This window comes from Ipomoea nil, unplaced genomic scaffold (assembly GCF_001879475.1).
Source record: "Ipomoea nil cultivar Tokyo-kokei standard unplaced genomic scaffold, Asagao_1.1 scaffold1096, whole genome shotgun sequence".
Lineage (NCBI taxonomy): Eukaryota > Viridiplantae > Streptophyta > Magnoliopsida > Solanales > Convolvulaceae > Ipomoea > Ipomoea nil.
The window spans coordinates 599,586-671,674 of NW_017617524.1; the positions used below are offsets into that span (position 1 = coordinate 599,586).

General features: G+C 35.5%; 1 protein-coding gene and 1 pseudogene across 5 annotated transcripts; one reads left to right on the top strand and one right to left on the bottom strand.

Annotated features, from left to right (window-relative positions):
* The window catches only part of LOC109183009, a 14,240-nt pseudogene extending 12,741 nt beyond the window's left edge, over positions 1-1,499 (top strand).
* Positions 1,500-20,449: 18,950 nt separating this feature from the next.
* LOC109183072 lies at positions 20,450-31,957 on the bottom strand. 5 transcript variants are annotated; one of them, XM_019333287.1, is made up of 11 exons: positions 31,877-31,957; positions 25,971-26,077; positions 25,474-25,854; positions 25,083-25,202; positions 24,050-24,132; positions 23,452-23,906; positions 23,087-23,259; positions 22,464-22,549; positions 21,177-21,310; positions 20,793-21,092; positions 20,450-20,678 (listed from the first exon to the last, which is right to left on the bottom strand). In XM_019333287.1, the coding sequence occupies exons 3-11, from the start codon at positions 25,816-25,818 to the stop codon at positions 20,488-20,490; spliced, it is 1,887 nt and encodes a 628-aa protein (XP_019188832.1). In that variant the 5' UTR covers positions 25,819-25,854; positions 25,971-26,077; positions 31,877-31,957; the 3' UTR covers positions 20,450-20,487. The 5 variants fall into 5 exon arrangements, with proteins under 5 accessions (XP_019188832.1, XP_019188830.1, XP_019188829.1 ...); XM_019333285.1 differs by having other exon boundaries at positions 25,971-26,186; XM_019333284.1 differs by lacking the exon at positions 31,877-31,957 and adding an exon at positions 28,725-28,797 and having other exon boundaries at positions 25,952-26,077.
* Between the last annotated feature and the right edge of the window lie 40,132 nt (positions 31,958-72,089).

The window sequence follows — 72,089 nt, forward strand, 5'->3', positions numbered from 1 at the left end:
TATTATTTAAAAAAAAATTAAACTAAAAATTGTAAAATTCACTAATAAAACATAAGGTTCCCATAGTTATTTCTTACTAACTATTTACGTAAGTGGTTGTAAAATTGTTCAAAATATTGTTTAAACCATCTAAATACATAAAAAATTAAAATTAAGAGCTAAAGAAGCATTTTTTTTTTTTTTTGAGAAATTGGTGGGGCAAACCGCCTACGGAAGTTTGCGGTGGATAAATCTCGAAAAAATATGCGATTTCAAAAAAACAATTTGTCCAAAACGGACAAATGTGTTAAAAATTATGCCTTGCTAAACTTTTGACACTTTGCAACTAAAAAAAAAAAAAAAAAATCGCACGTAGGCGGCCGCGGAGGAGGCCGATTCCGGCCTTCCTCGCCGCGGCCGGGCGGCGCCTATTGCCTAGGCGACGATTAATCGGAGCCTAGCGCCTAGGCACGATTTTTGCAACATTGGGTAAATTAATTAAACAATTGTAATAATGTTGAATAAGAGTAATATAATGCAGCTTCCCAAAGGTGTTGATTGATGGGCCATATGGAGCAGCAGCTCAAGGCCATGGAGGATGAAGATCTCGAGACCGGAATTAATGGAGGCACCGGCACCAGCAGCAGGCTGCAGGATGATCACCTGAGGAAATCTGCAGGATCATCAAGTCGCAGAATCAACTTTAAAACAAGGAGGGCATATTTCTATTGGTCTGCACGGGAACAAGGATCATTCGAGTGGTTCAAAGGGATAATGAATGGAGTTACTGAGATGAACCATAAGAATGCGATAGAGATACACAATTACTGCACCAGCATTTACGAAGAAGGTGACAGCCGTTCCGCCCTTATTGCCATGCTTCGGTACCTCAACGCCAAGAACGGTGTTGACATTATTGTTTCCGGCACCGCTGTTAGGACTCACTTCGGTAGGCCCAATTGGCGCGACGTCTATGAACGCATCGCTTTCAATCACACCAATGAAACAGTTGGTACGTTATTTATTTATTTTTAGAATGAAAGAATTAGTAGAAGATTATGTTATATATATATATATATATATATATATATATATATATATATATATATATATATATATATATATATATATATATATATATATATGTGGAAGAGTAAAAATGGAGATTAATTTATAGAGAAATGAGAAATTGCAGGAGTTTTCTACTGTGGAGCACAAACACTTACAAAGGAGTTGAAACAGCTAGCATTGGATTTTTCTCACAGCACATCCACCAAATTTGATTTCCACAAGGAAAATTTTTGAGATAAGAAAAAAATGATACTTTTAGTTTTGTCATCATTCATTTTTATATTGTCATATCACATATGCTATTCCAAGCCATTGTTTCCACATGATTTGCATATGAAAAGGGAATATTTTTTAAAAAATCTTTTTAGTTTTAATTATGGGAATATAGATTTTGGAGGGGGATGCATGATATTTGCCAAGTGGTGGGAGGCTATGGCTGGTGCATGGAACCGGAGAATACACACCAACTTGTTGACCAAGATTGGTATTTTTAAATAAAATTAATTTTATAAAATATATTATTAAAAATATCTTTTTTTTATATTTTTTGAATGATACTCATAATTATATATTTTGAATCATAATTGTTTAGGGTGAACTTGCAATATTGATAAAATAAACTCCTAGTATTATCTTAATGAGCCTATTTTAGATTCATTTGTATTATATTGTAGTTGCATTATGATTGTAAAGATGAATATTTAGTGTTGTAAAAATGAATAATTAATATTATGAAAATGAATCAACAATGTTTCATTAATGATTTTTTTGAGATCCACCATTGTAATGTAGTTGCATTATAATTGTAAAAATGAACTTACAATATTTTTAAAATGAACATGTGGTATTGTAAAAATAAGTTTTAGTATATTGAAAATGAATATGATATGGTGGCTTAATATAATCGTATGTTGATTGAAAATATTAAAATAAAAATGCCAATATGGGTGTCATTTGATAAATATTAATTAGAATTTTTTAATGATATATTTATATATATTAATTTTATTTGTACAAAAAGAAATAAGAAAAATAAACTTAAGTTGACAAAAAGAATTTAATTTGGTTCATCTTGTAAGGTAGATTATGGTTCACGATATAACAATCAAATATAGCTTCAAACACCAACACGGTCTAGGCCTAACACCAAAATTGTATACTTTTATGCACAATGAGTGGCAAATTATACCGTGTACCAGGGTGCACAATGCATTATGTATCCTGGCTCAAAACAACGCTGTTTTGTACATTTCGTGTGTCTGTTGTTAACTTCTTAAAAAAAAAAACTCGTGTTTCGAATGTACAGAATTGTATAATAGAATGCACAGAATTGTATAATAGAATGTACAGAATTGTATAATAGAATGCACAGAATTGTATAATAGAATGTACAGAATTTTATAACAGAATATACATAATCTTTTTTGAAAGGATAATACACATAATCTAACATAATACATAATACACATAAACTTTTAACATAATACACATTAAAAAAGATTCACATGTTTCGAATGTACAGAATTATATAATAGAATGTACAGAATTGTATAACAGAATGTACAAAATTTTATAACAAAATGTACAGAATTTTGTAACAGAATGCACAAAATGTTATAACAGAATACACAGAATTTTATAAACGCGTTAATTCTCCACACAACTTAATAAAACGACGTCGTTTTGAGAGGCGCGAGACGCATATTGTTATGTGCGCCTTGGTGCACGGTATAACGATTGCACAATAAGCTCATTCTAAACCAAAACATCCTGGGGCCGTTTACTAACTGGAAATTTCTGGAAATTTCCAGAAACTGGAAAATAGAAAACAGAAAACATGTTTACTAACACAGTTTTCAATTTTGAAAACTGAAAATAATTTCTGGAAAACTGAAACACACTAAAAAACTGTTTTCGAAATGAAAAACAGAATCATCTATCATCTATTTAATTATATGTCACTATAACCACATTACTATGATTGCATTCATTATCATCTTATTTTACTTATCACTATCTTCTATCTTTTATACTTACTTTACTTATTTAAACATAATTTATTTGCTTACACTTTAAAGTTAGACATTATTTACATTGCTCGAAAATATTAATATTATCTAAACTAAATTTTAAGTGAAAACTGAAAAATTAGAAAACAGAAAACAGAGAATAGTTTTAATTAGTAAACAAGTTTTCTAAACATAAAACAGGGAATGAAAACTGAAAAATTAGAAAACAGAAAACAGAGAACAGTTTTCCGTTAGTAAACAGACCCCCTATGTTTGTGGGGATTTAATTTCCAGAACGGTTAAAAACAAGTCTCAAGTGATATTTCTTATCCAATAGAACAATGTCTTAGAGCTTGAAATTTGAATATTGACGCATTTATAGTTCTTCAATTCTTTATTTGTAGACGGTAATATTTGATTTTTTTATGAGAAAGTGCGAAATTCTAATCACCAACTTAAAAATAATGTAACAAAAGTAGTAAGTATTGTTCGATATTATAAAGATTATTTGAATATCATTTAACCAATAAAATTATGGCTCTAAACATTGGCTGATCGACATAATTAAATCCGCTTATTAATTTTTTTTTATGTATTAAAAAGAAAGTATAATTGTATTGTTTATATATATATATATATATATATATATATATATATATATATATATATATATATATATATATATATATATATATAATTATTTTTAGCGAAAACGACACTTTTGGCCCCTCAATTGTTTTATTTTTAAAAATTTAGCCCCTGTCAATTGATTTGAGCAAACATAACCCTTTAATTGTTCATAATGTAGAACATTTGGTCCTCATGTTATATATATATATATTTTTTTGAAAGTGGTCCTCATGTTATATAATTTGAATTGTTTTTAATAATTTGTATAATTTATTTATTCAAAATTAAAAATATTTTTTTATTATAAATAAATACTTGAATTAAAAAAATTAAAAAAAAAATTAAAATTTCCGAAAATTTCCTCCACTTCAACATTCGATAACATAATTGCTTTACACCACAATTTAGTCAACTAAAATCAACATTTCACTTTTATTTTACTAATTAATTAAATTCATTTATACATATATAGTTTATATATATATGTATACGGCAACTTGAAGAAATATTATTATTATTATTATTACTATTATTTATTATTATTATTATTATTATTATTATTATTATTATTATATTATTATTATTATTATATTAAAAATTCGTACATAGAAAAATTAGGATTGTATACATATATTTATTTATTTTTTCTACGAACAGTACTTGTATATATATATATATATATATATATATATATATATATATATATTGTTTTATTTTACTATTTTTATATATTTTGTCCATGAAGAAGACATCCACCGGCTGTCCGGCGAGGACGGTGGCTGTTTTTTTTTTTTTTTTTTTTTTTTTTTTTTTTTTGTTTCTAATTTTTTTTTTAATTTTTAAATTTTTTAAATTCATGTATTTATTTATAATAAAAAATATTTTTAATTTTGAATAAATAAATTATATAAATTATTAAAAACAGTTCTAATTATATAATATGAAGGACCAGATATACCACATTATGTACAATTAAAGGGTTAGATTTGTTCAAATCAATTGACAGGAGCTAAATTTTCAAAAGTATAACAATTGAGGGGCTAAATGCACTGTTTTCCCTTATTTTTATATAACAAATGTAATTTGAAAATAGAAAATGCAAAATTTGTATTGAGATTAGCAAAGAGGTTGATTACAATATTTCAAAAAAGAAAAAGAAAAAAGAGGTTGATTACAAGTGTAAGTGTTAATTAAGACAAATTGTGTGCACTCATAACAATATCTACAGTCTAATGGGTAAGAACACTAACTGAGCTGATCAATCAACCATAATTCATTGCACCAAAAGTCCATACCTGCTATAAACGAGTAGATGACTTTTATTTTATTTTATTTTATTTATTTTTAATACAGAATCAAGGGAGCAAGACCGGACCGAGATATGGTCCTTGTGTGGTCTGCTTGTTGGTTTAATAAGTTGAGCTCGGGTATAGGCGTGAGGCCAGAGGTTCCCGAGCTAAGTAAGGCTATAAAGAAGTTGCAAAAAAAAGTCTCATTTCCTACCGTCTCGCTGGGTATTAATAGGAGATTCGAAGGGATACATGCAGGGGAGCCAGTATGAGCGCCACGTGTCCTCCACGCACTCGACAACCGGGTCGGCTAAGGACAGACGTACACGTTTAAGGACGCGTCTGATTTAGTGAATTGCCTACTGAAATCTTGTTCAATACGCCAAGTATACGTGCTCGGGATCTCTGGCGAATTATCTGGTCAGGACCGAGCTCAGCAGTATTAAGGCAACTGCCTCCCAAGCCAATGGGCCAATTATCCTCTAGGTCAGGTCGGCCAGTCACTGCTTCGTGGTCGGGAAGTGACCTGGCCACCCGGGTCTTGAGGCGGTTCGTACCCGATTAGGTTTTGTGTATAAGGAGTTTCGTAGATCGGGGTATACCCTATCAAGTAGCTCCCCTAGTCCGTGTCCCGAGTCGGGGTAACGTGACGAGGAGCTCAGACTATAAAATTCGATTGCGCTCTAAGGTTATGTAATTCAATCGGGGTGGGATCTGGTGCGGCGCTCGTTTTTGGTGTACCACACAAATAACAGCCCAATTCGAGCTTCTTACCACGTGTCGCGCCGTGAACGATCACCTGGAGATTTTGTTCGAATTTAAAATTTCTCCCGCCTGACGTATCTATAAAAAAGGCGTCAGGGGGAAGCACAATCACACTTTTTTTGCAAAGTGTTTCGAGAGCTTCCAGAGGTTTACACACGAGGACTCTTAGTTACCGTAACTTATTCAAGTCAGTCATCTCTAATAAGCCTTCTCGGTAAGGATTTAATTTTTATAATTAATTACTTTTTAATTTTTTTCCGCTTTACGGTTCAACTTTGCTCTTCTTTAAACTTCCGACCTTCTGGTCTTTAGATGATATTAACCTGTTCGGCTAACTCCAAAGTACTAAACCCTTTCCCCCCGTCTTCCTTCTTAAAGGAAGGGGTACAATGAGCGACTCGGATAGCCAAAACATCTAGGTCGGGGACTACGACACCATGGTCGAAGTGGATTCTTTCTCGGTGTCATATGTCATCGCTGAGATCGAGCAGTTCTCGTAAGTCCAGGGTGAGTCACCGAGTGCAGTTGCCGACCAGCCACCCGAGGAGCTTACCACTACGCCCTTCACAACCCGAGGAAGCAGGCCCCTCAACTCAGCTAACCTCTAACCCTTCTTCTATACCAACCCCCATCGTCTCCCAACTTTCTTCAAGCCATTCGCCCTAATTCCATGCCCAGACTCTAACGAGCGGAAAACATGGATATCTAAACCCTGAGAAAGTAGAACACTACGAGCCCCTTCTAACCATTTCAGAACTCCAGGACCTAAAAACCTTGCTCGGTGGTGGGGTAACGTACGACACTCGTTGTAATTTCGGGTCGATAATTGACCGCTACCAAGGGGATTAAATCAGGTTACACCTCGATTCATTAAAAGCCCCGATCTCTCTCCCATTCACCCATTTTCTTTCAGCCTTCCTTTGGCACTACGGTGTCCCACCCGGGCAGATTTGCCCGAATGCCTATCGCATGCTTTCTACAAATTTGCGCTCAGCAAATTCCTTATACCCTTGAGCTCTTTCGCTTCCTATTTCGGTCTGAGCGCTTCCACAAAAACATGGTGGGGGATTCTTTATAATCCAGGCCAAAGGACCGACCTATATCATCACTTGTCTACCCGACAATAATAAAGGTTGGAAACATCGTTTCTTCTCGATAGAGTATAAGTGGCGACTCCTTGTCCCGAATGCGTGGAACTCCCAGTACTGCAAGCATGATTACCCGGCACCGACCCCAACCTTAAAGGCACCAGTTGAGGCCATATCGTTAGAGTTCTCTGACTATCAAGTGTTCCGGACGCCCGAGGAATACGCGGCCGCAAATCTGCAACCTCCTTGGTATGACCTCGAGACGAAATATGTGCCCGTAGATAGTATAGGTCACCGTAGCAGTTCCCCCTCGGGAAATTGGTCAGAACCCCTGAGGGTTTTGCTCATACTGTTGTTACCTACGTACTCTTGAGGTTCTAATTAATTGCAAACCCCCTATTCTCGGTTTTGCAAATATGGAATAAGAGAAATCTTTCGAGGCCGCGACTTCAACTGACCGAGCTCCCCAAGACAAGGTTACTCTCGGGGCGAAGAAAACCCATACCCCCCGAGGTCGCCCCATTCATCCGGACCGGTCTTCCATTGACCATGGTTGTCCTGACGGGGTCTGCGACCGATCGCCAAGTCGCGAAAGGGGTAATGAGCCGGCGGTCGACTCGGGAAAATAAGCTCGGGCTAAGCGAGCAAAGAAGGGGGGCTCTATGACACCCCGTAAATCTAAATACTAATTGAGGATTAATTGAAGAATTAATCCAAGCTTTCTTTGCTAATCCATTTCTAAAATCCTGAAATTTAATAGTCGAGGGACTAGGATTTGACTAGTCACTTAAATCTATTGAGTGTACCTTGCATTGTGCTTCTTGAGTTGTGCCCTTGTCTCCTTGTCTTTCCAACCTTAGTAAGGGTAAAAGTGATTTTCACCCATGAATTGTTGTTCAAGCTACCCTAGCAAGACATTTCATTTCATTCATCATTCAAGCCTAAGTCTCAAACACTCTAGCCTCTCTCTAAAATAACCTAGCTTATTCTTCAAGCAAGAAGGTGAACCTCCAAGCCTTGCAAGATCCTTCACCAAGATTCCTACTTTCTTCTTCTTGAGCATAGGAAAGGGTAATGTTCTTAGCTTTTTGGTGTTTTTAGCCATATTTTGGGTGTCTTTATCTAAGATAGAACCTTTCTTGTGTTTTGGCTTGTGTAAGGAGTTGGTGTGGAAGAAGAGGTCTAAGAGAAGGCTTAAGAGGGTGAAAAGGAGAATTTGTTAGGCTACAAAGGTAACTCATGCTATACAAAACCTATTTTCTTACTTAAATGATGATTTTTGGCTTCTATTGATGTTCTTGATGTGATTTGTGAGATTTGATGCATGATCTTGTGGTAATGCATGTTTAGAGCTTGTGTTTAGGTTTCTTGAATGCCATTGCCTGACTTATTATTTGGTTCAAGTCATATCTTTGTTGTATGTGAGGTTTGGGGTGTTTTGGACTTGAACTTGATCTTGTTGATGAAAATCCCCGAAGGGATTCAAGTTTTGGCTTCGTGTTCCCCGCGGGCAGGAGCACGGGTAGGGCACTACCCGTGGTCCCACCCGCGGGGAACATCATGGTTGATGTTCGGGAATTTTTCCCCGTGGTTCTTTCTTCTTGGTATTTGATGTTTTGGCCTCCCTTTGTTGAATGGTTGAGCCTTTGTGAGTCTTCTTGATGTTTCGTATGTCTAGAACGGTGTGTTAGGAATCCATGTTAGGATTTGGTGTCTTGAATCATGCTAAGGGTCCAACCTTGTGTTCGTTGGGCTAATATGAGTCTTGAAGGTTCATTGGAACTATTTTGGTCTACCCGCTTGTTGAGCATGCTAGTTTGATGTTGTTGTGCTAGTATGTGTGGTTTGTTCCTTCTTATTGGGGTTGGCAATTCGTGTTGTCAATCATTTGATGTTGGATTGTATCCTTTGTTGTTGAGTATTGTCTCATGTCTTTGTTGTGATCTCTTGATTGATTCTTATGGTGTGATCTTGTACAAATCGTTGTACCCTTTGTTGATACTTGATTGGGGCTGTTGATGGGCCTTAGTCTTCTTGATGATGACGTTAAGTTACGCTACATAATATCATTAGTAGAATAATAAATTTAGATATGCAACTGATGAACGTCATGACCTCATAATAATGGGCTATTAGACGCTAATGTTTACTTGGAAAAATCTCTAATGGATTTGTAATTCTCGGAATGAGAAAAGAAATGAACATGGCAACATGTATTTTGTTGAATTACAAAGGTTTTACTTGACTTGAAGTAGTAAGCGATTGACTGAGTAATTTCCTCCTGAAGTAGGAATATGTAAATATAAATATGTGTCATTATGTGCTTATGAGAGAGTTGCTAATGAAGTTATTTATCGATTATCTCAGTCTATGTTGATGACAAAAATATGATTGTAGTATATAAAGAGCTTGATGATATTAACTCATGAATAGAGACGGAGTTTGAAATGAAAAACTTCGGAAACCAAGTATTATCTCGACCAGCAAATCGAGTATCTCCTTGAAGGAATATTACACACCATTTAGCCTACATTGAGAAACATCTTGAAGATATTTTAGATGCATAAGTATCATTTGCTTATCACATTAATGGTTTTCAATCTCTAGAAGCGGATAATGAACCATTTAGACTCGAAGAGGATAATGATGATATTTTGGGACCAAAAGTCCATTACTTCATTGTCGTTGGAGCACTAATTTAGGACCAGAAGTTCCATAATCGCATCAAGCCTGATATTGTATATGTGATGAAATTGCTAACAACGTTTAATGCTCCTTTTTGCAATGAAATGATGTTTAACACATCCTCAAATATTTTCAAGGTACAAAGAGTTTGACATTTATGTGAGAAATCAATATGTGGTTTTAATGGGCTACTTGGGTACTTGCTATTTTTTTTGATCCTCATGATGTCAAGTCCCAAACTGGTTATGTTTTTTTTTTACCCATCAATATTCTATATGAGGACAATAAAGCTTATGTTGCACAAATAGTAAATGACTATGTTTAAGAATATTTGACATAGCATATATAGTGTCAAGATGGAACCCACGTGAACTCTAGAAGAGTCACGAGGTTGTTATACAAATGGTTTCCAAAAGAATCATGAGATTATTATACAAGATGTTAACTCTAGTAACAATCTAGAAGATTTTACCCTATTCATTTTCTACACTTATCTTGGAACAATATTTTTATTATATTAGAACGTGTAAATAAATTTTGAAGATTGTTATCTTCATGGGGAATAACATACATTTACTTGAATCAATCTTGAAGATTGGACTTGAATAATCCTGAAGATTGGGTTCCGAAGACCAACATCTGTACTCTTTTTCCTTTGATTGAGTTTTGATATAATTTTCTTAATTAAAGGTTTTTTAACGAGGCGCTAGTGCAACACATGAATGCCTACCATGTACTCTTTTTCCTCGCTAAGTTTTTTCCCATTGGGGTTTTCTAGTGAGATTTTTAACAAGGCATGAGTGTGGTATAATAATGTCAAAAGGGGAAAGTTGCATATAAATACTAAGTAGACAGACCCCAAAAATCCTGAAGATTATGCTCTGCAGGTTTATGATTGATTTACGGTTGTACTCTTTTTCATTTAGCTAAGTTTTTTCCATTGAGTTTTTCTTAGCCTAAAATATTTTAATGAGGCAACCATGTATAACACATGTTTGAAATATATCATGTACTCTTTTTTCTCGACTAAGTTTTTCCCATAGGATTTTCCTGGCATAATTTTTCATGAGACATGAATATAGTAAGATAATGGCCAATGGAGAGCGTTGTAAATATAACTATTTTGTGGCCATTATCCTAGTTTCCGGCTTCCATGATTTCTACAATTTTCCCATAATGTACATGTATGTATATCAACAGTTACATAATGAGAATGCGTTTTGAGTTCCAGTGTTCAACTTGTTCTTCTTCTCTCTCTAATCTCTTTGATTTTCTCTTTATGTTCTCTATGATTTTACAACAACTTTGAATTAAACTATCATTTTCAATTTTTTTTAAGCAATGTCACTTTCAATACAGTTTCAAAAGAATGTTGATTTTTTAAAAACACATAATACTCATATTTTCTATAATTTATAAGTTATTTTATTCAATCATAAAATAACAACATAAAATGAGCATAACATGAAACACATTTTTTTAAACTGGGAAAGATACACACACGCACCCGGTGAGGGCGTGTTATTTCCATAGTTCCAATTCGACCTAAGCTAAATAATAGGAAAACAAATGAAGAGAAACAAGCCAACAGTTTGAAACTCAGGAAAAAAAAAAAACGAAGTTCCAAAAAATAAAGAAACAAAAGAACCTAGTTGCAAACAAAAATAAAATTAAGGCAACAAACAAAACAATGATTTATCTCTGTTTTAACAAAAAAATGAAGGAAAAAAAGGGTAGTTCCAAAAAAAAAAAAAAAAAAAAAAACCAAAAAAGGCAGTTCCAAACATACAATTATACAAACATGGAAGAAAAGAACAATTATAACTCTGTTGGTGTATCTGAACCTAATAACTCTGTTTCTGAACCTGATAAATTTGTTGATGTGGTCGGGGTGTGGGGGCCCTTAGGGTTGAGGTTCAGCATTTGGAAGAATTATAATTGTTTTACCTATATTTGCTTAAACGTGATTTTGGTGAAAAAAAACACGCATTGTCGTCGTTCGCCATCACAGCCGTCTCAGCCGTCACCGCTCCGATGTGAAAAAAAAAAAAAAAAAAAAAAAAAAAAAAAAAAGAGATGAAAACACGCAGGCTTTGTGGACCACAAATGTGGCAAATTATATCATGCACCACGGTGCATGATCAATTATGCACCGCGCGTCAGACACTACAGTGTATCTAAACTGACACTGTCAAAACGACGTCATTTTATTTAATGAAAAGAAACAGAATCTTCGCAAAAAATAACTCTGTTCTTCAGTTTCATTTTGTATACACTGCAGTTTCAGTTCAACACAACTACAGTTTCATTTCGATATAACTACAGTTTCATTCAATATTTATACACTCAAATATGTGAAAATGTTATTTAATTTTATTTTATATACACTATAATTTCATTAAAACACAACTACATGATCATTTCAATATAATTACAACTTCATTGTACAATATACACTCAAATATGTGAAATGTTATTCAGTTTCATTTTATATAAACTATAGTTCCATTTCACCACAACTACAGTATCATCTTGATATAACTATAGTTTCATTTGATAACATAAAAATAATACGTGAGACAGTGTGTGACGCGCGGTGCATGATATAACAACCGCACAAATGTTTTCAAAACAAGCAAAATTGAAGTTTGTTTAGGGGACCAAAATGTTTTCTGACTACTAGGACCACAATTGAAAAAAAAAAAATAAAATAGAGGATCACACATTGAAGAAGATAAAAATGTATGGGTCTGGATGAGAGAAACGACTAATGTTGATAGAGAAGGTAAGAAAAGAGTGGGAGGTAAAGAGTTTTGTAAATTTAGGTTCTCTGTGTGTCAATACGCTTTCTTATTTTTACAGGAAGGTAACGTGTGAAGAGGTTAAAAATGCCCTGTTTAGAATGACCCCGTACAAAGCTCCTGGCCCGGATGGCTTTAATGTCGCCTTCTACCAAAATGCTTGGGAAACAATTGGCCCGGATATCACCGAAGTGGTCAAGAGTTTTGTCAAGACGGGAGTCATGAGAGTAGGCTGGAATGACACTCTGTTGGCTTTAATTCCGAAAGTTCAAAAGTCGGAGAAAGTCAGTCAATTTAGGTCAATAAGTTTGTGTAATGTAAATTACAAAATTATTACCAAACTTATTACAAATAGGCTTAAAGTTTTTCTCAAAGATATCATTGGTGAGATGTAAAGTAGCTTCATCCCTGGGCGCCAAATAGTGGATAATATCGCCATCTTGCAGGAACTTCTGCATTCAATGCAAAACAAAAGAACAAGTACGGGTGTTATGGTGCTCAAGATTGATTTGGAGAAGGCCTACGATAGGTTATCGTGGAACTTTATTAAAGAAACTCTGGAGTATATCGGCATTAATCAGCACTGGGTTAAGGTTATCATGGAGTGCATCATCACTACGCGTCTAGGGATCTTGTGGGACGGGGATCAGCTTGATTGGATAATACCCGCACGGGGAATTAGGCAGGGAGACCCAATGTCACTCTATATTTTTGTGTTATGCATGGAAAGATTGAGTCAAATGATCAAGAGCGAGGTCAATAGAGGAAGATGGAAGGGTGTTAAGCTTTCCAGGTATGGCCCCAGTCTTTCTCATCTTATGTTTGCTGACGATTTACTGCTTATTGCAGAGGCAGATGAAGGTCAAATTGAGGTTATCAAAGGATGCCTGTGTTGGGTTGGGCTTCCATCCTATGTGGTAAATAGCCCATGTTTGGATCAAACTTATTTTTTTTTGTATCCACTATACATATTTTTGTTGTGCCTTATTATTATTATTATTATTATTATTATTATTATTATTATTATTATTGTTATTATTATTATATATAAGTAATATAATAATAATAATAATAATAATAATAATAATAATAATAATAATATTAGAAATATAAGAAATTGGGAAGTAGAAGAGTCATGCATATCAAGAGGTGAAAATTAATTCTCATTTACTCTTCATAATTCCCATTTCAAAGAGTGAGGTTATAAAAGGAGCAAAACAATTGTTCTCCATGATTGACACACACATATGTTGATTCGGCAGAGAGGAAAGGTAGACGTGAGGCCAGGGACGGAGGCACCTTAGGGGGTAGGGCGGGCCTTGGCCCCCCACCCCCCACCCCCACCCCACCCCTACTCTCACCCTAAATTTTTTAGTAAATATGTATGTATATATTGATATAGTAGGGATAAAATACACTTTTGCACCCCCCCCCCCCCCCCCCCTCTCTATTTTATAAGAAAAATCAATTATGTTTATATTTTTTTTGAATGAATTATGTTTATATTAAATAAACTCAAAATATATATTAAAGTTCAAATTCATTAAATAAAAAGAAATAAATCAAATAATTAAAGTGATCATTTTTCTTTATTATCTTATTTCTTTTATCAAGATTTTAATAATGAATGGCATCAAGTATACATTTTAATTTTAAAAAAAAAAATCTCCAAATTTTAGATATATGATTTGGTTTTATTAGTTATATATGTTGATTAATTAATTAGTGATTTATTGTGTGTTTTAATTATTTATTTACATTTTTAAAATGTAACATTTACTAGTTTAAATGATTAGTTTTGGAATTGACAAAAATTAATATTGATTATTTAATTCATCTTGATTTTTTATCTTTACCTCTCAAATTTTGAAATATTTAGTTAACCAGTAAACTGAATATAAGTTAATTATAAAAAAAATTGGTGACAAAATAATTGACAAAATTTTTTATTTGATGTTATTCTATATTTAAATAAATGTTGTTGTTATTGTTATTATTATATTTTGTGTTATGTGGAAAAAAAAAATTCTAAAGTAATGATCGACACCGATCGTACTCATATAATTATGTATTTCATACTTTATTACACATAGTATAATTAGAAATCATTATCAACAATAATCACAATAATGTATGGTATATATAATAATATGGTGCAATTAATTATAATGTCGACTAACATTGTAAATTTTCTCTACTACATCGGCCCCCCCAACCCACGTTTTCTGGCTCCGTCCCTGCGTGAGGCCAGGCAGTGAAATAAAACAATGATTTCTTTTGCTTGTCTCTTTGTCTCGCCTTTGGTAGTTCGGCAGTAGCGTGTTTGACGGGTTTCATCCTTTGTCGCATGCTTGTTGGTTTTGCCGTGAAGTTTGCCAAGGTTCTTGGGTGGTATTTTTCACCAAATACTTTTGGAGGTTAGCTTGTTTGTTTCAGACATCTTTTGGATAATCTCGTAGTATTTATATTCTTTTTGACCTTGCTCGTGGTGGTTCAATATTTTAAGTACGAGTTGGTATCTTTTTAGGTCTGTGGAATAATATAGAAGTCTTTAGCTTAGAGTTGTTGTATTTGATGATTTTTTGGATGTTTGACTCGTGTGGTAGTCAGAAATTTTGTACCTAAAATTTGTTATAGTGGAATTGATGTTGGTGGTAGTCCCGTGATTTTGGAATTTTTCAAAATCTTATGTCCCTTCCGTTGTTTTTATTTTGACCGTTATCTCGTAGCGGGGTCTTTCTTAACACAAGTACTTATTACGCCATGCAATCAACCCTCATCCTCGTTGGCGTTTGCGATGCGATTGAGAAGAGAATCCGCAAGTTCATCTGGGGCTCGGGGACCCACCTGCTTAGTTGCCAAACAGTCACTAAGAGTAAGGACAAGGGACGTCTTGGTATTCCAGGGCTGCGGGAGATGAACCTGGCTTTCCTTGGTAAGATTGGGTAGATGATCCTGCGAGAAGAAGAAGCTCTCTAGACCAAGGTTCTCAAAGAAAAATATATGCATGGCAAAGACTGTCTGTTGGGTTTTGAGTCCAGACGCAATGCATCCAATCTCTGGAAAGGAGTCTGCATGGCTGGAAAACACCTCATGACAGGCATTAGGAAAATTGTCGCTAATGGAAGAGGGACTGTATGTATTTCTGGAAGGATAAGTGGATGGGTTGTAGCCCGCTGCTGGAGATAATTTTCTGGCGGTAGAGGATCTCACCGTAGACAAATATTGGCTTCGAGGTAGAGGCTGGGACGGGGAGAAGTTGCGGGTTAATCTGCCGGAAGACATTCTAGCAAACCTTCTCCATTTTGCGGTTGATGAGAATTGAACGTGATTAAAAGGGATGATATATACTGGGAACATGAAGGTTCGGGCACTTTCTCGGTAGCCTCTGCTTATACGGCTGCATGCGTGGAGTCCAATACAGATTTGGAAGGCAATATGGAAGCAGAGAGTTCCGAACAAAGTCTGTACCTTCCTATGGCTCCTCTGTCACCAACGCATTTTATGCAATGTGGAAAGGGGGAGACGGGGCTTTACAACTGACGGTTCGTGTGCTCACTGCCCGGATGTTGATGAAGATCCCGACCACATTGTAAGAAAATGCACTTGGGCTAGGGAAGTATGGAGGCATCGATCTGGTGATTCTGGTCCCTACAATCGAGATCACTGGGAAAGTGGTGCGTTTGTCGACTGGCTGCGCTGTAATTTAACCGTAAAGCCAGGCGTTTATGGGCGAAAGGACTGGGGTGCATTGTTTTCTCTCACGCTTTGGTTGTTGTGGAGATGGCGGAATGCGGCTATCTTCTCAAACGAGTCCTGGGAAACTTCCAGGAAAATCCTTTTCGTTGAGGATAAAGTGGCTGAGCAGGCCGGTTGCTGCCTTTGAACAAAAGTCACCAGGAAACCATTTGAGAAGTTTCAGAAATATGGATGGTGTGGCTGTGTCTTCGGTTGTTCAGGAGTGGGAGGTATTGAACACTGATGCCTCCTTCAAATCAGGGAATGAGCCTGCGGGGTGCGGAGGGGTTCTTCGGAACAGTAGATCGAGGCGACTGGATTGCGGGGTTTAGCCGCATGCTGCGTGTGAATCATTGCGCCGAGGGAGAAGCTTGGGCCATATATATATATTCTGCCCTTCATTGGGCATGGGAGAGAGGTGTCCGTAAGCTTTGGATTCGCAGCGATGCCCAGGACTGGATTAATGGGGAAGCAACGCTGCTTGGCCCTGTCAATGGTATTGTTCGTGTCTGCAAGGAGTGCATGAGTAGGGACTGGTTGGTGCCTGTTTCCTTTTGCCCCCGTGAGGAGGATGTGTTAGCTAAGGAAGCGGTTTACCACGGTTACAATTGGATTGAGTTTGTGAGGCCACGGGATAATATTCGGAATGACCTTGAGCATGACAAGAGAATGGTTGGTGCTTTCTTTTCTGATGTAAGAGCCTGGCTTTAATCTGGCTAGGGTATCCCCTTCCTTTTTCCCCAAAAAAAAAAAAAAAAAAAAAAAAAAAAAAAGTAAGTGGGTAGTGTGTAGAAAGGGTTGTTGGAAAAAAGGCTTGAAATCTGTAATACATATACAACAATAATACAGAATACAACCGAGAACAAAAACTGGATCATTTGATATCTTCAGGCGTGTAATCACTTTCCTATAAGCTTTAAATCTCCCTCTATAAAAGCAACAAAGTTCAAGATTTAATCTTATGGGATACAAGAAGACGAATGAAATTCTTAAGTTGCTTTGTTTAAGAATTTCCTGAGATGTAAGTCTGTGAAGTATCTTGGTTTTCTGCAAAATAATTGCTTGTAAAAAATGCATCACCTCTCAGATGCTTCTCCAAACTATTTATAGATGTAAACTATATCTGTTTGGAGAAGTTACATGGAAGTCGCTGTGATTTAAAACTCAACTTCCATAAGATAAAGATATATCCTGAATGATATATCCATCACTGGAGAAATAATTAAATTTATTTTGAGTCAATAACTGTATGCAAAATTATATATATATATAGGCGAGTTCAGGTGCGGCAGTGTCTAACGGTGCGGCGATTTCTTACGGTGCGGCAACACCAATAGTTCAACAAATATGCACCATCAACGTTAGGAACATACACCACACAAAACAGAGTAAACAGAGCCCTGCATCACCAAACACACACCATTAGGTGTGATCGTAAAAACACCATACACTGTTCGGAAATACACCATTGGGGGTGGTGAGTTATATGGTGTATTTTTCTGAGTCTGTTGTGTATTTTGTGATGTTTTATTGCATTTCATTGTGGTGTGTCTTTATTACACTGTTGGTGCATATTGTTAACACTGTTGGTGTATTCTGGAATTTTGCCGCACCGCCGCACGGGAAGACCCCGCCACATTTGAACTTTATTATATATATATATATATATATATATATATATATATATATATATATATATATATATATATATATATATATATCAGGGTTGCAAAAATACCGCCTAGGCACCGAGTAATCGGCGCCTAGGCGCTAGGCGCCCCTAGGCCGTGGCGATTTCCTCCCTAGGCTCCCGCTTAGGAGACCGGCCGCCTAGGCGCCCGCCTAGCGCCTAATTTGGCCGCCTAGCGCCTAACTCGGCCGATTACGCCGAGTTAATTCGTCAATTTCTGTCGAGTTAGCCGAGTTAACCCGGCCGCCTAGGCGCCCGCCTAGTGCCTAATTTGGCCGCCTAGCGCCTAACTCGGCCGATTACGCCGAGTTAATTCGTCAATTTCTGTCGAGTTAGCCGAGTTAACCCGGCCGACTCGACCTTGTCAATTTTTTTCATATATATATATATATATATATATATATATATATATATATATATATATATATATATATGTATGTATGTATGTATGTATGTATGTATGTATGTATGTATGTATGTATGTATGTATGTATGTATGTATGTATGTATGTATGTATAATATGACATATATGCACCTACACACGTATACTGTTTTTCATTTTTTCAGTTAGCCGCCTAGGCGACCGCTTAGGCCCCGCCTAGATCGTCTAGGCGCTAAGCGCTAGTCTACCGCCCGACTAGCGCCTAGCGCCTATTGCAACCATGCTACATAGTAATATATTTTAAAGGAGTTAATACCCAAAATTGTCCTCGACAATAGTGGTTGTTCTCAATTTTATCCTAAGCGACTTTGATGTCCTAAACTAGTCCCAGACTTTTGTGTTATTACTCAATATTGTCCTCCGTTATATAATCTGTCAAATGAGTGTTAAGTATAGGGTTAAATATGTAATTTCAATTTTGGTCTTCTAGGGATCTCCTTATTTCACCGCGCCAAAAGGGTCAAAAATATTTTGACCGAGAATTCGCCAAGCAATAATTCGACAATCTCTCTTTATTCGACAAAAATACTTTGACCCAGGGGCTACGACTGCAGTCTGCTCAAGCAATCTGTGTTCCTCAGAAATTCGCCAAGTAAATTTGACAATCTCTGCTTATCAAATTCGTCAATCTGTGTTCATGTTTTACCAATTTCACCAATCTGTGTTCATGGGTTTATCAATTTCACCAGGTAAATTCGCCCAACAAAAACCCTAAGGAAGCAAAGCAAGTTTCTTCCCTACATTACAATGGATTCAATGCGACGAAAAAGGGGGCGAAGGCACTCCGAAATATGGTAAGCATTTTGGTAATTTTGTTTGTGTGAGCTTATATATGGATTATGAATATGGTAATTTTCTTTTATGCGATTATGAATTTTCTGTTATGAGATTATGAATTTACAGTACATTCATAATCTCATAACAGAAAATTCATAATTTGACCAAACGCGCGCCGTTAACACCACATTAGCGATTTTTTTTTTTTTTTACGTTAAAACGACGTCGTTTGGACCCGTGTTCACCACACATGGTGAACACGTTTCCAGGGCATAATTTGCCAACGATCCTCCCTTGGTCTAGTGGATCCCTTTGTCACTGGACCAAGGGGGGAGAAATTCCCCATTCATCAAAATTTTTTAAACGAACTTGCCATTACGAAGTTTTTTTAATTTAAGAAAAATTAGATAATAGTATTCACAGTAAAAAAAAATTTGAATACTATTGACTCTGTTACAATGAAGTATTTGTTCATAACATTTTTCACAGTAAAATATTTTCCTCAAGAATGAAGAAAACTTTTTCCTTAACTTACCATTAATATTTTATTTTTCATAAAAAACTAATAAGACAATTTTGCCCTCACCAAGTTTTTTTAATAATAATAATAATACTTATTATTATTATTATTATTATTATTATTATTATTATTATATAGGAATATATTTGTCTTTATACTCATTATTTCTTACAATTCCAAATCCAACCAAACAGTGGAATCAATATTCACCAAAAAAAAGAAGAAAAAAAAATCACCAATCAAACAATAAAAAAAAGAAGAAAAAAAAATCACCAATCAAACAATGTAATTAATCTTCTCAATAATTTATTCCATAAAATTTCAGTTTCATTCCTTATTTTCCGCCCGCAAACCAAACAGCAAGCAGTCAAATAGTTCCCTCAAACACTCCGTAATATTTTTCCCCCAACCCACCCCTTATGTTCAAAAATGTTCCCTCTCACTATGGTCCTAAAACTGAGGGTGTAAAGCTTAAATATAAGCAAGTAATACTTGGGTATTCCTTCAATCCATGGGAGGCTGGGAATTATAGACAGAGTTGTGGCAGGATGGAAATCCAAATCGCCCATTCCATATTACACCATGCAAACAACTATGGTACCGGGGGGAGTAATAACTAGTTTGGGGCAGAATAGAAGGAGAAGTGGTATGTACTAACAAGAAACAAGGCTCACTGCTGACGGTGGGTTGGGGATCAGGAAACTTGATTTGATGAACCAAGCAGAGGGAGAAGCTAGAGAGGCTCTGGGCTAGAGGGCAGACTGCTCAACATGGAAAGCCAAAAGGAAACATGTCTAATGTCTGGAGGCATTTTGAGGCCACTGAACCAAGAGATGGGCAACATGAAAACTATAGTTTTCGATTTCCTCAGCTTAGATGCTGGCTGCTGCTGCCAACATTTGGAAATTAAAGATAGGATCATGACTAAAGATAATGACAAGTGCAGCCTGTGTGTCAATTCGACTGAACATAACTTAAACGCCTTTTTGCCAAAACATTATTTCAACACATATTTTTCCTATCCAAATTCAAATAAAATCCAACACAGTTGTTAACATGCGTATTTAGTACAAGCAACATATCCATATTATTTTCTTCCTTTAACAACTCGCTGGCCTTTACAACATATCCAAATTCTCGGCCATAAAGATGACATGCTGCCGCTGCCTTGTAAGTGAGGAGCTCTGTATCACCTGGTGCAGAAAACTAAACTCTCAACTACTGAAAATTGAATTATAGCAGAGCCGCAAAGGAAATGGTAGGGGGTTTGGAACCTTAGTAACCAATTATGTCAAACACGATGATACCTGAAGCAATATCAGACACAAGTATGCTCTGCTTGAAGTGACGGGTAAGCCACCATTTGCAACGAAACCTCCAAGATTTTCCTGATTCCGGAATGATGAATATTTCTGGAACACGACTAATATAACCAGAAAATTTTGGCTTCAGTCCATCACCATTAAAGCAGATCGATGCACTGTCTCCTTCAATTTGGGAAAGCTTCAGTAAGCACGATGCAAAATCGCTCCATGTGTTGCTTTTTGCATATATAGCATCTAAGTTTAAAGCTATCATTTCCACCAGCATTTCAGTGCTATAGTCCCCTGAGGTTTAATTGCAAACTTGGAGAATCAATGTGATGTACATCACAATGCCTCATAAAGAAATACCTCTCAAAAATCACATACCTCTTTGATGTAAGTTGGTGAGCCATCCCAATGAGTGGCTACAGATGGGGTCTTTTTTTAATATATCCTCAAAGCATGTAGCAAGTTTGGCATGGTTGTTGCCATCAAAATGCTCCAAGAGATGAGCCTTCAGTCTGCAAATCAGAATCCAAATATATACACAAAAAACATATGAATAAAACGATAAATAAATCTCTGGCTTGTGCAAATCTTCTAGTCTAGGCATGATATGAGCAATGAGATGTGATGGTGCACTGATATAGCTGGGTTGGATATAACAATATAAGCAGATCGAATGTCAAGATGTCATGTGATCATTGAAGTTATCTATGTCCACTATGCTCAGCCTACCATATCTTATAGATACCCACCTTCTGTACTATTTAAAGGGGTTATTGTAAAAGAATGAAGCCAACTTAGAAACTGAAGTGAGATGAAAAGTAATAGCAACACTACTCTGTTGTTTTTTTAAAGGCAAGACAATGGTAGAGGCGTAGAGCTAGTGGATTCTTAGGTCGACCAATTAACCCAATGGTTATTTTCCTGCATTGCATTTTCCATATAAACTTCATCATGCCATTTCCGTTACTGCACTCATTATTTGCTCATAAACACATTTACTAACCACCTAAACACTTAAAATCTACACCATGGTTAATACTGGAAAATTGTGTTTCAACAACATGACAGAAAATGAAAATGATAAAAGTAAATTTCAAACCTACCACTTGAATACAAGATTAGGCTAGTAGTGAACATCTTTTGAGAAGGATAAGTTACAAACGACGACGACAGAGAAGTTTCAGAGCAGAGGGCGAAAGGGAGGCAAAGATAAAAGGCTGTGCAAGAATACATAATGTCTCCAAAAACAAAAGTAACACCATTACCATACCAGAGAAGAAACAGAGAAGAAATAGACTGAAACAGCAATTCAAGTATCAAGGATACCCGTAAAAAGAGTGAGCCACATTCATTAAATCTAAGACTTCTCTAAAATGTTGCAACGTAAATTCTACAGAGCAAATATCACTTTAGCAACTAACAACTACAGCAACACCCATAGTGTTTCCAAGATCTGCTGCAACAGTACACGAATGTCAAGACATCTAATTACACAACAAAATTTTCAATCCTGTAATTATCTTCTCAATTGTTTAATTGTATTTAGTCCACTTATGTATAGCTACATTTTCATGTCCTCTCAGCTTTTGCATGATGTTGACAACAATCACTAAGAAAAATAAATAACTAAAGAAAATAAGGAAAGGGTTAAGGGGATATTATCACCTCAAATGGAGTACTGTACTTGAGTCAGGAGAAAACTTTTCAACAATATCAAGAGCCTCTTTAACCTTATCCCCAAGCAACAGCAGCTGAAAAGATAAAATCAAACCATTATGCTACCATGATTATATTTTAGTGCACAAACACCTAAAGTTCCTTTGGGTGTTATTTGTACTGTTCTTTTTCCATTTAGTCTTGTGCAAAAAAGCTTGTCTCACTAGTCACTAGCATACATATGATAAAATGCACTAAAAGAAAGGATTGATTAAGCCAAATTAAGAATAAAAGCATTGTGCCTTTGCCTCTAGGTGAAAGTAGGAAATTGTGAGTCATGAAAGGCCAAAAGCAATCAATTTGAAATGCAATGCTTAATGTCTATATACAACAGGGCAGGCACTGCAAGCATTACAAAGTAGTAGCAAAAGAAATGTATGAATACAAACTACAAAGCACTGGTTGTGTCAGATATTCTGTCTTGATGTACAATTTTTCAAAAAAAAAAACTAACACCTTTTTCTACTTCCGAAATGAGGAAAGGGTAAAGACTAAAGAAGCAAGAAAAGAAGCTAACTTGAAACATTTGATTCAATATTACACAAATCATATGTATAAAGTGTCTAAATTACCTGAATCAGAGGATGAAAAGCCTCAAGTGCCGGTGGCATTGAGTTGACCGCATGGCTTAAAAACTTTACCGCATTGTTATACTGATCATTGCGCAATTGCTTATGCATATCATATAATTCCTCTAAATTATCCAATTGAGGCAATTGTATAGGCAATAGGCATGGTGGCAGACCTATAATTGAGAGAAACTATTACAGCGTTTCTTATAACTTGTATACATCTAATGTTCCGCATCCAAAAAGAAGCAAACATATGATATTATGATGTAGGTGAACTAGAAAGGCAACCTCAATATTAGAAAGAGCTTTAAAGTGTCAAAATGCATCTAAGCCGTTAGCAGTAATAGGAAAATAATTTCACTCACCATGAACAAAGAAAGTTGAGAGGGACGGGGGAGAATTGCTGCAATTTGAGTTCTCATGTTCACTCCTCTCAGTAGAGTGCATAGAGACATCTTGTGGCTGGAAACCATCAGGGTCCACCTTTTGTTCAGGATTGTTGTCAATGTCCATGGGACCTTCTCCATGTTGGTTGACATCAGCATCCATATTGTCTTTATCATTCCGAACAGAGGTGTTGGAATCACATTGTACCAATGAATTAGTTTCTTGACCTTCAGGGGCATCATCTCCCCTTGAATCCACAATTGACATGCACATGTTGTCTTTCAATGTATCCCATTGCATGTTGCTTCCAAATTCATTGTGTTTATCCAACTGCATCTCTTTTGGAAGAGAAGAATACCATAATTCATAAAATGTCAACCCCACAACTAAATTAGAAACTGGGTCACCCTCAAAACCATGCTCCTGCATTAGACTGATGAAACCATGGCATCCATATGCAAAATCAACAAGTTTAGATACTTCTCAAACTCATTTGTAAATTCTAACTTTTCAAATTCAGCAGTAATTGTCATATATCTGGTATAATAAGAAGTTAGCAAATGTCAAGAATTATACCTTAAAGCAGCTTGATATGAACCATCCATCTCCTTACTTGTCAAACAAAAAAGGTTGTGTTCCAACTGAACTGCAACTCTGTGCTGCCAAAGGTTTCAGTTCCATATTAAGGTATGATCAATATTTAGCTTGTAAATACTTACAATAGTAGACATATTCAAACTAAATACTTGTATTAGTTCCACCAGAATAGCATGCATAAGAGTAGGGGCGGATCCAGAAAAATGGTTGAGTGGAGGCGAAGTTTAAATAATAAAAAATGTCTATAAGTTTATAACAAAATGTTAAGCATCAAGACCTTCTGCGAAACATTAAAACAAAAGGGATAACTTTAAAAAAAATAATAAAACACTTAAGAAGTAAGCCATAAATATTGTTAGATATGAGCGAAAAAAAAACACATCAAAACTTTATAAAAATACTTATAACAAAATATAAAACATAATTAATTTGATAAAATAATTCTAATAGAAAACACATTATAAATTACACATCTCATTATTAATAAACTGCGTTCTTTGAAAGCCTCGCCATTATTCAAATAGCTATAAAAGCTGTGTTCAAGCCATAAGGCATGGTTTACCGTCTAGGCTGACTCATTTTTTGTTAACTTTTGCTGTTTTCTTTTACTTATACTAAAACTGTGTACTATATATATACATATATATATATATATATATATATATATATATATATATATATATATATATATATATATATATATATACAAGGGTTATATATGGGGTGGGGGTGGGATGAGGTGGGGCAGCTGCCCCCACTGTCCCCATGCTAGGTCCGCCCGTGCATAAGAGTATATAAAAGAAATTATACAAAACAATGAACAAATCAACCTCCAAGTTTTAAATTTTGCATGTACAAAATCATCAGGGGCTTTGTGTGACACAATGAATGCAATACTTGTGCAAAAATGATTGATCAATGCTTCTTTCAGGGTACACTCAAACACAATCTATTCCTAACAAAAAATGCATCATAAGGAAAAAGGATGAGCAAAAGTTTGTTTTATCTTTACCTTCATTGGCCAATTCTTCATAGGCCCAAGCTTTGTCATCCATAGCCCATATATATTCTGGATCTTTTTTGAGCTGATGATAGAGTCACCCTTTATATGTCTGAGAATTTCCAAAGTAGCCTAAAATATTATATGGATACATAAATTAAATCAAGAGCTCCACAATGCATGAAAACTAAATCATGACCACCACAATGTTTATTTAATAAGGAATAGAAAACAAATAAACATTTCAAATTCGAGAATTTTTTTAAACAAAAGAAATTTCTTTAAATTTAGTCTTAAAAAAAATACAACAAGGCAATTAAAAACGGAATTTACATACAAACTATTAACCAAATGCAACTGTAAATCAAAAATAGAATTTAGAAATAAACTACATACAACTTACCGAGAACTTAGCCCGAGTCTTTGAGATAGCTATTTCTTTAGAAGTCCCTTTATGAAGCAAACTCAACACTCCACTTGCCTCGGCCCAGTTGTGCCGCCGCAGCAACACCAGCAGTAGCCGCCGCAATTTCTTCCGGTGTTGAGAGCGTAAACTAGTGAGATCTCGTTGTAAGCTTCCAATGCCACGCTTCAGGCAATGGCAGGGCTTGGCCTTGGCTAATATCACACTGTTGATTCTCCTGGCCTCTGACAACAAATTCGGGGAAGATTTAAGATCATCATGCGGCCGCATGCGAACCCTCCGTTTTGGGTTCTCAATTTCGGCTTTCCATTCTTCGGCTTCCATTGATTGAGAACGGAAAGAACTAGCAGCAACTGCAGTCTGCAAGCAAATTAGGAAAATTACCACAAGATTACAAATACTGCATTTCAATTAAAAAAAAAAAAAAAAATGGCCTAAAGACTAAAGAGACATGCAGCAGAGTGGCACCACCGCACCAGGGGTTTGAAACAGCTGTGATAGATGGTGGCAGTGGCAGCAGCAGGTGTTCCAACTTCTCAGCAAATGTAAGGCAGAGGCAGAAGCAGAGGGGCAGCGGTCCGAGCTGAGGCAAAAAATAGAAGTGAATTTTCCCACCCAATTGCACTTTCCAAATCCAGTATATAACTTCAACAGTACAGATCAGACCACTTAGGCAGAAGCATTAATACACGCTGGAAAGATGAACGGAAATTATTACAATTAATATCCATTAATACATGTTTAAGATTACAAATGACTGATACAATCTCCAACAAAAACTTCATTAGAGATGAATTTAAGATTTAAAAAATCCATTAGTACATGCTTGTGACAAAAAGGTGGAATCGCCCAACCCGGACACCTCCATTAGTACATGCTTGGGATTACAGATGGCTGATAGTCTCCAACACAAACATGAAAATTCATTGGGGAAGAATTTAAAATTCAAATCGTAACCTTATGAATAAAAAAGAAAATAAGCTAGGTCTGAAATTTAGATACATCCTAACTATAATAAAGCCAAATAGATTTTGGCCAAAATTCCCGCCCAACCATTACGACGCCGTTTTGTTTTGTTTTGTTTTTTTTTTTTTTTTTGTTTTTTTTTTTTTTTTTTCTGTTTCGCAAATCAAATGGGAGACGTGTGTTAGGCCTGAAATTTAGGGGAGTGGGCTATTGGCTATTGCGTGTGAAATTACTTTTTTTTCCCTGTTTCACAATTCAAATGGGAGACATGTGTGTTAGGCCTGAAATTTAGGGGAGTGGGCTATTGGTTATTGCGTGTAAAATTAGTCTAAATGGGTATGGAAGTGTTAAAGTACAAATATTGTGTATTATTTTATATACATTACCCAGCAGACTTCTACACCTATACATCTACACATATAGACCATTTGCTTATATATAGAAAAGGGTTACAAGGAAATAAAAAACGAGTGCTGCAAATCCTGCAATCTGCTTTAGATGCTTCAACTGTAAAGCACAACAATTGAAGCTTGATGTCTAGCCAGTTTGTTCTTGGGTCTCAAATTCATTTTTATCACACCCGAAATGTCATGAGTACTTTTAGAGCACACATATGAGCTGTCTAAATCAAGAATAAAAAAACAATCAAAAGCATGAAATGCTTATTTCATGGAAAGTAAGTCTTTGCTATTCGTCTTGCATTTCAGAGTTGTTGCTTTTTTATTATTCATCTTAGTTGAAATATTGTGTTCTGTAGATTGTGAGGTTTGCTACAAAATTGGATTTCACCATACTTTCAAGGAGTTTGTTGAGTTTAAGAATAGGTCAGTGTTAGTGCACTACTTTTTTTTCTCTACAAAATATGTGGTAGGTGTGGTTGAGAGGGGAAAATATTACTTAGAAAGGGCATATATAGAGATGAAAATGAATGAAGTGAATGTGTCTGTGGACTTCCGACAATGAATAAGTTGGCTGATGAAATTGTCAATAAACAAAAGTAATGTTCAATTAATATGTACTCTGCTTGTTTTTCATTTCTCTCTGTGTGGTGGGGTAGTAGGATAATTTTTTTTTTTTTTTTAAAAAGATCTATCCAATGATTGAAAGTAGTTACTCCAAAGAAGACCTCATTCTCATGACATTCGCCTTTTTCTTTTATGGATTATGGAAGAGAGGATACGCTGATAGGGGTAGTAATGACTGGGATTTGATCTAGGTTTAGTTTTTCTATAAAAAAAAATTTAAAATTGTGTTGAAAATTATAAATCTAGGGTAGAAATGTATAGAGATGTTTGGTTCTTTTTTATTCTGTTTTATCTATTCACATGTATTATGATAAAATCCATATTATTATTTTAGGTAGGAACAATGGTGTTAGGAGACACAAAAAAAAATGGCATTAGACTCCTTTATCATCACTTGCTAGCAACTTTCAATTGTTAGTGTTTTTGCTTTTAAAATAAATTAAATTTAGAAAAACTCTATATCTTTTGTATAATTGAGTAGGTTACAAGTTACACAATACCCAATACACACAATCTATTCACTTTCCCCATACAGCAAGCCCTACTACCATGCAGTAATAATTGATAATACACTATAGTAATAAATATTGAGTTATGACATTCAAGAAAGAAATATGTGCAATGCATATTCATTTTGAAGCAACAACTTTTTCATCTGAATAGTTAACAGAGACAAGCAAAATGAAAAGGTTGAAGGGATCAACTACCATAGGGAGAATGTTGAAGATAAAGGTATCATGAAAGCATACCTGGTGTGCTAGATTTGACTATTTTCCTGCTTTGCTTTCTATGAGACTTAATTCTGCACCATATTTTGCATAGTCAATGATACACAGATGTTAGGAAATGTTTTTTTTCCCTTATTTTGTTAGTCCTTAATTATTTTCCATTCCCATTATGCATGCTTAAAATTTATTTATTTTCTCTTATATTCTACCATTGAATTGTTATTTGTAATTGTGTGATTTTGTCTTTTTGTGTGGTGTATATGTACATGCAAAGAAAAATATATCAATTATAAAAGAAATTACATTTTAACGGTTCGTGTTTCCTGCAAATCTCAGTTGAATTTTCTCCGTCAGTGTCCAAGATTATGAGGGAAAATTTCATACAGAGAATAGAAGTGTCAGATTTTGCATCTGAAATCATAAATCCTAATTAACAATTTAATCAAACTGGGCAGAGATTGTCCACAATACAGTATACAAACTATAGAAAATAAAGAAAAAGGGTGTTTACTTGCTTTCCGGTCAGACCTGTTGGTCTTTGGTGACGCTCCCTCATCTTCTACCTCTAATTGACTATGACTAAGCTCTTAGAGATGTACTCAGTCAGACATTTCTGTAGTATTTCCTCCCGTCGTACTGATTGGTGTAAATAAGTGATCGCCGGTTTTGCCAATATGTGTGTTTGTGAAATAAAACTGGAAAAAATGAAATAAAAAAGGGTGTTAAAAATGGAGGCATCAAGATGAATTATCATCCTGGAGCAAAAGGCGTCAACTTCACCAGACAAAAAAAATAAAAAAGAAACAACGAATTGAAGCTCTGTAGTTGCAGCTGTGGTACGGTTTCTAAATTGGTAGAGAGAAGGCAGAGGAAATGCTTTCAGACAGAGATGGGTGGATTTGCGTAGGATTAGGGTTTGGGGTTGATTTTATATGTGGGCTTTTAATGGTTTTGGGTTGGGTTATAGATTGGGCTTCTTGCTTGGGCTAAAACAAAATGTATATATTAATATGTATAGTTTTGACCAGGATTAGTAGTAATTATTATGTGTAAACTATTTTTTGTATACAATACAATCAATACACAAATAATGTACTTTTAGTACATAAAAATTTGCTTTCTTTTATGGTCCATACAATATTATGTGAACCATGATCTACACAATAATTTGTCATTTAGTAAATATGATTTATTTTAAATAAAAAAATTATATTTTATATGTTTTTAATTTTTATGCTTTATTATTGTAATACTTATATACTTAATAATGTTAATTAAGAATGTCTTGTGATTTTATTTATACTCAATTGATGTAGAAAATATTGATGGCCAAGTGCACCCCAATATTTTATGTTTTTATTTAAATCCTATTTCAATAGGCTATAGCATTATGATACCACATCTTTCAAAATACATTATATATATACAAAATTCTAACTGTGCATCGCATGGGTCACGGGTGGAATACTAGATAATGATCATGCAGGTACTATGGTGTTGGTCCCTCGAATGGCTATAACATTAACAGATCTAAGATTGTCATTCAAGTTTAAGAGAAGACAATTCTCATTAATGTTTTTATATGCAATGACTATAAATAAAAGTCATGACAAACGTTATCCCATGTTGGATTGCTACTCAATAAGTCAATTTTTATACACGAACAGTTATATGTAGGTCCACCTAGAGTAAGCAATTCTAAAAGTCTCAAGATTTTGATTTGTAATGAGTTAGGCGATATTTATAATTCAACCACTAATATAGTTTACAAAGAGGTCTTTGATAATTTCTAATTTAAAATAATTTCAGATTTTATAACACGTACTAATGCTTGTTACTTTTTTTGAAAACCTAATGTTTATTACTTAGTATGTTTAAATCTTAAATTTAAAATCCTACAAGAATTGTAATATCCAAATAAAAAAAGGATTATCTTATAATAAACAATAATAAGTTCATTAATGTTAAAATTTTAATCCGTGCATCGCACGGGTATCATACTAGTGTGCTCTAAAGGCAAATTAATTATGATAAAGTTAACGACATGCATTGTTAGTTTGTTACAAACCATAACCGTAGTAAAAATTTAGCAGAACGAAACAAATAACTAAAATCAAAACAACAAATTGGGCGATATCCAAAATTGGAGTCTAAAAACGACAGGACGTAATAGGTGTAGGTGTTTCGGTATTCGTTTTTTTTTTTTCAGTTTCGATTTTGGTATTTCGGTTTTTAAAAAATGATACCATTCGGTTTGACATTATAATTCGGTTCAGTTTGAAAAAGTTCAGTTTCGGGGAATTAGTTCAGTTCGGTTTAAAAACCCCAATTTTCTACATTTCGTAATTTTCCAAACATAGTGGCTGGAATTTTTCAAATTAGATTATGTTATCCACTTCCATCTGTGGAGATGAGTAATCACAAATAGAAGTTATAAATAAATGCATTTCTTTATGTAAACTAAACTCTTTGGATGAATGCCATATACAAAGCTGATGAACAAAGTAAATTAACTGACTGTTAATGTAATGATTGGCAAACAACAGTCACTACACGACAAATTATTAGGTTAATTTTTTCGTTTTAATGAAACCCTAAAATTATGAGTAACAGTTAAGCAAAATTATAATACAACATATACGAATCGACTTTCATCAAATATTTAGTCGTGTAAATGCTCCGCAGTCCACACAACATAATTGGATCATTGTTAGAACTCTACTAGACTACTACAGAACAGATCGAGAAAACATACATACTGAAAAATGAAGAGCCCAATGGTACCATTTTTGTATTCTTTGAACTTGAAGGTTGCCCAATAAAGAGCTTTTCAGCTCTTGCTTTGAGAGAGGTAGAATTTAAAATAGAGAGTGGCAAGAAGCAGCAATTCATCATGACAGATATATGTACTTCTTTGAGAGCATGTAATAGTATGTACTCAGTCTTTTTTGAGTTAAATCTTTCTTAAATCCTCGATTTTTTAGGAATAAAATGTTAGATGAGTGATATATCAAACATTTTTGCATTTGTAAAATATATCAAACAAGCACAACACAGGACAATCATATTAGATGACTGAGAAAATACATACATGTGCTATATAAAGATTTTCTGTTTTATTACTTCCCTTAGTTGCCTTAATGTCTAAAATGTTATTTTATAGTAAGGCATTAGATGAGAGGAACCTAAAGTCCTAAACCATAGTAGAGCATTTTTGTAGTACTCTTATTAAAATACTATATAGTAACATAAATTTGCAACACATATTATTGCAGAAAAACAGTATTTTTTTGAATTTTTATTTAAAAAGCTAACATTATATTTTACTAACTGATTTCCTACACTTTTATTTTTTTAACAATATGAATTTGTTAGGTACTAATCACTGCTTTGAATTTTAATATTTTATAGGGAATAAAATTAGTTTTTAAAACTATAGTAAATAGTAAATTTTGTATACTGTATTCATTAAAACTAAAATTAGTCACAGAAAATTTTATATGAGTTATTCATCAAAACTAAACTTAGATTTTCCACTTTAATAATACGGAGTTACTGATCAATGAAATTCCACACTATATGGGTTATGGTAAATTCAACTAATAAGCAATTGAGGCATACACAAGAAAGAGATTTACTTCATGGAAGTCTAGCAATACTTACTTGACAGTAGTATGGCAGGTGTCACCTAAGCTTTTCAACTCATTTATACTCCCAATAGAGTATAATTTTATCCATTAGATCCTATATACGCCGTAAGTAATTTATAAGTGAATACAATTTTAAATCCAATTAGCATATTGTAAACAAGGTAAAAAGTAGTCTATTATAGTTAAATGAGTACATATTTCATAAAATGTTCATCATCCACTCATAGGACTTAAATAAATCACACAACTTACTTTCTAAAAGACTTTTACTATTAAAAAAATAAAGAGACTTTGTATATTTGAAGCTATCTGATATATTTAATTATTCGTATAAAACTATTCGAATTCCAATAAAAAATTGAATATTACATGCTAATTTCAATTCAACCACAAGCTATAAATTGACTAGAACTGTGATAATACAAATCTATTACCACTTCAAACCAAAATTTTACTTGATAAAAACAGCCCGTTGAGAGCAATCTTTCAACAAGATATGAAGAAATTGACAACATCTACAATTATAGGAAATAAATGGAAGGAAAAATTCAACTGGACTGTTTTCTCAAAGATTTCTATTCTTCTAAGACCTCTGTTTTGAATGAAGCAAACAAATCACGGCTGCGGAGCGGCGAGTCGGTGGCGTCGTTCCTTGCTGGAGGCTAGAGCGGCGCGGCTGGACGCACAGCTGCTTGATGCTTGTTGGAGAGGGGAGGTGAGAGTAGTGCTGTCAATACGGGCTGGCGGGCGGGCCGGGCCAAAAAGCCTACTCCTTGGTGTGCCTGGGTTTTACTGGCCCGGACCGTCTGTTAGAGATAAGAACAAAGAGGTATGTTTTATTGACTAAAAACTTAAGAAAAGGAACAGGAAGTCATAAGACCTTCCCCACAAGAGTATTAGGCTCTTGCCCAGCTACTTAGAGCTTCAAAGACTAAGGTAAAGAATCTGATGCCCTACTCTCTTCTAGAGATTCTGATTTATAGTACTAGGAAATAAATAATTATAGAAAGGAGATGATTGCTGAGATGATTGTTGAGATGATTATGCCTCTCTTTATTTGTCAAAACCCTTGAGTTAAGCATTCCCATGTATATCCTGATTTGCCTGATTTGCATCCTTCCTTTTTCTGCGTGAGTAAACCCCTTTTGGATGCGTATCATTGCCACCCTCCAAAGAAAACAGCCTTGTCCCCAAGGCTAGAGTGGAAAAATTGCCTTATATTGCCCGGTATCGATTTGGTCAGTTACACTAGGTTCGTTGCTCGTTTCGTCCTCGTCATCCTCTGCTGCAATTAGAGTTCGCAAGGATTTATTCGGGCATACATGAAGCGGACTGTACGATTGCTGACAACGGAAACAAAGTCCCTTGGCGCGCATGTCTCGATACTCTTTGTTAGAATAATGTCGTGCCGGAGCTCGTGACGTTGACGTGCCGGAATTGCGCACTGAAGACTGCATAGCAGGAAACGCAGGTTGTGTTTGGGAGGAGAAGGAAGATGTTTGATTGCTACCAGAGAATTGAGACTGGGTTGGAATGGGTTTGGGCTGTGAATAATTCAAAACAGAATTGGTTTGGGAATGCTTCCCATGCCCATTATACCAAGTAGACCCACCATGTGAATGAATTATCTGGAGCGCTGCATTTTCGTCTTGCAGACTGTTGGAAATATTCTCCTTGAGCAGCGGAATATTCTCCTTGAGCAGCGGAATGTCTCCTTGAGCAGCGGAATATTCCCAACTCTTTGATGTTGGGAATATCTCCTTGAGAAGAGGAGTAGTTGTCTTGGGCAGATTGTTCCATTTATTTTTGTCTCTTCTTTTATTATGTCTGTTCCCTATGCTCTTTCTTTTGCCTATATATTGTGTTGTAATCTGAAGTTCTAAGTAACAATGTAAGATATAGAAAGCACTTTCAGTTCTTCTCCAAGTCTCTTTCAACATGGTATCAGAGCCACCTTTTTTTGGGGCCTGAAAATTACTCCTGTTTCCAACCGATGAACACTGTTCACCTGTCCATCTCCTTCTAGAAATCCTTTTTTTAGCTATCTTGATGATCTGGTGCAGCAAACCTCTGAAGGAAGCTCCGGCGACTCTGGCCCTCTTTTTCCGACCATCAGAAACCTCCACATGCGCCTCCACGCGCCGCCTCCCTGACTGCTCTCCGACGCCACGCGCCTCCACGCGCCGGCGCGTGACATCATCTCCGGCGACCTTTTCCTGCCAAATTTTCCAGATCTTCTTATCTCCTTGCTGCGACCCTACCCTGAGTTTTTCTCATTTTTCTGACCACTATGGCAGGTGAAGAAGTTATTACCAGTGTCCAGAATACTCAAGCTAGAGCAGTTACTCCTCTCCTAGTTCAAACTAAAGTCTATGTTCCAAATCTCTCTGGGAGTTCAACTATCACTACTGAAAAACTTATTGGGTCCCAAAATTATGAAGATTGGGCATCAGCTGTGGAGCTATGGTTTATGGGTCAAGGGGTGGTTGATCACCTCACCACCACAGCTGAAGAAATTCAGAATGAAAGGAATATTTGGGAGAGAGTTGATGCCCAACTATGCAGTTTATTGTGGCAGTCCCTTGCTCCTGATTTAATCCCCATGTTTAGACCTTTCAAAACTTGTTTTTCAGTGTGGAAACAAGCTCAATCTCTTTATACCAATGACATCTCTCGCTTTTACTTCATTGTAAGTGAGATATTAAATATTAAGAAGTTAGAAATGTCCATGGAAAAATTTCTGGGGAAAATCCAAGGACTCATGGCTGAATTCAATAAACTCATGCCTATTTGAGGATCACCCGAAGAGCAACTTACTCAACGTGACAAGTTCTTTGTCGTTCTTACTCTTGCCAAGCTTGAACCAGAATTTGAGCAAGTCCGAAACAGTATACTCGGTGATGGAGCTGTTCCAAACACCAAGGAAATGTTCAAAAGACTTCTTCAAGTCTCTTCTATTCATAATGGAAATACATCATCATCAACCATTACTGATCATTCTGCTCTTACTACTCAAAGTCATCATGGTCACAATAGGGGAAGAGGTCGAGGTAGCAGCCGTGGTGGCCGAAGTGGAGGACGGAATTTTACTCGTTTTTGTGATTTCTACAACAAACAAGGGCACACTCGCGAAGCTTGCTGGAAACTCCATGGAAAACCAACTATGGTTAACATAGTTCAATATGGAGATTCAAATATTGAGGACTCAAATACACAAGTTATCTCAAAAGCTGAGTATGCAGAATTCTTGCAATTAAAGGCTGCCAAGACGACATCTCCCATACTGCTCTTGCTTCACAATCAAACTCAGCTTGGGTTTTAGACTTTGGAGCCACCGATCACATATCTGGTAATCCCTCCTTTTTCTCCCAAATTGATTTCTCAGATTCTCTCCCATCTGTTACCTTTGGTGATGGGTCAAAGGGAAAAACTAGAGGAATTGGAAGAGTCACTATACATTCCTTCTCTTTAGACCATGTGCTTTACATTCCCGGTTGCCCTTTTAACTTGATTTCAATTCATCAGCTTACTCATTCTCTTAATTGCTTGGTTACCTTTTCCTCTGATTTTGTGGTTATTCAGGACCGACAGACGAGGGAGACGATTGGTACGGGGCATGAATCACGAGGACTCTACCATCTTCTATGTTCTACCGAGACCAACACAGCTTGCATAGCTACTCTTTCACCCCTCCTCAACCATTGTCGTCTAGGGCACCCAAACATAAATAAATTAAAACAACTTGTTCCCAGTTTGTCCAATTTAAAAGAAATAGAATGTGAGTCATGTCAACTTGGGAAGCACTCAAGGTCCTCATATCCTAGTAGAGTTAATAGGAGGGCTAACACACCTTTTTCTTTAGTTCACTCCGATGTTTGGGGACCATGTCGTGTTCCAACCACCTTGGGGTTCTCATATTTTGTTGTCTTCATTGATGATTTTTCTCGATGTAGTTGGGTCTTCCTAATGAAAAATCGTGTTGAACTCTTTGATGTGTTCCAAAAATTCTATAATGAAATCAGAAATCAATTTGGAGTTTCTCTCAAAGTCCTTCGCAGTGATAATGCCAAAGAATATTTTTCAGACTCTTTCACTTCATTCTTTTCCTCACATGGAATACTCCATGAATCTTCATGTGCTAGAACTCCTCAACAAAATGGTGTTGCTGAACGGAAAATTCGTCATCTTGTTGAAACAGCCCGCACTTTGCTCATTCATCACAAGGTTCCTAAGAAATTTTGGGGGGATGCTATACTTCATTCTTGTTATCTCATAAATCGAATGCCTTCCTCTGTATTGCAAGGGAAAATTCCTCTTAATCTTTTACTCCCACAGGAACCTCTCTACAAGCTTCCATTACGGGTTTTTGGGTGTACCTGCTTCGTCCATGATTCCTCACCAGGACGAGACAAACTTGATGCCAAGGCAATAAAGTGTGTGTTCATTGGGTACTCTCGCCTCCAGAAAGGTTTTAGGTGTTATTGTCCTAAAACACACCGTTTCTATATCTCCTTTGATGTCACATTCTTTGAAACTACCCCCCTTTTCCTTTCCACTTCAGTTGAAGAATCTGACTTCTTAGGAAAACCACTTGAAGCAACAAAAATTCTCCCTGTCCCTAATTTCACAGAGCCTGTGTCTCCCGATGTTCCTGAAAGAACTACACCAATGCCAACCACTCAAGAAAGACATAGTTCACCTTTTTTATACACCTACCAGCGGCGCAATCGTCAAGGTTCCCAAGAGGATGAATGTTTGGTTGATTCATGTCCCACACAAGCGTTGCCCACTGACACGGTCCAAAATACCACAACAAGCTCTCCCATTGCCAGTCGAGTAGGTAAGCGATCCACTCGAAATCCTTATCCTATTTATAACTTCCTTACACAAAAACGATTGTCTCCGTCATATTGTGCTTTCATTACCAGTTTATCTGCTGTGTCTATTCCCAAAAGTGTCAAAGAAGCATTAACTCATCCAGGATGGAAACAAGCAATGATTGATGAAATGGAAGCACTCCACTCATCCGGAACTTGGGAGTTAGTTCCTTTGCCTCCGGGAAAAACTGTGGTTGGTTGTAGATGGGTATATAATGTGAAGGTTGGCCCAGATGGACAAGTTGATAGGCTTAAAGCCAGACTAGTGGCTAAAGGGTACACACAAGTTTTCGGCATTGACTACACAGACACCTTTTCACCGGTTGCTAAGATCACATCCATCCGTCTCTTCCTCTCAATGGCAGCCAATCGTCATTGGACCTTGTATCATTTGGATATAAAAAATGCCTTCTTACATGGGGACTTGAAAGAAGAAGTATATATGGAGCAGCCCCCTGGTTTTGTGGCTAGGACTGGAACTAATCTTGTTTGTCGTCTCAAACGCTCTCTCTATGGACTGAAGCAATCTCCACGTGCCTGGTTTGGAAGATTTAGTGATGTGATCCAACAATTTGGCATGATTCAAAGCAAAGCTGATCATTCTGTCTTCTATAGACATCTATTTGGAAAAAGCATATATTTAGTGGTCTATGTTGATGACATTGTGATCACAGGGGATGATATGGAAGGAATAGACGAATTAAAGAAACATTTGTTTCAACATTTTGAAACAAAGGATCTTGGAAAATTGAAGTATTTCCTTGGTATTGAAGTTGCTCAATCCAAACAAGGTATCTACATGTCACAACGGAAATATGCTTTGGATATTCTTGAAGAAACAAGCATGACAAATAGCAAGCCAGTTGACACACCCATGGATCCGAATGCCAAACTTCTTCCCGGACAGGGGGAGCCTTTATCCGATCCAAGCAGATATCGAAGATTAGTTGGCAAGCTATTATATTTGACTATCACTCGTCCAGATATTTCCTTTTGTGTGAGTGTTGTTAGCCAGTTTCTACAAGAACCATGTCAAAGTCATTGGGATGCAGCTATCAGAATTTTAAGATATGTGAAAAGATCTCCAGGTACAGGTTTACTCTACAAAGATCACGGACATACAGAAATTGTTGGTTACACAGATGCAGATTGGGCAGGATGTCCTTGGGATAGGAGATCAACATCTGGATACTATATTCTATTTGGAGGAAATCTGATTTCTTGGAAAAGCAAGAAACAAGATGTGGTTGCACGATCAAGCGCAGAAGCAGAATACCGAGCAATGACACTAGGGACTTGTGAACTAATTTGGGTGAAGCAACTCCTCACAGAACTCATTTTTTGCAAACTCGGTCCTATGAAATTAATATGTGATAATCAGACAGCTTTACACATTGCATCCAATCCTGTCTACCATGAAAGGACCAAACATATTGAGGTTGATTGCCACTTTATACGGGAGAAGGTTGCATCCGGAGACATTGTCACCACATTTGTTGGGTCAAATGATCAACTTGTCGATATCCTCACTAAATCTCTTCGTGGACCTAGAATTGATTTCATTTATAGCAAGCTAGGAGCATTTGATTTGTATGCTCCAGCTTGAGGGGGAGTGTTGGAAATATTCTCCTTGAGCAGCGGAATATTCTCCTTGAGCAACGGAATATTCCCAACTCTTTGATGTTGGGAATATTCTCCTTGAGAAGAGGAGTAGTTGTCTTGGGCAGATTGTTCCATTTATTTTTGTCTCTTCTTTTATTATGTCTGTTCCCTATGCTCTTTCTTTTGCCTATATATTGTGTTGTAATCTGATGTTCTAAGTAACAATGTAAGATATAGAAAGCACTTTCAGTTCTTCTTCAAGTCTCTTTCAACATAGGAGAAGGAAGATGTTTGATTGCTACCAGAGAATTGAGACTGGGTTGGAATGGGTTTGGACTAAGTAGACCCACCATGTGAATGAATTATCTGGAACGCTGCATTTTCGTCTTGCAGACTGCGTCCAAGGAGCCGGCCTGTGGAGAGAAATTCAATTTCTCGTTCTGCCGCGCGAGCAACACGCATCGCTGTTCGGAGATCTGTCACATCATTCGGTCAAAGCCGCACCCGAATTTCCGGTTTCAAGCCATTGAGAAAAAGCCCTAATTGAATGTGAGGAGCAAGTCCAGGAATTTGGGCAATGCGAGCTCGAAACGCAGCGATGAATTCATCCACCAAGCCCGTTTGATGAAGAGCCGCAAGCTGTTCAAACGGTGGCCCAGGCAATTCTTCGCCAAATTCTTCCAAAAGGTCATGTGTGAATTGAGTCCAAGTAAGAGTGGGTTGTTGTTGTTGTAGCCATCGGAGCCAGTGTAGAGCTGCCCCCTCCATACTAACGAAAGCTGTTGGGACCTTCAAATCCTCTCGGGTGTGATGAATGGCAAAGTACTGCTCCACTTTAGCTAACCACCCAATCGGATCTGTGCCTTCAAATGTAGGGAGTTATGTTTTTCCAATGGGCAGCGAGGTGTTGTCTGGCTGAACATGTTCTGGAAGAGAATTTGGCGTTGTGATGGAAGTTGATGAAGCACTGGCATTGGTGTGCCCTCCGCCTTGGAAGGAGAGAGCGATGAGATCGGACATCCTAGCCACATAAGCTTCTACGGCTGCAAATCGATCGGTCAATGTAGTGAATTCAGTACGCAGTGCATCTTGGTTCTTCTCTAACGTCTCTATGCGGGAATCACGTGTGTTCGCCATTCAACGGCAGGTCGGACCAATTTGTTAGAGATAAGAACAAAGAGGTATGTTTTATTGACTGAAAACTTAAGAAAAGGAACAGGAAGTCATAAGACCTTCCCCACAAGAGTATTAGGCTCTTGCCCAGCTACTTAGAGCTTCAAAGACTAAGGTAAAGAATCTGATGCCCTACTCTCTTCTAGAGATTCTGATTTATAGTACTAGGAAATAAATAATTATAGAAAGGAGATGATTGCTGAGATGATTGTTGAGATGATTATGCCTCTCTTTATTTGTCAAAACCCTTGAGTTAAGCCTTCCCATGTATATCCTGATTTGCCTGATTTGCATCCTTCCTTTTTCTGCGTGAGTAAACCATCCATCCTTTTGGATGCGTATCACCGTCCCACCTTTAGCCCCCTTTAACCCGCGGGCTAGGCGGTCCCCCGCCCCAAAAACCTTTTTTTTTTTTTTTTTTTTTTTTTTTTTTAAGTTGTTAACTTATTGGCTATTACTTTACTAAATTTATCCAACACACAAAAGTATATAATATAAATTGATATGTTAACATAACTCACATAAAACATAATTCATCAAATATTAGACATTACATAATTGATAATACATAACAATAATTATAAAGTTCAAAGTCCATACTACTCCATAGTTCATCAAACATTAAACTAGTCACAACTCCAAAGTCCATAGTTCATCAAGCATTAAACATAACAATAATTTTAAAGTGCATAATCTAAAATTATAAAGTTCACAACATCACAAATCCAAAATTATTGGAGTTACTGGAGTTACTGGAGACACTAACAAAAATTCTACAAACATAGCTTACTGCATAACAATTTAAGATAACTTACTGCTTACTGGAGTTACTGCTTGAACAGTACAGACAGTTCAAATTCTATATGTTCAAGCAGTAAGCAGTAAGCAGTAAGCTATGTTAAGCACTGTACAGACAGTTCAAAATTCTACAACATAAAATGGCTTCTAGGTTTCTAGCCAGGCAATGCTCAAGAATCGGCCATTCTTATCTAACATACATAGATTAACAAAAATTCTACAAAAAAAACATCTTTATGCTCTCACGGTCTCATGTTAAAATTCTACAACATTAAAAAAAAATAAAAATAAAATAAAACGGCATCTGGATTCTGGAAAAAATAAAAAATAAATTGTTACCTATTGTTGACTTGTTGTTGCTGCTGACTGGGGCGAACGGGTGGAACGGGGTGAGCCCGATGGGTGAACGGCGAGTCGGTTGTGGAGGGCTGCCGGCAGCGACGGTGGAGGCTGCTCGCTGCTCCGACTGTGGAGGGCTGCTGGGCGCTGGCTGCTGCGACTGCCGGACTGGATAGTCGACTGGCTGTGACCGGTGGCAGGTGGCGGAGGCGGACTGGTGACTGGGGAAGCCGGCAAGTGCGATTCGCGAAGAGCGGAAGAGAGAACAGAGAAAAGATTAGATCTAGGGTTTGTTGTTGACCGGCGACTGTGGCGTCTAAAATTGAATCTCTTTCTTTAAAGAATAAAGACATTGTGGTTTAATGACACCAACATTGCATTCGTACATGGGAGGTTGTGAGTTCGAGCTTTAGTGGAGGTTACTGAGAAAGTATATATTCCAAATAAAATGGATAAAAGTACAAATAAGTCACTGAACTATTTGGAAACAATAATTAAGCCTTATTTACGATTTTATTATTATAATAATCAACTACATATATATATATATATATATATATATATATATATATATATATATATATATATATATATATATATATATATATATATTCCTTACGCATGAAAACTTGCAAAGAATAAATATAAATAATATACATATATGTAGTTCAATAATCTCAAGCATACAGCTACATATACCAAGCATGTTAAGTGTAACTTTGAAGCATATAGCTTCAAAATGCATAAATAGAAGAGCATATTCCAAGCACGTTAAGTGTAGTTTTGAAGCATATAGTTTCAAAATGCCCCAAAACCTTATGCATGAAAACATCCAAACATGCATTAATACTCTCAAATATATAGTTATATATCTCAAGCATATAGCTATATATCTCAAGCATATAGCTATATAAAACTCAAGCATATAGCTATATATCACAAGCATATAGCTATATATGTCCTTCCGATGTACCATGTCCTTGGAAAAAGGGCTTGTAAACTGTAATACATTTGAGATACAACAATAATACAGAATACAACAGGGAACAATAACTGGATCATTTGATATCTTTCAGGCGTGTAATCACTTTCCTATAAGCTTTAAATCTCCCTCTATAAAAGCAACAAAGTTCAAGATTTAATCTTATGGGATACAAGAAGACGAATGAAATTCTTAAGTTGCTTTGTTTAAGAATTTCCTGTAGAGATGTAAGCTTGTGAATTATCTTGGTTTTCTGCAAAATAATTGCTTGTAAAAAATGCTATCACCTCTCAGATGCTTCTCCAAACTATTTATAGATGTAAAACATATCTGTTTGGAGAAGTTACATGGAAGTTGCTGTGATTTAAAACTCAACTTCCATAAGATAAGATATATCCTGAATGATATATCCATCACTGGAGAAATAATTAAATTTATTTTGAGTCAGTAACTATATGCAAAATTACACACACACACACACACACACACACACACACACACACACACACACACACACACACACACACACACACACATATATATATATATATATATATATATATATATTTATATTTATATTTATATATTCTTTACGCATAAAAACTTGCAAAGAATAAATATAAATAATATACATATATGTAGTTCAATAATCTCAAGCATACAGCTAAATATACCAAGCATGTTAAGTGTAACTTTGAAGCATATAGCTTCAAAATGCATAAATAGAAGAACATATTCCAAGCACGTTAAGTGTAGTTTTGAAGCATATAGCTTCAAAATGCCCCAAACCTTACGCATGAAAACATCCAAACATGCATTAATATTCTCAAGCATATAGTTATATATCTCAAGCATATAGCTATATATCACAAGCATATAGCTATATATCTCAAGCATATAGCTATATAAAACTCAAGCATATAGCTATATATTCCAAGCATATAGCTATATATCACAAGCATATAGCTATATATGTCAAGCATATATCTATATAAATTTCTCCCAGTATTTTAATTAACTTTCTACCAAACTAAAATAATATTTACATCTCCACAACTCCAAATATTATTTAAGCTTTCATGGTAGTTCATCTGAACCATTAATCTCCATTACTATATAAATTTTTAATAAGGGTTAAAATTTTAAGGTTTAGGTATTTATGGCACGGTCAACAGTATTTTTATACATATGAATGTATTTTAGAATTAAAAAAAAATAAATTAAATAAAAAATCCTAGAATTTACAAACACGCCCTAAGCTGAGGCGTGTTTGCTGCATAACATGCCCCAACCCGTGAAGAAGTTTTTCCCTTTCCCATATCCCATTCACAATCTTCTTCAATTTTTTTTTAGTCAGGCCCTAAAAGTACTAGCCAAATTGGTTTTCCCATATACCATTCAGTTCCTTCCTCCATTTAGGTCCTATGCATCAATCGTTATGCTGTGCATTCGTATACGCCATTCTTGGTGCATACGGATGCAAACGACGTTGTTTTGGAGTGACGGTGCTGTTAGTGGCACCGTTTTCACTCCACCAATCAATTTTTTTAATTTTTTTTAAATTACAAAGAGTGCGCTTCGTCCATAATTACAGAAGAGCATGTTAAAGAATTGCATAACTACACATCCATAATTGCATAACTACACATCCATAATTGCATAACTACACATCCATAATTGCATAACTACGCATCCATAATTTCATAATTACACATCCATAATTTCATAACTACACATCCATAATTTCATAACTACACATCTATAATTGCATAACTACACATCCATAATTTCATAACCACACATCCATAATTGCATAACTACATATCCATAATTGCATAACTACATATCCATAATTGCATAACTACACATCCTTTCTGAGACTCTTGAGTCCCTCTCTTTCACCAAAAAAAATAAAATAATTGCATAACTACAAATCCAGAATTGCAAAACTATAAATCCAGAATTGCAAAATTATAAATCCAGAATTGCGAATGGAAACTTTGATAGAGAATGGAAACAAACGCCGTTAATGGATTTTTTTTTAAAGATGGAAGGCCGCACCATTACTCCAAAACGACGTCGTTTGCAACCGTACGCACCATGCATGGTGCATACAGATGCAAAGCATAATTTGCCCATATGCATAACAAAATGTATTGCCAAACCTAGTGGAGACCGGGGGAATATCTCTCCACATATTCCCGCTTGTTGTCATTCATGCTCCTTATAATTGTGCAAACAAACCTTCCTTGGCTAGGCATGTTGAGTTGGATTTGATAGGTTTCATCTCACTATTAGACAAATTTGGGCCACAAAAATTCAACTATCAAGGTATCAAACAAATAATATATACAATATATATATATATATATATATATATATATATATATATATATATATATATATATATATATATATATATATATAAGAGCTCATATGTGGTCATGTCATTAGGTGTGTCGGTATGGTCGTATATGGATCGTTGAATCAGGGTAATCTAACGACAGTGGCTAATTACTAAGGTTTTGAGGTTTTAAGCGCATTTTGGTAAGTAGGGGTGCTATGGTAATTACAGTGGCCATTTATAGCGGTCGGGTTTCAGAAATGCACCAACAGTGTTGACAACATGCACCAATAGTGTAATAAAACACACTAATGGTTTATTCCCGAACACTGTATGATGTATTTATTCATATCTAATGGCGCGTTTTAGGTGATGCGTACCTAATTTGTGTATGTTTTTTGATGTGCACTTCATAACATGAATATAATGGTGTATATTTGTATAACAATTGGTGCGACCACACTGACCACACGGGAAGGCGTTGCTGCACCTGAACTTGGCACCAATGGGAATCTACAAATACACCAGAGTAAGGCTAATAATGCACCGATTACACAAATAAAAGACACAATAATGTGATTTTCCCTATTCCGGTGCCCTATGACGAGTTTACCCTTGCAGTTCGCTGGGTAGGAGAACGTGCGCAAAAATACAGAAAGAATCTTGATTAATGTGATTCATTGGATCTATCTAATCTAATGGCCTGTAATTGACCATATGACCACACCTAACAACATTGCTGATCTTGATCTCCCATATATATATATATATATATATATATATATATATATATATATATATATATATATATATATATATATATATATATATATATATATATATATATATATATATATATATAGGATCAAATGAGGTCATGTTTCTACATGAGGTTTGTGGTCAAATATTGAATCTTGATTTTAGTGAGATTTATGGCTATTGTTTTTTGGTTTATTTTTAGGAGGATTTTATTTAATTATTGCCGCCACTTTAGGTTGGGTGTTTTTAGTGTTTGTATTTTTTTCCTTCCTTTAGTTGTTTATTTTATTTTGGGTGATTGCATGATTGTAGTTGGCTTAAATATGGTAATTAAGATTTTTTTTGGTTCCCTGAGTTATTTACCGTGTCTCTTTATATTGTTGGCCTAGTTCACTGGTTTCAGTTGTGTTGCTTTGTGTTTTGTCAGACACTATTGTCTTTTCGTTATCTCTGTATTTTTTTCGCGGTTGGGGCTATGGATTCTCCAGGTGTGTATTTTCGTTGTCTCCAATATATATTCATTGTGCATCGTTAATTGGTGTTTTGTGCATATTTTTGTATTTCAGTATTAGATTTTTTGTTGGGTTGCTTTGGGTCTGCTGCATCTTCATTTTTTTTCTTTTTTTTTTAATTTATTTTTTATTTATCTCTGTGCTTGTGGGTGTTATTGACCATCTGGTGCAGGTGTCGGTTTGTTCCAATTTTTTTTATTTGCGCATCATTGTTTCTGATTTTTGTGCGTTGTTATGTATTTTTCTTTTTAAGATTTTCGTTGTGGGGGTTGTGGGTTGATTTGGGTTTGGGGGTTCTCATGCCTGCACTAGTTAAGTTGATTCTGTTGTAACGTACTGCTGATTTTTTTTTATTATTTTTTATGTATGTATTATTATGCTCCGTTTTTGCTCTGGAAAATTGTTTTTAATATACATATACGGTGTGTGTTTCTTTCTTTGGGGTAAAAATGTTTTTCGTTTGTGTTGTTTATTTTTTTCTTTTGATTTTGTCATTTTGATCTTTTTGTATTTTTTGTTACTGGGTTGTTGCTTTGAACAATTTCGCTGGTTATTAGTATTCATTTGCGTTTTTTTTTTTAAAATACGTATACTGTGTTTGATATTGATTTTTAGTTTCGGGGGGGGGGGGGGGGGGGGGGTTGGCTTTAGTTTTTATTTAGATTATTATCGTTTTATTTATTTATTTATTTATTTATTTTTGGTGCTGTAGGGGTTGTTTACGTAGTATGCATGTATGGGAGTTTTCAACGTGCACACAGTGTTTTTTTTTTTTTTTTTGGGTTTATTGTGTATTTTTGTTACATGTTTGTAGGTTATTATCGTTTTATATATATATATATATATATATATATATATATATATATATATATATATATATATATATATATATATATATATATATATATATATATATATATATTGCATTTGGTGCTGTAGGGGTTGTTTACGCAGTGTGCATGTATTGGAGTACAGTTTTCATTGTGCACACAGTTTTTTTTTTTTTTTTTTGGGTATGTTGTGCATTTTTGTTATGCGTCTGTACTTCTGCGGTACTTCTACTGTTAGCGACGTTGATATTCGTCCTCCTCCTCTCTCTAATAACAAAGGTTATGGCAGACGTTTCAAAAGTACTAGGGAGTTAGCTGTCGAGAAATTGAAACGTCGTCAATGACAATGTCACACCTGTGACGAGTATGGCCATAATGGTCATACCTGCCCCATGCGCAAAGAGAAAATTTGAGCTTGCTTTTGCATTTGAATTATTATTTGAGTTTGGTTTTAGACTTTCAGTTGTTTTGTTTACAGTTTTCTGCCCATGCATGGTGACTATTTTCATTTCCTTCTGTTTGAATAAATGTTTGGAGTTTGTCTTTGAGTGTTATTTTTCATGTTATTTTCGTGTTGTCGTTAAATTTCTCCCTTGCGCAACCTACTCTCACATCGTCGCACAAAATTAACTAGGTACTATACCAGTTTTGCACAATGTATTGTGTTCTGGTTGCACATTCAACGTCTTGTTACGTGTTTATTACATTTGCAACAATATACACAGTTACGTTGCACAAGCCAGTCAATTTACTTGTCTCGGTCGTTTGGCTCTTAAATTAAAATTGCATTTACATAATTACGTAGGTTGCATACTTTCGTCTATCTTATTCGTTATTTAGTTGCACCGCTTCTTAATTCTTAGGTGCACTATTTTTTAATGGGTTATTACCCATTTTGCCAATCTTATATCACTACCAACTACGCTTAAAATTGCATTACTGTAAACATCATCGTTGCACATTCCAGTTGTGGGGGGTTCCAAATGTTTGCACATTCAACCACGCAATCGTTGCACGAATTCTAAATAATGAATATTCATTTCTCGTTTTCAAAATATTGCAGATTCTCAAATTTGGGTTTCTATTAACCCTTAATCAGTAGCCAGTCGCAGATTCTCAAACTTTATGGACAAAAATAAATTAATGCACATTAACAAAAAACAATTCTTCCTTGCTAATTTCAATTGTCTAGTACCATTGTTCATTTACCTTATTCGTGCGTCTTAAAGTCATCAAAAACTAATGTTCAAACTCACATAAAACCACTTACCCCAATTGCATTCCTTTTCAGCTTTTACGCTAAACAAGTACCATGGCTGTTGTTGAATAAACTTAACCCACCCTAATAAAAACCATATAAAAGATAACTGGTAAAAACTTATTGACAACAATCTCCCATTTTTTTCCTTTGTATCCCCCCCCCCCACCCCTTTGTTCCCGGTCTCTATTTCCAGTCCTCACCCAACGACGACTCTCCAACGTAGTCCACTCCAGTCCGGGTACTCAACACACATCATCGGTCAATGTATATTATCCAAAAGACTAAAAAAAAAACTGAATCTCACAAAATCATTCAATACGAACCCCATTATTCCCGCACTGTACTTGCCGCCCTCACCCACCGCCGACACTCCAACGGAGTCGAAGCCAGTCGCCCTAATCCACACCCACCCTCGTTCAATTTTTATTATCCAAAAAAACCCAAAATTGCACAGAACCACACCATTCGAACATGAAATTTCACAAAAATTCTTTCTAATTTTGCATGCAAGTGAGCGACAAAAAAATCCAAAAACATATACACGATTTCGCTTACGGAGTTTGCTCGTTGCCTCAACAGATGCACACCGTTGACTTCTTTGGTTTGGGTTTTTTTTTTTTTTTTTTTTTTTTTTTTTTTTTTTTTTGTTGTTGTTGTTGTTGTTGTTGTTGTTTGGTGTTGATTGATGCTATTTTTTTCGCATTTTTGTGTTTGTACATCATTGTAGTACTGTTAATTTTTCTTACCATGCGATTGGTGTGCTGTTTTTCTTTGTCATCACGAACTGTGCATCGTTAAACTCTGTATTTGTGCATTATTGTTGCCATGGGAGTAGTGTTAATTTTTTTGTCTGTGTGATGTGATCTCACAATTGTTGTGATCCTTTATTTGCCATGTATTATTAAATTTGCTTATCTAGTTTGTTAATTTTGTTTTGTATTTCTTTATGCTTTTTTTGTGCATTGTTGTTACCGTTTTATGTGCATTATTATATTACCATTTACCTTTTATCTACATGCAGTCTTCTTTTTTTTTTTTTTTTTTTTTTTCAAGCGTGTTCTTTTAATTCATGGGGGTTTTTTTTTTTTATCATGTAAGCATTGATTGTTGTTGGTGGTTTCGTTGGTGGAGGTAGAATTTTGTCATTGTTAATATCGTTTATCTAGTTTGTGAATTTTGTTTAAAGTTTGTTGGTGAAATTTTGTGCATTGTTGTTTTATGATTTTGTGCATTAGTGTATTGTCATTTAAATTTTATATGCACGAAGTCTGTTTTTTCCAAGTATTTTTTTAATGCATATTAGCCGTGGTTGTGATCGTTTGTTTGTTTGGGCATGGTGGTAGCTTCATCCAACTAACTTTTTTTTGTTTGGTTATTTCTGCGTGTAGGGCAATCTGACTTTATTCAAAATTGTGTTATTGATGTTTCTCTAGGTGGGACAAAGTATTGGATGCCGACGTGTGAAGAGGGTGTTAAAGTGTATTGTGATTCAATTGTCTTGTGTATCCCATTTAAAGTGTTTTTGCAAATTGATTAGAATGTTTTTTTCACATGCAAATTAGCAGTTTGAAGAAAGTGCTGGATGTTGGTGTTTTTTTTTGTTTTTGGTTTTTTTTTTTTTTTTCTATTTCAAAAAAACTATGTGCAGATGCTATTAATGTTAATTGAACACCTGTTAACATTTAGGAACACTCAATAATTTAAAAACAAAAAAAAATGGACTATTAGTTGTGCATTTAGAATACATGTACATATGTTGGCCACGCACCAAAATGCACATGCAGCAAATCAATGACTACGCTCGCTAATCACAAATGCACAAATATGTCATGTACAAATGCAGACTAACTGATTGAGTTAGATGATGACCATCGAAATGCACCCTATAAAACCTCACTGTCACACACCGATATTACACTGTTATGCACAAATGTTAGTATGCGTAGTAAAAAACCGCGTGCGATTGTAAAATGTTAGACAGTGTGCATGTAACCAGTTATACTATGTGCTTTATTGCTATTAGACAGTGTGCATTTCCTTGTTTGAAATTATGCATTTTAGGAGCGTAGATTAATTATTGTGGCAGTTTTCCACAAAGTTAGTGTGCATTTATCGAGTTTGATTGTTTACAACTGTACTAGATTATTTGCATTGCTTGCCAAACACAACTTTGGCATTTGTGCGCATTTGTTTTGAGCATTTGGCAACTGCTGGTTGTCCTTGGATCGTAGATGTGAGAATGTGGATTTTTTTTCATTGTCAGTGTACCCATATATTTTGAATTTGTGTGTGATTCTGACGTTAAGAATGTGGGTTTGGGGAGCTTTTGCATTTGCATGTGAACGAAACTCCATGTTATTAAAAAACCAACATGGATGTGCCGTTTTGCTGTTGGACATGCACTAACAAGAAAATACTAGCATTCAACATCAGGGCTATACTATATTTCCATGCATCAATTAATAAATTCATTTACGCTTAAAATCATAATAGTTTGAGCTAATGAAAGTAAAATATGAAACAAAATGCGGAATTCCTTATTAATAATGGAAATTTACAAAAACAAACAAATAAAAAAATATATATATCTAATGAGAAGGCATGATGAATACAAAGCAGCATGTAATGTCAAGATTCATGAACGACCCCCACTGTCTTGCAAAACTTGTTAGAAAAACAAACCCTAACAATCTCACATTCTTCATAAACGGAAGATCCAAATAATCAAGAAATTAAACCATGAAGTATATGACACCATTAATGAACTGAGACAAATTTCTCAAATGGTTGCTAGATTACATATCATAAATATAAACACCAATACACTAATGCACAGATACAGGAAACATCAATGCACAATTCTGCATTTAAATAACAAAACAATATGAACAAACTAAACAAACAAATTGAACACACAAAATTCTAGCAGCACCTACAGCCAAACCCCCAACACCAAGTAGTGCTACCATGAAAAACAAAAATACATGAACAACAACTGGATGTTAAAAAAAAAAAAAAAAAAAAAAAAAAAAAAAAAAAAGACATCACACCAATATAATGCACAAATACAGTGAATACCAATGCACAAAAAACGAAACATCAATCAATCATGCAATTCAATGGCGTAAACCCTAAGATTTGGACAGTTATGAAATCAGAGTTTTTACACCCTTTCATTCGATTCTCTAATCTACAACCAACTCACCCCACTCTAACCCCAATCAGAGTGTTTTTCCCTAATTTCAAGCTACACCCATAGCGCCCCTGGACGTTGATTTAAGCAAAATCAATGGTTCACCGTAGCGTGGACGTGGCATAACACTCTACGTTTTCCATCTATTTAATAGTTAGACTTCCGTTGTGTATACTTTTATGGTTAGATTACTTGCATGATTATGTTTTAAATTGGTATGAAAATCGAGGGTGTTACAGCATCCACCGTGGCCTTTACCCGGTCGGCGAGTGGCTTGGCAAGGTGATCTTCCCCCAAGGACCTTGAGTCCCTAGAAGGGGAGATCCCGACTTGCTACTGGACGAGGTTGCTCACCGCAGCTACCAGGTAAAATGCTTATTGGAAAAATAGCTTGAAATGGCATATTAAGTGGCTATTTTGTGGTACAATTATCAGTGGGGTCCACTTCCGATTTGGGTCGGGTCAAAGTGGATTCGGGTTCTTCGTAGTGAGACGAAGAGATTGATATATTGTACGCTCAAAATGGATAATGGGTGAATGAGATATTGATTCTCAAACTAGACCCATTTGAGTTGGAAAATGAAGGGAAAAAGTGAGCTTTTGTCCCACATTGATTTGGGAAGAGGATTTGCCCCACTATTTATACAAGAGCTCTTTTTAAGCTTATTGAATTGTATAGCATAGAGGCTCTCTTTCGCGCGCAAGGGGGGGGGGGGGGGTGCAAATCAAATCCTAGAATGAGATCGAAAAGGCTTGGATCAAGCCTAATCTCGTGTGCGCCGGCACACCTACGGACACGAATGTCGTCCGAAAATATGCCAAAACTTCGGTATTCATTTTCCAACACAGCCACTGGAGAACACGAAACTTGGTTTGGGCCAAATGGCCCAAACTTTGCATTTGCAAAGGTTTCGGCCAAATGGCCGAAACTTTGTAAATTGCAAAGTTTCGGCTTTGGCCGAAACTGTGTTGGCCAAGCACAGTTTCCTACAGCTTTTGCTTCTGTTTGTGACTGTTGGATTTAATTCCAACTGTTATGGGATTAATTACAATTTTAATTTTTTGAATTAACACCCATGTTAATGGTTGCTGTTACGGAAGTTGTAGGGGTGCCCCTAAATGCCATAATAAAGGTTATTCACTCCTCAATCCCTATATAAGGAGGGGGTAGAGTGCAGCAGATTGAACAAGCACAGAGTGACAAGAACACACAACACAGGAAGTGTTTTTCTCTCCTCAAAACTCTGCTTCTACTCCTTTCTTAAGCCGAACTGTGTTCAAGGCTTTGCTCTAGTTCGCCGGGTTCGTTCGTTTGGGTGCTCAAACGTCGAATCGTAGCGCGTTTTATCCTGTGAAACCTAGGCCACGGCGCTCCTAGCACTTTTGGGAGGTGGCAAATAAGGTTTTAAGGAAAGAGTGGTCTCTTGACTCACGCTAAAAACCCTTACCCAAACACGAGCCAATCTTTCCTTCTTTCGGTTTTGGATTATGCTTCTAAGCAACAATCCTCCTTTTATGTTATAGTTTGGTTGGAATTATAATCTGTGTATTATAAATTCCATTTGGTTGATATGTATATATCTTTTCCGTAGATATTCATGCATATAACCATGGTGGTCTGATTTATGTATATATTTGTGTGTGTGTATATATATATATATATATATATATATATATATATATATATATATATATATATATATATATATATATTTCGGATATAATATATCAAATAATATTTTATATACTTCGTGTGTGTGTATATATAAATATTATTTTACGATATTAAATCGATTTTTAGTTCATTATCATCAACAATCTTAAAACCTTACTTATTTTGATAATGAACAAATCGGTGGAGTCCAAGAGTATTGGATCCGTGAATGTTGCCGGAGGTGCACATTCAAATGGTCGGAACGGCAACGATGTTGCACATTCCGTGATGCTAGTTGATGACAGCAACGTTGGAAATGATATTTCCATGGGAGTTGCAAAGACACACGATGGTGCTCCGGAGAACTTTGGTTCATGAACCGGTAGACCTGTGGCTGGTGACACACATTTGGTACCTATTGTGTTGTCTAGTGGATCGGCTAAAAGCCATGAAGGATCCTATGATGGTGTAATGACTACATGGTCTGAGGACTATGGTAGTGTTACAAATGACTTCAACCGTAATCGAAGGAAACTCAAGCGGAAGCTTAGATTTCAAGAAAATTACGAAAAGAAGGAGAAATGCCACTACGAAGCGAACCGTCATCCTAGTGAAAAGGTTGAGGATAACTTCGCTATGTTTAAGACATGTGGATGGTTGGACGAGTGAGGTCACAACCGAGGTACCCCCGATGTGCGCTATGGACCACCCTTCGTGGAGTGGATGTTTGGAAAATGGAACAAGGCACACGGGTTGAAGGATTACTACGAAATAGGAATAATGGAAATTAGTTTCCAATGTATTTTCCTATTTATTTATTTTGAATAAATATTGTAGTATCCTTGTGATACATTTTATTGTTGAATAAAATGAATTGTTCCATCTGTGGGTGTTGAACTTTGTATATTTTAAAAATAATCTTGTGTGATATTTTTAATATATAAAAGATTCAATATGGGTGCGTAATGCATCATGGAGCATTATGTGGAAAATGCTAAAATGGCGTAACGGCCGGAATGAAATGTAACAGGCGTGTTACATGTTGAAATCCCGCAACGAACTTCGGTTCAGGTTCATGTAGAACGATACGGATTTCAAGAATCAATTTGTCAAAAATTGGAATAAATATATAATCGTGAGCGTAACAGCTCAAGTGTTGAATATTTTAAATAATATTCTAAGAACGATTATATGAGTTTGATTCAACTAGTCAGAATTTTGGTTGATGAATTGATAATGTTAATTGTGTTATAATTAACTTGATCAAAATTCCAAATTATACTAGTATGAAATGTGATTTGAGACAAATTGTTGGGACGTCAAATTAAGCGTGAGCTTAATGAGAAATGCTAATTAAACTTAGCATTGTTGAAATGCTAATTGTGGTGCTTAATAGCACTGGACGTCCAAAAATGTTGAATTAGCATTATGCAAGAGGCTAATTAAATTTAGCATTAGAAAAAGTGTTATGTGATTAGCACGGAAGGAGGTTTGGTTAATTGTGTAATTAACTAATAATCATAGTGCTAAGTAGCACTGGAATTATAAATTAAGCAACCGAATGTTGCTGTGAGTTTATAATTTAAAGCAATAGAGATTGCTTTGGAATCGGTGCATTAGTTTGACAGCAATGATTCGTGCTTGGTATAGCATGTTTCGTGCTTCATTACTAAGCACTGATTCGTGCTTCAATTTTGGAAGCACTGGTTCGGGTTTGTGGTCTTTCGGTCAAAACCGAATGGATTTGTAAAGGCTAATCCGTTAGCTTCTACGAGATGTGCTAACGTGTAGCACATGTTTATTCTTTATAAGAATAAAAGAGAAAAACCAAATTAATCGTGGATTAATGCGGTTACGAACGATCGATGTAGTGAATATGAAACACCTATTGGTGATTTCTGCAAAAGCGTTGGTATCGTACTCGAGCGTACGACACGGTATTCAACTCAATCGAACGTTGTTGTCGAACATAAATATCAAGACGTTGATAAGTTCGGGTCTACCTCAAGGTACGTGGGGTGAGACGATACTTTGGACAAGTAAGTACCTTTTAAATAAGGTTACCCACATGAAATTCTTACGAATTATAGGCACGTAGGAAGTTTTCCTACTAATGCTTGAAATGTGGGGGTGTCTTGCCAAAGGTGTGTATTGGTTCTTAGTACACGAGTCCAAGAGTTTGGATGTACATAAGAACACGAAAGATTGATTCAAGAAATTCATCGTTCTTGGAAGATGGTTTTTTGTGAAGGATCAATAAAGGACCTAGCACGTTGAAAGGAACTTTCGGCGTAGCTATGGTTGAAGGGTGTGAAAGAGAACCCGAGCTCAAAGCTAGACGTAGCAAGAGAGCTAGGATTGAAAAATCCTTTGGTCCAGATTTTCTGACATACATGTTAGAGTGTGATGCGCACAATCTAACTTGTTTACTAGAAAATAAACCGGATTTTCTGACATGGTTGTTAGAAAATGAGCCTCGAACGTATGTAGAAGTGGTGACTTCTACAGGTGGACCAACCCGAGAGAGGCTACCGAGAGTGAAGTAGATTCTATCTTAAGGAATCATACTTGGAACTGGTTGTTCTTCCTCCGGGTTGTAAAACATCGGGATCCTAAGTGGATCACTAGTCGGAAGATAAAACCGGTTGGTTATATTGAAATAAAATGGCCGGACTTGTAATTGTAGATTACATGTAATCCCAGTGCCACGGTTACTTCGATATATATTCTCTTGTGATGAGAATGGAATCCATTAGAATGATACTTGCCAAAGAGCTGTTTAGTGAGACTTGGAAGTTCATCAAAATGGATGTGTCGCTTTCTTAGTAGACATGGAACGACCTGAGGGTCTGTGGTTCCACGATGTGAAAAGAAAGTGTGTAATTGGTAAGGTCATGGTATGATTCGGAACAATTGCCTTAGTGTTTGGCATGTGAGGTTTTGATCATGCAATGATGACCAACGAGTTTAGTATAGATAAAAGTGACTAGTGGGTCTACGTATTGCGTACGATAGACGGTGATATCACTGTTTGTTTATACATGATAAACTCAACATGGGTAGTAACGATCAAATGATCAATTCTACCAGGAACATGTTAAATTCGAGATTTGACATGAGAGGTGTAAGTTTGGCAGATTTAATCTTCGAGATTAAAATCGTGAGAAGACCGTATGGTCTCGTGTTAGGCCAATCTCAGCGAGTTGATTGAATCCTTTCAAAGATGATAATCAAGTGGCTTGGACACCGTTGGATACTAACGAACAACTAGCCAATAATCACGGAGATTGTACTTCTCGTGGAGAACACATTCAGATTATTGGTAGTTTAATTGTATCAAACGGGTTGTACTAGGCCAGATATTGCCTTTGCGGTTAATGAACTTGGTAGACATCCGAGTAACCCTAGTGATGCGCACTAGAAGCCAATAGTGAGAGTTGTGAGATACTTAAGGTATGCTCGTACTCTAGACTGCACTACGTGGGATATCTAGCTGTACTTGGAAAGTATAACACGGATATCAAAGGACGCTAAGTCCATTAAAGGCTACGTATTTACGTAGGCCAGTGCAGTTGGTTGGATGGAAATTCTCGAAATGATTTGTGATAGCTAAGATCCGACGGGATCTAAGCTGAGAGCCTTAGACTCGTGTCGCGAACGAGTAGGCCGAATGGCTATGCCAATTTTCGGGAATGTTCCTAGAGGTGAACTCGTACCTCCAATTTGTGTGCATTGCGATAGTCAAGCCAAAATTGGTTAAGTACAGAGTTAGATGTGGAGGTAAGTCTAGACTTATAAGTCGAAGACGTAATACCATTAAACAATTTCTCACAACGGGGGTTATCTCTATTGACTACGTGATGTCAAAAGATAACGTAGCGGCCGCTAACTCGCTAACCTGAGGGTAAGCAAATGGTTGTTGAGAAATTGGAACGAGGAATGGGTCTAAAGCCCTTGGACTAAAAGTTCTATAGTGGATACTCAACCTAGCTGGCACCTAGGTTCAATGGGACAACTAAATTATGGAACGGAGCATGTCACTGTGGGGGTCTCGGACTCCCTACCACTCCTCGTTAGAAATAGTGACTCCCGCACGAGGCTAGCACGTTGATGCTTTAATGATTCTTGAGTATGCGGGATACTCGAGAAAGAATCACCTATGTAAGAGAGAAGTGAGGGTCGCTTCAAAGGAGAATTGTTGGGCACAATTCTTTAGAAACTCTCGCAGAACCAGGAACGGTGACCCACGACCAAAATGGGCACACTCATGAGAACAGAGCATGGCTGGAAGGTTCCTGTGTGAGATATGTCATCGTCTACACAAACGGCAGTCGGTTCAAAGACATCGCGTTCTACCGTACAGCCAGTAGAGTAAATATATCTTCACAAGGGAAGGTTCAAAGGGTATAGTGACTCCCTACCTATCCTATGCAGGGATCGACCGTTTGAACACAGTTGTTTCTGATTTCAAAATACCCCGAAAATCAATTTTTCATTCATGTGGGGGATTGTTGGAAAAATAGCTTGAAATGGCATATTAAGTGGCTATTTTGTGGTACAATTATCAGTGGGGTCCACTTCCGATTTGGGTCGGGTCAAAGTGGATTCGGGTTCTTCGTAGTGAGACGAAGAGATTGATATATTGTACGCTCACAACGGATAATGGGTGAATGAGATATTGATTCTCAAAGTAGACCCATTTGAGTTGGAAAATGAAGGGAAAAGGTGAGCTTTTGTCCCACATTGATTTGGGAAGAGGATTTGCCCCACTATTTATACAAGAGCTCTTTTTAAGCTTATTGAATTGTATAGCATAGAGGCTCTCTCTCGCGCGCAGTGTGAGATCGAAAAGGCTTGGATCAAGCCTAATCTCGTGTGCGCCGGCACCTACGGGCGGTTTCGGCCAAATGGCCGAAACTGTGCTGCCAGCACAGCTTCTGTTTGTGACTGTTGGATTTAATTCCAACTGTTATGGGATTAATTACAATTTTAATTTTTTGAATTAACACCCATGTTAATGGTTGCTGTTATGGAAGTTGTAGGGGTGCCCCTAAATGCCATAATAAAGGTTATTCACTCCTCAATCCCTATATAAGGAGGGGGTAGAGTGCAGCAGATTGAACAAGCACAGAGTGACAAGAACACACAACACAGGAAGTGTTTTTCTCTCCTCAAAACTCTGCTTCTACTCCTTTCTTAAGCCGAACTATGTTCAAGGCTTTGCTCTAGTTCGCCGGGTTCGTTCGTTTGGGTGCTCAAACGTCGAATCGTAGCGCGTTTTATCCTGGGAAACCTAGGCCACGGCGCTCCTAGCACTTTTGGGAGGTGGCAAATAAGGTTTTAAGGAAAGAGTGGTCTCTTGACTCACGCATAAACCCTTACCCAAACACGAGCCAATCTTTCCTTCTTTCGGTTTTGGATTATGCTTCTAAGCAACAATCCTCCTTTTATGTTATAGTTTGGTTGGAATTATAATCTGTATATTATAAATTCCATTTGGTTGATATGTATATATCTTTTCCGTAGATATTCATGCATATAACCATGGTGGTCTGATTTATGTATATATTTGTGTGTATATATATATATATATATTTCGGATATAATATATCAAATAATATTTTATATACTTCGTGTGTGTATATATAAATATTATTTTACGATATTAAATCGATTTTTGGTTCATTATGACCAACAATGCTTCCATACGCTTAACTCATGACTGCCTTCTTTTTCTACTTAGCTTTTTTTGACATTCCGCTTTGCTCGTAGGCCCTGATGTGCCAGCTTGCTCTTCGTCGCCGGCTGGGAGTTATGATTACCGAGCTCAAGGATCTGCACACCATCCAGGTTAACCATGCTGCTCAGGTGGACGACCTAAACCTGAAGCTCGGACAGGTTACTTCCGCCCTGGAAGTCGAGCAGAGAAAGGGCGAGCAGTGGGGTTAGCATTTTTGGTTTCCTTGGAGTTTTGCAGTGGTGGGTTGTGGGTGTTCTTGATCTAAATAATTTTATTTTATTTTTTTTTGTTTATTTTCATTGTTTTAGTTTGTATTATTAATCTAGTTTGTCGTTGTTGTTTGTGTTTTAATTTTTTTCATTTGTATATTCTGTTTGGTTGAATTGTGGGTATACAATTGTTGCATTATGTATCATGTAGTTTAGTCTTTTAATTCCAGTTACTTTTGTTAGGTGTGTGTAGTGTTGCAAAAATCGCGCCTAGGCGCCGCCCAGTCGCGGCGAGAAAGGCCGGAATTGACCTTCTCCGCGGCTAGGCGGCCGCCTAGCCGGTTGAACTGGCCGTTTTTTTTTTTTTTTTTTTTTTAAAATATTTTTTAGGGTTGATATTTCCAGTTAAGCATCAAATGACCAAAATACCCAATTTACTAGATATGAGTGTTGACTTGTTGAAGTTTTTACTAGTTGTAAAGTGTAGAAACTTTGTCAAGGCATAACTTTCGACTCGGTTATTCGTTTTGGACAATTTTTTTAAAATCGTGTAGTTTTTCGAGATCTATGTGAACCAAACAGTCACAGGCGGTTTGCCCCACCAATTTCTCAAAAAATGCTTCTTTTGCTCTTAATTTTAAATTTTTATGTATTTAGAAGGTTTCAACAATATTTTGAACAATTTTATAGCAACTTCAATAAATAGTTTGTAAGAAACAACTATGGAAACCTTATGTTTTATTTGTGAATTTTTACAATTTTTTGTTTCAATTTTTTAAAAATAAAAATAATATGCACACGCCACCAGTGTGCAAGTGGTAGCGACAATGGGTTGCATTCGACCATGTGCGAGTGGTAGCGACGGTGGGTGGCCGTTCGGGCATGTGCGAGTTGAGGCGTAGGTGTGATCTCCTAGGTTTTGTGGTGATGGTTTTGGTGTTTTGATTTAGAATTTTTGTTCAGTTCACAACTGGATGTGTTGGGGAGTTGTATGTCTATGTGGTGTGCATCTAACTATTTTCTGTGAGTATTTGTAGTGTGTAGAGTTGGGTTTAGGTCTGTGCAAACTACCAGTCCAATATAATAATAATTTGTAATCGTCATTAGGGATAATCGTAATATGTGCTATGTTGTGTATATGTTTGTGCACCTTTGTGTATTTATATGTGCGAAATGCATGGTTGCCGTTTTAGCCATTAATTCATTGTTGGAATATGGGGGTTTTGTTAGTTGTTCATTCTTGTTTTTAGTGCAGTTGTGTTATTCAATCTCTAGTATGTGCAATGCGGTGTATTGTTTTTCTGTTTCTAAATGGGTGCGGTTGTACGTACTCTATATGTATGATTGCGTGTGCATTTGTTCACTAAGATGATGTGCATTTGTTCACTAAGATGATGTGCATTCGTATTTCGTACAGGCAACAAGACACTGACTAGTCAGGGCCTACAGTAAGCTACTACTCTACGGGGATGATGATTTTGTCTCTCCTCCACTAGCTATGTTGCGACGGTTGCAGGCGAAACCGGAGTGGCAAGCTTCCTCATTGATTAATTTGGGTGTTTTGGTTTTGTTAAGCTGTATTACTTTGGGATTATTATATTCTAGACAAGGGATTATTATTATATTCTAGACATGTGGTTATTATCCGACTTGTATTATTTATGTTTTTTCCCATGATTCCATCGCTATAGAATTCAAATGTACGCAATGCCTACCTTTTCACGTGTCCTCAATTGCACACTTGTGTTGTGTGCGTATTATAGTCGAGGACTGTGCATCCTGTAGCAGCGCCCATATACCCACAATACTTTTAATCAATACTTTTGAACACTACACACACAATTATAAAAATGCACACAAAACCAATTGTGTTCTTGTCCTCTAATGCATGGTCTATTACTTTGCGTGTTAGCTTAGAGCTCTGTGCACTAAAAAAAATTAGTCAACTGCGTATGTGAGCACACAAATATAAAAATATAAAAATGCATATGGTCGCAGGTGCACACAGTGAAATATAAAAATGCACACACAAACCAGTATGTGCATGTACATCTATTGCACCTTAATCAGCAAATTTTTTTTAAAAAAAAAAGAAAAAAAAAAAAGCAACGAGCGAGCGTACCTGCGTTCTCAATCGGAGATGGTGACTCCATTGTTACCCTGGTCTTTGCATTTCAACAGGATATTTGATTACATAATAAATTATTACCATTAATACGTGTACTACACCTCCTACAAATATGAACATAATATTTATTAAAATTTAAATCATATAAAGAATCTTGAATACATTACTAATTTACCCCTTATCTTTCTTTAAATACAATTTAAACTATATTTATTAGTCAATCATTACCATTAAAAATTATTAGATGGATGCACAAGATTTGATCTCATGATCTCACCTAAACAAGTGATTTCATTGGAACCCTCCCATATATATATATATATATATATATATATATATATATATATATATATATATATATATATATATATATATATACTTCTTAAAGTGCGTGAGTTGTATGCTTAAGGTGCGTGAGTTGTTGAAACTTAAGGTGCGGAAGTTTAAAACCTTAGGTGTATGGTTGTGTTCTTAAGGTGCGAGGTTTGTGTACTTAAGGGGCGTGAGGTTGCTTCTTAAGGTGCGTGAGTTTTTGAAACTTACGGTGCGCCATTTTAAAACATTAGGTGCGTGGTTTGGGTTCTTAAGGTGCGTGATTTGTGTATTTAAGGCGCGTGATTTGTGTACTTATGGTGTGTCGGCCTAAAGCTTTAGGTGCGCATAGTTCGTGTGCTTAAGGTGGTTTGTTTGTGTGCTTAAGATGCGTGGTTTGTGTACTTAAGGTGTGATGTTAATGCTTAAGGTGCGCCAACCGCACAATCGCACGGGGCCGTTCCAATACAAATAGAGGTCCTGTACGACATTTGATTTTGGACCCCTTTAATTTTCACAATAATATCTATTAATCTAGAATTAAGGGCATCCCAATTTCTTGGATCATATATGTCAAATAAAAATGAATCATTTGGTTTATCATTGTGACCACCATCATCTAAACAACCCTCAACATTCTTATCATTTTCATCATCATAGTGATATTTATCATTGTTGTGCACACTATCATTTAAATTTTTTCCAGTCTCACAATCACCCTGATCTTCTTTATGAAGATTAGCATGTAACAAATTTTCATTGGCATCATCCTTTTGTTTATCTATTTGATATTCTTTTGTAATGAATTTTTCAAGAGCTTTTTTCAAGAGCTTTCTTTTGAGATTGAGTTAGTTGCTCAATTCAACTTTTTTGTTTTTACGATTCTCAGACCCAGATGAACATTTTCTAGAAAACATAACTACAAAAACCTAAGAAAAAAAATTGTTTAGAATCTCTATCAAAAAAATTTATCAAGAAACAAACTCTTGAATATATTATTCAATATTTAAAATTATTAAGTTAATAAGCTGTGTCAATAAATAATAATTGTGAAATAAATCAAATGTACAATTAAGTTAATAAGCCCCTCTCTTTCACCAAAAAAAATAAAATAATTGCATAACTACAAATCCAGAATTGCAAAACTATAAATCCAGAATTGCAAAATTATAAATCCAGAATTGCGAATGGAAACTTTGATAGCGAATGGAAACAAACGCCGTTAATGAATTTTTTTTTTTAAAGATGGAAGGCCGCACCATTACTCCAAAACGACGTCGTTTGCAACCGTACGCACCATGCATGGTGCATACAGATGCAAAGCATAATTTGCCCCTATGCATAACAAAATGTATTGCCAAACCTAGTGGAGACCAGGGGAATATCTCTACACATATTCCCACTTGTTGTCATTCATGCTCCTTATAATTGTGCAAACAAACCTTCCTTGGCTAGGCATGTTGAGTTGGATTTGATAGGTTTCATCTCACTATTAGACAAATTTGGGCCACAAAAATTCAACTATCAAGGTATCAAACAAATAATATATACAAATAATATATATATATATATATATATATATATATATATATATATATATATATATATATATATATATATATATATATATATATATATATATATATATATATATATATATATATATATATATATATATATATATATATATATATATATATATACTAGCATTTTGTACGCGCGATGCGCGAAAACTTATGCCCAATATTAAAATATTTGTAAGTAACAAAATTTAAATAATTAGTTAAAATTATATTTTGCAATTTCTTAAAGTGATGATACTTTTGAATTATCATATTTTTGAATAATATAGTGATAAAAAATAAATAAATAAATAAATAAATAATATTTTTATATAATAATAATTTACAAATAATACTAAGCTAAGACTCACATATATGATATATTGATATGAATACACAAATAATATATATATATATATATATATATATATATATATATATATATATATATATATATATAATTTAACATTCATATAAATATTTAATTAAAATATAATTTATAATTAAATTAATTGTTATATGATAATTTTAATAAAATGATAATTAAAAATAGAAAAAAGATATGATAGATGTAGGTGTAGGGTAAGATTAGTAGATATATTAAAAACTAACGGTGTTATAACGGTGTAAGGGTGATTTTGTCCAATGCAAATGAATGTACAACAATTAAAGCAAAATGTATATATTTATTAGCATATAAAAAAGGGACAAAAATCAAGGACATAACTTGTATTGACACTTATTATGTTTTTAGATATATATATATATATATATATATATATATATATATATATATATATATATATATATATATATATATATATATAAGAGCTTATATGTGGTCATGTCATTAGGTGTGTCGGTATAGTCGTATATGGATCGTTGAATCAGGGTAATCTAACGACAGTGGCTAATTACTAAGGTTTTGAGGTTTTAAGCGCATTTTGGTAAGTAGGGGTGCTATGGTAATTACAGTGGCCATTTATAGCGGTCGGGTTTCAGAAATGCACCAACAGTGTTGACAACATGCACCAATAGTGTAATAAAACACACTAATGGTTTATTCCCGAACACTGTATGATGTATTTATTCATATCTAATGGCGCGTTTTAGGTGATGCGTACCTAATTTGTGTATGTTTTTTGATGTGCACTTCATAACATGAATATAATGGTGTATATTTGTATAACAATTGGTGCGACCACACTGACCACACGGGAAGGCGTTGCTGCACCTGAACTTGGCACCAATGGGAATCTACAAATACACCAGAGTAAGGCTATTAATGCACCGATTACACAAATAAAAGACACAATAATGTGATTTTCCCTATTCCGGTGCCCTATGACGAGTTTACCCTTGCAGTTCGCTGGGTAGGAGAACGTGCGCGAAAATACAGAAAGAATCTTGATTAATGTGATTCATTGGATCTATCTAATCTAATGGCCTGTAATTGACCATATGACCACACCTAACAACATTGCTGATCTTGATCTCCCATATATATATATATATATATATATATATATATATATATATATATATATATATATATGTATATATATATATATATATGTATATATATATATATGTATATATATATATATATATATGTATATATATATATATATGTATATATATATATATGTATATATATATATATGTATATATATATATATGTATATATATATGTGTATATATATATATATATGTATATATATATATATATATATATATATATACATATATATATATATATATATATATATATATATATATATATATATATAGAGGATCAAATGAGGTCATATTTCTACATGAGGTTTGTGGTCAAATATTGAATCTTGATTTTAGTGAGATTTATGGCTATTGTTTTTTGGTTTATTTTTAGGAGGATTTTATTTAATTATTGCCGCCACTTTAGGTTGGGTGTTTTTAGTGTTTGTATTTTTTTCCTTCCTTTAGTTGTTTATTTTATTTTGGGTGATTGCATGATTGTAGTTGGCTTAAATATGGTAATTAAGATTTTTTTTGGTTCCATGAGTTATTTACCGTGTCTCTTTATATTGTTGGCCTAGTTCACTGGTTTCAGTTGTGTTGCTTTGTGTTTTGTCAGACACTATTGTCTTTTCGTTATCTCTGTATTTTTTTCGCGGTTGGGGCTATGGATTCTCCAGGTGTGTATTTTCGTTGTCTCCAATATATATTCATTGTGCATCGTTAATTGGTGTTTTGTGCATATTTTTGTATTTCAGTATTAGGTTTTTTGTTGGGTTGCTTTGGGTCTGCTGCATCTTCATTTTTTTCCTTTTTTTTTTAATTTATTTTTTATTTATCTCTGTGCTTGTGGGTGTTATTGACCATCCGGTGCAGGTGTCGGTTTGTTCCAATTTTTTTTATTTGCGCATCATTGTTTCTGATTTTTGTGCGTTGTTATGTATTTTTCTTTTTAAGATTTTCGTTGTGGGGGTTGTGGGTTGATTTGGGTTTGGGGATTCTCATGCCTGCATTAGTTAAGTTGATTGTGTTGTAACGTACTGCTGATTTTTGTTATTATTATTTTTTATGTATGTATTATTATGCTCCGTTTTTGCTCTGGGAAATTGTTTTTAATATACATATACGGTGTGTGTTTCTTTCTTTGGGGTAAAAATGTTTTTCGTGTGTGTTGTTTATTTTTTTCTTTTGATTTTGTCATTTTGATCTTTTTGTATTTTTTGTTACTGGGTTGTTGCTTTGAACAATTTCGCTGGTTATTAGTATTCATTTGCGTTTTTTTTTTAAAAATACGTATACTGTGTTTGATATTGATTTTTAGTTTCGGGGGGGGGGGGGGGCGGGGGGGGGGTGTTGGCTTTAGTTTTTATTTAGATTATTATCGTTTTATTTATTTATTTATTTATTTATTTTTGGTGCTGTAGGGGTTGTTTACGTAGTATGCATGTATGGGAGTTTTCAACGTGCACACAATGTTTTTTTTTTGGGTTTATTGTGTATTTTTGTTACATGTTTGTAGGTTATTATCGTTATATATATATATATATATATATATATATATATATATATATATATATATATATATTGCATTTGGTGCTGTAGGGGTTGTTTACGCATTGTGCATGTATTGGAGTACAGTTTTCATTGTGCACACAGTTTTTTTTTTTTTTGGGGTATGTTGTGCATTTTTGTTACATGTTTCTAGTCTTGTTTTGTACCTAGTTGGCTTTAGTTTTTATTTAGGTTATTATCGTTTTTTTTTTTTTTTTTTGCATTTCGTGCTATAGGTGTTGTTTATGCAGTGTGCATGTAAGGGCGTTTCCATTGTGCACACAGTTTGTTTGTTTTTCCCCCCTTTTTTTGGTATGGTGTGCATTTTTTTTTTTACATGTTTTAATCATGGTTTTACCTAGTTTTTTTGTGGTTGATGGTTGTGCAGTTCGGTCGGGATTTCTACAAGCGTGTGTTATGGACGTGTATCCCTATGGGACTAAGTATTGGAATCCTTCGTGTGATGAGGTTGTTAGGCCTTTTGAGGGTCAGATTTTTCCTTCTCTTGGTTATGGTATTGCTTTTTGTATACATTATGCGTCTGTACTTCTGCGGTACTTCTACTGTTAGCGACGTTGATATTCGTCCTCCTCCTCTCTCTAATAACAAAGGTTATGGCAGACGTTTCAAAAGTACTAGGGAGTTAGCTGTCGAGAAATCGAAACGTCGTCAATGACAATGTCACACTTGTGACGAGTATGGCCATAATGGTCATACCTGCCCCATGCGCAAAGAGAAAATTTGAGCTTGCTTTTGCATTTGAATTATTATTTGAGTTTGGTTTTAGACTTTCAGTTGTTTTGTTTACAGTTTTCTGCCCATGCGTGGTGACTATTGTCATTTCCTTCTGTTTGAATAAATGTTTGGAGTTTGTCTTTGAGTGTTATTTTTCATGTTATTTTCGTGTTGTCGTTAAATTTCACCCTTGCGCAACCTACTCTCACATCGTCGCACAAAATTAACTAGGTACTATACCAGTTTTGCACAATGTATTGTGTTCTGGTTGCACATTCAACGTCTTGTTACGTGTTTATTACATTTGCAACAATATACACAGTTACGTTGCACAAGCCAGTCAATTTACTTGTCTCGGTCGTTTGGCTCTTAAATTAAAATTGCATTTACATAATTACGTAGGTTGCATACTTTCGTCTATCTTATTCGTTATTTAGTTGCACCGCTTCTTAATTCTTAGGTGCACTATTTTTTAATGGGTTAAACATCATCGTTGCACAATCCAGTTGTGGGGGGTTCCAAATGTTTGCACATTCAACCACGCAATCGTTACACGAATCCTAAATAATGAATATTCGTTTCTCGTTTTCAAAATATTGCAGATTCTCAAATTTGGGTTTCTATTAACCCTTAATCAGTAGCCAGTCGCAGATTCTCAAACTTTATGGACAAAAATAAATTAATGCACATTAACAAAAAACAATTCTTCTTTGCTAATTTCAATTGTCTTGTACCATTGTTCATTTACCTTATTCGTGCGTCTTAAAGTCATCAAAAACTAATGTTCAAACTCACATAAAACCACTTACCCCAATTGCATTCCTTTTCAGCTTTTACGCTAAACAAGTACCATGGCTGTTGTTGAATAAACTTAACCCACCCTAATAAAAACCATATAAAAGATAACTGGTAAAAACTTATTGACAACAATCTCCCATTTTTTTCCTTTGTATCCCCCCCCCCCCCCCCCTTTTGTTCCCGGTCTCTATTTCCAGTCCTCACCCAACGACGACTCTCCAACCTAGTCCACTCCAGTCCGGGTACTCAACACACATCATCGGTCAATGTATATTATCCAAAAGACTAAAAAAAAAAACTGAATCTCACAAAATCATTCAATACGAACCCCATTATTCCCGCACTGTACTTGCCGCCCTCACCCACCGCCGACACTCCAACGGAGTCGAAGCCAGTCGCCCTAATCCACACCCACCATCGGTCAATTTTTATTATCCAAAAAAACCCAAAATTGCACAGAACCACACCATTCGAACATGAAATTTCACAAAAATTCTTTCTAATTTTGCATGCAAATGAGCGACAAAAAAATCCAAAAACATATACACGATTTCGCTTACGGAGTTTGCTCGTTGCCTCAACAGATGCACACCGTTGACTTCTTCTCGGGGTTCCGTTCGCCATAGCTCCCGGTTGTGTAGTCTTTCCCACCGCTTCAACTAGTCGTCGCTTGAGCTCTCGGTTTCGTCTCTGGTGAATGTGCAATCCCAACAGCTTCCCTTCACTTCCGCCGTTTTAACCCTACACGTTCCTCCCCGGACGTTTCGCTCTTTCCTTTATTTAATTGCACAATCAATTTTCGTTTTACCCTTTTACCCCTTCTATTAATTACTAGTAGACTTAGTTACCAAAATTCCAGCACGTGTCAATTGGCTCCTTGTGCAATCGGGGCCGTTAAATGGCCTGATCTAATCGATGCAATTTGACCACAATCCTCACCTAATACCCTGACCTCACTTGAACCTCACCCTATATATAGTCGAGTTCAGGTGCGGCGAGACCCTCCCATGCGGTCGTGCGGCGGTTTTCAGAATACACCAATAGTAAAACAAATATACACCATCAGCGTTAGGAAATGCACTACAAAAACACACACAAATTAGGTACGCATCTCTAAAAACACACCATTAGGTATGACTAAAAGCACCACACAGAGTTCGGAAATACACCATTAGTGATAGAGAGTTATGGTGTATTTTTTTTGGGTGTGTGGTGTATTTTTTTGGTGTATTTTTACATTTCATTGTCGTGTGTTTCTCTTCACTATTGGTGCATATTGTTAACACTGTTGGTGTATTCTAAAAACCGCAACACGATCGCAAGAGAGGGTCTCGCCGCATTTAAACTTTTTCCTATATATATATATATATATATATATATATATATATATATATATATATATATATATCTTAATTTTGAGGCAAAAACTTGTGTGAACCGTTTCACATATTTTTATTAATGAGACGGGTCGGGTTATAGACACAATTGAGTGTGTAAGTATCACAATTTTAGTTATAAGTATTGTAATATTTGTCATTACCAACAATCAATTTTACCATAAAAGTGCCATTTTCCCTAATATTATTGGGGTAAGAATTATAGAAATGATAAATTACTAAATATAACTATGGTAACATTTTAATTAAAACCTAAATGAATTCAAACTTAACCTTGAAGGATGTAAGAAAAAATATTGTGTATGCATTCACATGGTAATAATAATGTGGAAAGATAACAAAAGTTATAACGGCAGAGATATTTTTGTCCTGTAGGTAAGAGCTAGAGGATAAGTCTGAATTCGGTTACAGTCTTGAGATATCATTCCAAAAAGGCAAAAGAGACTCCATCATACCTTCAATAATTTAAACTTTATTTTTTTCGGAATGAGGAGAAAGTCATTGTCCCCAAACCAATAATCTGCACTAGAATATGAATGACAAGCTTGGTTAAAAGGAAATGCTAACAAAAATTTAACTTTATAATTTTTTATTACGAGAATTATGTTTCACCATTCGATTTTTTTTTTTTTTTTTTCAAAATTGAAACTCTATTTTAACTCATGAAAGCATGCTAAAAGCTGGCACAGAATCACAGATAAAGATTGTCAATTTTAGGAAAATTCTACATCAAATGTAACGACAATATAGGTAGGTACAGGAGAAGATTCTCATACATACTCATTATTTGTTAAAAAGTTTTAGTAATATATATGTTTGCAATTATTTGATATAATTAAATATTTTCACTCTGTCTATTTTAAGAAAAAGATATTGGAAAAAGACGCATTACATTTTTCTATAAACATATTTTATATTTAATAAAGTTATATTATTTCGCGTATATTACTAACATAAAATTTCTGATACAATTAATTTTACTAAATATACAATATTGTTATATATGATACCATAAAAAATCTCAATTTATTATGATTAAGCTTGAGGTACTTGTCCGTTGTAATGTTGTGCTTTCTGAATAGTTGATGTCAATCACTACAAAAAAAGTTAATTATAAATTTATAATTGACAATCAAGTCAATCAACCCTCAAAAGGATAAAAAGTTTTTCAATGCCAAAAGTAGATATATAAAGTAGATATATAAACATCAATTATAAGAGCAACAATTGTTATACATTCGACCATGGTCGCTGTGTGGAACATGGTCCGAGAACAGCGACCATTATATTTAACAAATCTCGTATTTGTGATGTGTTCAAAAAAAAAAAAAAAATGAAACTACAGTATATCTAAAATAAAATTGAATAACCGATCTCACATATTGTGTTTATATTATCAAATGAAACTGTAATTGAATTGAAATGATACTTCAGTAGTTTTGAATTGAAATGATACTTCAGTAGTTTTGAATTGAAACTACAATATGTATAAAATTAAACTGAATAACATGTCTCACATATTGAGTGCATATTGTCAAATGAAATTGTAGTTGAATTGAAATGATACTTTAGTTATGCTGAAATAGAACTACAGTATGTATAAAAAGAAACTGAATAACATACCTCACATATTGCGTGTATATTGTCAAATGAAACTATACGTAGTTATATCAAAATGATACTTCAGTTGTGTTGTAATGGAACTACAATGTATATAAAATGAAACTGAATAACAGTTTCACATATTTGAGTGTATATTGTCCAATGAAACCATAGTTGAATTAGAATTATAATTTAATGGTGTTCTATTAAAATTACAGTGTATATAAAATGAAATTCAATAACAGGTCTCAATGTAATAGACTACTGTATGTATAATGTCAAATGAAATTGTACTTGAAACAAAATGAAATTTTAGTTGTGCTGAAATGAAACTACAATTTATATAAAAGTAAACTGAATATGTTATACAAACAGAATTAAGAGAAAATTTCAATTTTAGTCATATGACTATATGGGTCTTGTTAATTTCAGCTCGTGACTTTCAAAAGTGTCAATTTAGCACCTTGACTATGCAATTCTTGTCAATTTTGGTCACTCTGGTCAAATTGCCTGTCAAATTTCGCCGAAAAATTTTAATTGGTCAAATAATGAAGGTATTTTAGTTACTTTACTCCCATTCTTTCTTCTCCGATGAGTCCTTCCCTTTTCTACATTTTCGGCGATCGCCTTTTCTCTATTTCCGGCAACATCCTCTACTCATTGCCGTGAAAGTACCCAACAATACTCAAACCCTTATCACCATAGTGATCCTCTATCTTAAAAAAAAAATACTAAATTTTGATTAAGAGCTGACACTGAACCCTAACCTAAACTATCATTTTAAAAAATGAAAATTGAGAGTGAAGGGTATATGCGATTGACCATGATGAGGGAGATCTCAAGAGGAGGGAGGACTCCAAGTTGAGAGTGGAAGAGAGGGACTAAATCAGTGACTTCGACGGCGTTGCCGGTGGATGAGGGACGGCCGAGGAGAACGCCTTTGATGACATAAGATTTGTGCTCGAGGGCATGGAAGACGAGCTTGATGTAGGCGTTTTGGTGCTGTTTTTGCTCTGGTATGGTGCAGCCGCAACTTCCTCCATCATTTTCATCCTCGCGACCTCGCCGGCAGCGGCGTAAAGTAGATCCCAAGCAGCTTCCTCCATCATTTTCATTGCATTCGCCGGAAATGGGAGAGAAAGGGATGGACTTGTCTGGGAATAAGAAAAGAGATGTGAAATGACCAAAATTCCCTTATTATTTTAATTATTAAAATTTTTCGCCGAAATTTGACCGGTAATTTGGCCGGAGTGACCAAAATTGACAAAAATTGCATAGTTAAGGTACTAAATTGACACTTTCGAAAGTCAGATGCTGAAATTAACAAAACCCCTATAGTCATATGACCAAAATTAAAATTTTCTCTAGAATTAATTACACAGAACGAGGTGACGTTTCTTTGCATTAAAAGAAACTGCATCATTTTGAACCATGGTCCACAGTAAAATTTGCCTAAGAGCAAACCTCTGCCATTCAAATTCAAAATGAATTTTTTGCAAAAATTAAAAATTAAAATTAAAAAAATTTATTGAACTGATGTAAAACAAAAAATGTAAAAAAATAAAAAATTCAAAGTGGTTGTCAACTAGCCCATAGCAGTAGGCATCTGATGCCCGCGCACCGATTTTTTTTTTTTTTTGATGCGGGACCTACAAAATATTCAATTATTATAAATTCATCTTTATCTCTCTCCTCCCTCCTCCTTATCCAACTCACCCAAAAACTCACAAAAAAATCTCTATTAAGTTTGCTCTAAAGCATTTGAACCATAAAACTAAGATTATATGCAATGGACCCGCACGGGCTTAGCTCAATGGTTTAGTGGGTAGTATTTGGGAGAAGAGACCAAGGTTCGAACCTCGGCGGCGGCAGTGTGGGAATTATGTCCAAAGTGGGCAAATTCCTTGTGCGCACTGGCATTTGGCCCTCTCTGCTGAACCATTGAGCCACCAAAATTAGGTTCAAATGCGGTTGGTGCGGCTAAGTCTAAGCCATTGATCTTGCTTAAATCAACGTTCAGGATTACCAAAATTTAAATAAAAAAAAAACGCGGTGACAATTTGGTAATTTTTACATCTAGGTCAAATTTAAGGTGCGTGGTTTTCCTTCTTAAGGTGCGCGGTTTTATGTGCTTTAGGTGCATGGGTTGTGTGCTTAATGTGAGTATTTGTTGAAACTTAAGGTGCGTGGCTTTTCTTCTTAAGGTGCATGGGTTTTGTGCTTAAGGTGCGTGATTTTTCTTCTTAAGGTGCGTTATTTTCCTTCTTATGGTGCGTGATTTGTATGATTAAGGTGCGTCAGTTGTGTGAAACTTAAGTGAGCCGTTTTAAAACCTTAGGTGCATGGTTTGTGTTCTTAAGGTGCTTTGTTG

What these genes read in the sequence shown, in the direction of transcription:
- LOC109183072 (XM_019333284.1), bottom strand. Translation starts at nt 28,769, where the DNA reads ATGAGGGAGCGTCACCAAAGACCAACAGGTCTGACCGGAAAGCAA. An exon ending in CAGGTCTGACCGGAAAGCAA is followed by an intron (nt 26,078 to 28,724) that starts GTAAACACCCTT and finishes TTTTTGCCTCAG; the next exon opens with CTCGGACCGCTGCCCCTCTG. An exon ending in GGTGCGGTGGTGCCACTCTG is followed by an intron (nt 25,855 to 25,951) that starts CTGCATGTCTCT and finishes ATTTGCTTGCAG; the next exon opens with ACTGCAGTTGCTGCTAGTTC.